Below are 72,089 nucleotides of genomic sequence, written 5' to 3' on the forward strand. Positions count from 1 at the left end.
CACTCAGGATCCACACATCAAGGTGCCCCGGCACACTGACAGCTGTTCCCTCCTTGGCGAGAATGCTGGCAACAGTGAGTCGCCATATGCTGGCCATCCCTTCACCGTCAAATCATAGACCTGAGAGAATGTCGGGTCATTTCGGGTTTCCTTCTCAATACTTGCGTTTGTAACAGGCAAACATTTGACTATGGTCGCATGGAATATCTCCACAGGGTCCACTGCAGGTGCTTCTTCTGCCATAGGCAACTGTAGGCGCGACAGCCCATCAGCATTTCCATGTTGTTTCGTACCTTTGTACTCTATGTCATACTGATGTGCCCCTAGAAAAAGTGACCATCTTTGCAGCCGTTGCGCAGTCATCACCGGAACGCCCTTCCTTGGGTTAAAAATTGAGACCAGGGGTTGATGATCAGTCAGTAGGGTGAAGTTCTGCCCGTGCAGATAGTGATTGAACTTCTTCACCCCGCCACACCAGGCTGAGGGCCTCCCTGTCAATCTGGGCGTAGTTACGCTCGGCTGAGGTTAGCGAGCGCGATGCAAAGGCAATTGGCCTCTCTGAACCGTCACGGAATTTGTGTGACAGCACCGCTCCAATGCCGTAAGGTGACACATCACATGCCAACCGAATCGGTAGTGTTGGGTTGTAGTGGGCCAATACTTCTTTTGAAGTGATTTGGCATTTACATTCCTGAAAGGCACGCTTACACTCATCACTCCATTTCCATGTTACACCAGTTTGAAGGAGGGCGTTCAGTGGGTGCAGAATTGTAGATAAATTCGGCAAGAACTTATGGTAGTAGTTCACCAACCCGAGGAACGACCTCAGTTGCGACACATTTTCTGGTGCTGGAGCCTTGACTACAGCCTCAATCTTGTCCGGCGACTTATGCAACCCTTCCTCATCAATCATGTGGCCACAATACGAGATTTGTCTCCTGAAGAACTCGCATTTGGGACGGTTGGCTCGTAGCCCATATTCCTGCAATCTCTTGAGCACCTGTTCCAGGTTGGCAAGGTGTTCATTGTCATTTTCGCCCGTAACCAGGATGTCGTCCAAATAACACTGGGTCCCCGGGATCCCTTGCAGGACTTGTTCCATTGCCCTCTGCCACATAGCCGGGGCCGATGCTACCCCAAATACCAGTCGATTGTACTGGTAAAGGCCTTTGTGAGTGTTTATCGTGAGGTATTTCCTAGATGCTTCTTCCACCTCCATTTGTAGATACGCTTGAGCCAGGTCAATCTTTGTAAAACGTTTCCCTCCAGAGAGTGAGGCGAAAATATCTTCTATCCGCGGAAGCGGATACTGTACTGTGTGCAGGACTGGGTTCACAGTCACCTTGACGTCCCCACAGATGCGAACCTTCCTTGGCTCCCCAGGCGTGCTGCTCAATGCTTTCTTCATTACAGGAGCAATGGGTGTGGCCCACTCGCTCCAGTCCACCTTAGACAGCACCCCCGAACACTCCAGACTCTCCAGTTCAGCTTCCACAGCTGGGCGTATCGCGTATGGCACCGGTCTGGCCTTGAAAAATTTTGGGGTTGCGTTATCCTCAATCTTTATGGTTGCCTTTACTCCTTTTAGAGTCCCAAGTCCTTGTTGGAACACCGCTTCCGCGTCAGGTAGAATTTGTGAGAGGCGTCCAGGTGCGGCGTCATCATCTTTTTTGTCAGTCACAGTTAGTGCCAGAATGGAATGCCAATCCAATTGTAGTCTTTGGATCCATTCACGTCCCAATAATGGTGGTCCTCCATCTCGTAGTATATACATGTATAGTTTCTGTGTTTCCTTTCCGTTATAGTCAACTGGCACCCTTATTTTTCCTCTGGGGTAGACCTTCTGCCCCATGTATGTCTTCAATACAATGGACATGTCCTTTAAGGGTATGTGTGAGAATAGCCGCTCATAGTCTTGTCGATTCATGACAGTTAGGGCTGATCCTGTGTCCAATTCCATCTTCACTGGGGACCCTGCTATCATGAGGGTGACCCAAATGGTTCGGTGATCTTCTTTTGCGATCACATTGTGTAACTTTAAACAACTTAGTCGCCTGCTCCCGGAGTCCTTATCACTCTCCTGGTCTTCTGAACTACTATCTGTCAGTTTCTTTACTTTCCTGTACTGTTCCTTAGTAGTTCTTGTCGTGTTGGTCTTCTTTCCCGACCTGCAGACTCTTGCTATATGTCCTATTTTCCCACATTGCCTGCATATTTTGTCTTTAAACCAGCAGTCCTTCTGCTCATGGGTTGTTCTGCCGCACCGATAGCACTTTTCGGCTCCATACGCCATTTCATTAGCGCTGTATTCTTGTGGTTTCTGTTGTATTTCCGCAGCTCCCCGTGCTGCTGCTTCGTAGGATACTGCCACGCTGAAAGCCTGTTCTAGCGTCAGGTCCTTTTTTGAAAGTAGTCGTTTCTGGGTTCCTTCACTCTGGAGCCCGCAGACAAACTTATCCCGTAAGGTGTCTGCCAGTCCTGCTCCGAACTGGCAGTGCTTCGATAACTTGCGTAGTTCCGTAAGATAGTCAGCATTGCTCTCATCTTTGCGCTGGTTTCTTTTATGGAACTTGAATCTTTCTGCTATCAGCAGTGGTGTAGGGCTTAAATGTTCCTGTAAGATATGAACAATCTCCTCAAAACTTTTCTCCATTGGTTTAGCTGGGGTAATTAAATTCCGCAATAGGCCGTACGTACTCGCACCCATCAGATTTAATAATACCGATGCCCTCTTTCCATCAGCCACCTCATTTGCCTTGCAGTACACTTCAATTCTTTCCACATACGTGGTCCAGTCTTCAACCTCATTGTTGAAAGCAGTGATACTGCCACTTTTCAGCATCTTGGTCGATTTAAAATGGCGCCTCCCGCGCTTTTTCTTCTTCCCCAATGGAATAAAATGGCGCCTCCCGCGCTTTTGCTTCATCTCCGACGGGATAAAATGGCGTCTCCCGCGCTTTTGCTTCTTCCCCTTACTGCCACGCTGCTCCTAGCGTTCTACGGGGTAATGGCGGCGACCCGCAGCTTCGGTGCATCTCGCTTTCCTTCCCACCCATTTAGTTTCTCTCCGCTGTCCTGTTCTCGAGCACCGACCGTGCCCTGTGCGCTCCACCCTCTCACTCTTGTTTTCTTTTCCCGGCGACGCTGCGCGGCCCGATTTGTAGAGCCGCTCGATCGCGCTTGAGCCCGCCACGGTCCGGAAGGGTCAGCGCGCTACCTGCTACCAGCACGATTCACTGGAACCACCGTCTCTCCCGCAATTCTCCAAACACCGATGGATTTTTTGGGCGGTTGCCCTCGGTCGACGCCCGTTGCCCAGACTACGACCTTCCAGGACCTTCCTTTCAGGCGAGATCCCCGTGAGATGATGCCACACTGCAGGTGAGTTCGAACTTACTCGTCGCCACTGTAAAGTCCGCGCCTCAATAATACACGGACTTCAGGAGAACAGTTAACAGGTACTTTACTTGAACAAGAGGCAGCTTGAAACTGAAACTACAGAAGCCTGCTGGGGCCTTTTATACAGGGTTGGTCACTGCCGGTACTGCAGTCTAAGACCAGTTATTCCCTTAAAGGGACATACACAACAGAAACGATAAAACAAGTTAAAGAAAGTGATAGAAGGGTTCAGCAATAGCCTCAAAATGCAGCTTATTAAATGCACATCTGGAAGCAGGACACCTTAGCAGGGGTGGCTAGTGAGATGGGGAAGTGATAATGTAGAGAGAGAGGGTTGGGTGGAGGTGCAAGGTAAGTTGGTAAGCAATCAACTGATGCTGCACAGGACACAGTGCATCAGCACCCGACCACATTGCAGCCCGGGACGCCAGGGATGGCCTCACCATAGCCAGATTTACTTCACTTGACACTGCACTCCCTGGCTGCCACATGTTGCACCAGGTTGGCACCACCCCACACCAACACCATAAACCATCCCTACAATGCCCAAGCCATTCCTTTCACACTCATCACCATTGTGGGGGGAGGGGGGGTTACCGTTATGTCTCACCATTCACTGCAACTCACTAATCCACTTCCAAAGGTGCACACAAATCTGTCCAAGAACGCAAAGTGTTGAAAATAAAGATTTCAATGTTTGACAGCACATTACCAGAAACTTCACATGAACATTAGCTAAACCACCCAAGTGCCTATCCTTGTGTGTTATTAGTTGGTATGTTGCAGTAGGATGAGGGGGAGTGTGAGGGGTGGCTAGTGAAATGGGGAAGTGATAATGTAGAGAGAGAGGGATGGGTGGAGGTGCAAGGTAAGTTGGTGTGAGTAAGGATGTGCAGGAGTAGGGTAGGGAAGGTAGAGTGATGCGGATGTGATGAGTGGCAGGGTGAGGTTGAGTATGGTATTGCAGTAACGTTTCATGATCTGCTGAGATCATTGAAAGGTTGGCGCCGCTGCAGCCTTGTCCTCCTGACGACATCCCCGCTTGTGTCCTCCTGTGCAACGTGCAACCAGACTGTGTTGGTCTCCTGGGGAAGAAACCGGCTGATGACACATCATCAAATGATGTCATCAGCACCGCTTCCTGTTAATTGGTTGAGAACCCCGCAGGGCGGGCTTACCAACGCCAATCAAGGGAAAATCTTTTTGCGAGAGCGGCTGTGGATGGGAGTGGGACCGGAACCCACCATCCAGCTCTCCCGCCGCCATCCCGCCTCCGCATGGAAAATCCTGCCCTTTGTGTCCTCCTCATATATTGTACCCAAAATACTACTAGACTTTCCTACACATATAAAGCTGGATGTGACCCACTTGGAAACAACCTACTGCATCCTATCCCACCATGTAATGTCCTCCCTCAAATTAGATACTGCAGTCTGTTGCCCATTTCGGAATATCTCCCTGGTTATAATCTACATACACTTCACTTGGAATGTATGAGAGAACATTGAGCAACAGAAACTGTTACTCCATCCAACTCCTTACTAGATAGGGAGATGACTCAACTAATGATTGAAGATGTCCAGATAATGCTGTCAGTAATGAAAATTTCCTATGTCTCAGCAGGAGAAGGCTGCTTTTAACAGAAGGCAGGTCACCGAAATCGGAAGTGGAGCTGCTACAGCTTGTACATGACCTGTGACCTTCGCAAAACCCAGAAATGAAAGCGTGGGTCATCGTGATATCAGAGCACGACAAAAAGGATCGATTCATTTGAATGCAAATTAGATAGATTTTTTTTGGAAACAGTATTTTGGGATACAATATATAATTAAGTATAGGAGTGTCAGCCAGTGGCTCAGTTGATAGCACCCTCGCCTCTGAGTCAATAGAAGGTTGTGAGTTCAGGTCCCACTCCAGAGGCTTGAGCACAATGAATCTAGGCTGCCGCTCCAGTGCAGTGCTGAGGGAGTGCTGCACTGTCGGAGGTGCCGTCCTTAGGATGAGACGTTAAACCGAGGCCCTGTCTGCCCTCTCAGGTGGAAGTAAAAGTTCCCATGGCACTATTTCAAAGAAGAGCAGGGGAGTTATCCCCGGTGTCCTGGCCTATATTTATCCCTCAACTAATGTCACTAAAGCAGATTATCTGGTCATTATCACATTGCTGTTTGTGGGAGCTTGCTCTCTGCAAATAGGCTGCCGCGTTTCCTACATGACAACAGCGACTACACTTCAAAAAGTACTTCATTGGCTGTGAAGCGCTTTGTTACGTCCAGAGGTCGTGAAAGCTGCTGTATAAATGCAAGTCTTCCCTTTCTGTCTTTTAATTTGAGACATGAGATGGTAAGTCTAGCATGCTTTGGGTGACTTTGGACTTCTGGGGTTAGAATATGGGCCGTGTTGCGCCTATTTTATGCCCATAAAGTGGATGCAATGAGGCCCAATTTTGGGGACCAATGTCCTGGGCCCCAAGGAGGGCTGGAAAAACATCCCACCCAAACTTGGGACAAGCCATTTCGCGGTCGTCCCTGGTGTCTGCCTGAGACAGGCAGTAAGCCCCATACGTATGTAAATGAGGGCGAGACAGTCGTTGACAGCTTGCTCAGATTATTCAGATGAGGCCCGAGGGCTAATGAGTTTGTAACTGAAGTGCGGTGCAGCCCACATCCCAACCCACAATCAGAGCTAAAAAAAGAGAAACAACAGAAAAAATGTTTGCAATACTTCTAAGTTTATTGTCTTTTTGCTTTTGCTGAGCTGCTGTAATAAAGAAATGAAAGTTCCCTCCAAAAAAGACAGAAAATACCTGACATACACCAACAAGGTGAAATCACGCTGCGTGATATTAGTAACAAACACAATGGGGATAATTGTCACCTTCACTCTCTGGGCGGGTAAACTCCCGCCCGCCATTTCTGCAAATCGGGCAGGTTCTATAGCGAAGGGCAATGCCGTACGCCAATCTACCACCCAAGCCGCGCAGGTGGAAAGTCCCCGCCATGTGCTCGCGTGAAGATCCTTTATCTGCTGCTTTAAGAGTGATTAACACATCTGTTCATAATGGACAGAGTAATTTCATACAAACACATTCATGTGTTTTACTAACACCATACAGTGTGCTTTCCACCCACAAGTCTGGATTCACCACAGAGGCAAATACCTAAAATGGAGATGTCTTTTGACTCTGGAATGGACCATCGCTCATACAATCAATTGCACATAGCAGTGAAAGGTTCAGTCCAATGTTCAGGCAGGTCTTCAATTAGGGTTCAAGGCAAGAGAAAGGAGAAAACAATATTGCAGTGCATCTACAAAGCAGTTTGTCATCCAAGGTTGACTTTGCAAGATTATCAATTTAAAGCACATTTTGATGAGCCATTCATTGGATTTGTAGGTCAGTTTGGTCCAATTTAATTAAAAGATTTCAGTTCATTGACTTTATTCTAGGGATTTTTCTTTGCTGCATCTCATGCAAAATCAGATGAGCTTGAGTACTCTTTAACCAGAGGCTCACCAGGGTTTTATTTGAATTCTTGTTACCTTATGGTCCAGTGCTTCAATCATTGCGGATGATTGAGCAAAGCTTCAAAATGGGATCTGAATGTGCCTTAAATGAATAAATGAAAACTTGGATGATCAAATTAGACAGCTTGGGCAAAGGCCATTCGGTTGTTTCCTCTGTCAAAGATGGAATAGTATGGCCCAATGAAGACATCTCCCAGAATCCAGAGTTCTCCAGAAGAGGATGGAAGATCAAATCCTTCAAATCCACTTAAGCAGCCATCTTGCTCCTGGAAGAAATGCAAAGTGTGAGAGTCAGTTCCCTAGAACTACTTTGTTGCCAATTCTGATTCTTCGGTGTGTATATTAATAAAAAATGAAAAGAATTTCCATGTTTTCCTCTTTAGTGATCACTATGCTATGTTAAATCACAAAATTCACAAAAATGTAAATTCTTTGGTCCATCAGTCTCTCAATCGGTCCACCGATGTGACACAGACACTATTCTACATTACACATTCATGGGTGCAGTACTGACAACACTCAAGAAGTTCGACAGCATCCAGAACAAAGCATTCCACATGATCGACAGGCCATCCAGCACCTTAAACACCCACTCCCTCCATCACCGGCACACCCGGGCTGCGGTGTGTACTATCTACAGGATGCACTGCAGCAACTCACCAACATTGCTTCAACAGCACCTCCCAATCCCGAATCCTCCACCACCTAGAAGGACGAGAGCAGCAGGTGCAAGGGGGAGGGATTCAAATTCCTGGGACATTGGAACCGGTTCTGGGGGAGGTGGGACCAGTACAAACTGGACATTTTACAACTGGGCAGGACCCGGACTGATGTCCTAGGGGGAGTGTTTGCTAGTGCTGTTGGGGAGGGTTTAAACTAAAATGGCAGGGGTTTGGGAACCTGTGCAGGGAGACAGAGGAAAGGGAAACGAGGATAGAAGCAAAAGACAGGAAGGAGAAAAGCAAAAGTGGCAGTCAGATAAATCAAGGGTTTAAATCAAAAATGGCCACAGTAAATAATAATTCTAAAATGTCTAAGAGTGTTAAAAAAACAAACCTGAAGGCTTTGTGTCTTAATGTGAGGAGCATTCGTAATAAGGAAAACTGCTAATGTAACGCCCTTATTTAAAAAGGGCAGTAGACAGAAGGCTGGAAACTAAAGACCGGTTAGCCTAACATCTGTGGTAGGTAAAATATTGGAGTCCATTATTAAGGAGACAGTAACAGGACATTTGGATAATCATAATTTAATAGGACAAAGTCAGCATGGTTTTATGAAGGGGAAGTCATGTTTGACAAATTTGCTGGAATTCTATGAGGAAGTAACATATAGGGTGGATAAAGGGGAACCAGTAGACGTAGTGTATTTAGACTTCCAAAAGGCATTTGACAAGGTGCCACACAAAAGATTATTGCTTAAGATAAAAAAAATCACGGGATTGGGGGTAATATTCTGACATGGATAGAGGATTGGCTATCTAACAGAAGGCAGAGAGTTGGGATAAATGGTTCATTCTCGGACTGGCAATCAGTAACTAGTGGTGTTCCACAGGGGTCAGTGCTGGGTCCCCAACTCTTTACAATCTATATTAACGATTTGGAGGAGGGGACCGAGTGTAACATATCAAAGTTTGCAGATGATACTAAGATGGGAGGGAAAGTAGTGAGTGAGGAGGACATAAAACACCTGCAAGGGGATATAGACAGGCTAAGTAAGTGGGCAGAGATTTGGCAGATGGAATACAATACTGCAAAGTGTGAGGTTATGCACTTCAGCAGGAAAAATCGTAGAGCAAGTTATTATCTTAATGACAAGAAACTGGAATGTACTGAAGTACAAAGGGATCTGGGGGTCCTGGTGCACGAAACTCAAAAGGTTAGTATGCAGGTGCAGCAAGTGATTAAGAAGGCCAATGGAATGTTGGCTTTCATTGCTAGGGGGATAGAATATAAAAATAGGGAGGTATTGCTTCAGTTGTACAAGGTATTGGTGAGACCGCACCTGGAATACTGCATACAGTTTTGGTGTCCATACTTAAGAAAAGACATACTTGCTCTCGAGTCAGTACAAAGAAGGTTCACTCAGTTAATCCCGGGGATGAGGGGATGGACATATGAGGAGAGGTTGAGTAGATTGGGACTCTACTCATTGGAGTTAGGAAGAATGAGAGGCGATCTTATTGAAACATATAAGATTGTGAAGGGGTTGGATCGGGTGGATGCGGGGAGGATGTTCCCGATGATGGGTGAAACTAGAACTAGGGGGCATAGTCTTAGAATAAGGGGCTGCTCTTTCAAAACTGAGATGAGGAGGAACTACTTCACTCAGAGGGTGGTAGGTCCATGGAATATGCTGCCCCAAAAAGCTGTAGAAGCTACATCATTACATAAATTTAAAACAGAAATAGACAGTTTCCTAGAAGTAAAGGGAATAAAGGGTTACGGGGAGCGGGCAGGAATTTGGACATGAGTCTAGGTTCGGATCGGTCATGGCCCTGTGGGTAGCGGAGCGGGCCCAGGGGCCGTGTAGCCTGATCCTGCTCCTATTTCATGTGTCTAATTCTGTTAGATTCAGGAGATGGTTCTGTGATAGTAGATTGGCGGTTCGGATCAGATCAGCCATGATCTTATTGAATGGCGGAGCAGGCTCGAGGGGCCAATTGGCCTACTCCTGCTCCTATTTCTTATGTTCTTATGTTCTTATGTTCTTATGAATTAGCTGCACAAATAGATGTAAATGGATATGATATGATGGGAATTATGGAAACATGGCTCCAGGGTGACCAAGGTTGGGAACTCAACCAGGGGTATTCAATATTCAAGAAAGACAGGCAAATAGGAAAAGGAGGTGGGGTAACATTGCTGGTTAAAGAGGAGATTAACACAATTTTAAGGAAGACTATTGCTCTGATGATGTGGAATCCGTATGAGTAGAGCTGAGAAATACCAAGGGGCAGAAAATGTTAGTGGGAGTTGTATACAGACCCCCAAACAGTAATGCTGAGGTTGGGGATGGCGCTAAATGGGAAATTAGAGATGCGTGCAATAAGGGCACAGGGATTATCATGGGTGACTTTAATCTACATATAGATTGGGTTAACCAAATTAGTAACAATACTGTGAAGGAGGAATTCCTGGCGTGTATACGGGATGGTTTCCTGGACCAATATGTCGAGGATTAGAATTTGTTCATCCCTGTTTGGCATAAAAATAAAACAAAGAAGGTGACTCAACCGTGGCTAACAAGGGAAATTAGGGATAGCACAAGATCCAAGGAGAGGACATATAAATTGGCCAGAAAAAGCAGCAAACCTGAGGATTGGGAGCAGTTTAGGATTCAGCAAAGGAAGGCAAAGGGATTAATTAAGGGGGGGGAAATAGAGTATGAGAGTAAGCTTGTGGGAACATAAAAACTGACTGTAAAAGCTTCTACAGATATGTGAAGAGAAAAAGATTGGTGAAGTCAAGCTTAGGTCCCTTGCAGTCAGGATCAGGGGAATTTATAATGGGGAACAAAGAAATGACATACCAATTAAATACATACTTTGGTTCTGTCTTCACAAAGGAGGACACAAATAACCTCCCAGAGATGTCGGGCAACATAGGGTCGAATGAGAGGGAGGAACTAAATGAAATCAGTATTTGTAGAGAAATGGTGTTAGGGAAATTGACGGGATTAAAGGCCGATAAATCCCCAGGGTCTGATAGTCTACATCCTAGGGTACTTAAGGAAGTGGCCCTAGAAATTGTAGATGCATTGCTAGTCATCTTCCAAAACAGTTTCCATGGATTGGAGGGTGACTAATGTCACCCCACTATTCAAAAAAGGTGGTAGAGAGAAAACGGGGAATTATCGGCATCGACATCGGCAGTGGGGAAAATGCTAGAGTCCATTATAAAAGATGTAATAGCAGAGCAGTTGGAAAACAGTGACAGAATCGGACAAAGTCAACATGGATTTACAAAAGGTAAATCGTGCTTGACTAATCTACTGGAATTTTTTGAGGATGTAACTGGTAGAATAGATAAGGGAGAACTAGTGGAGGTGGTGTATTTTGACTTTCAGAAGGCTTTCGATAAGATCCCGCATAAGAGATTAGCATGAAATTTAAAGCATATTGGATTGCGGGTAAGATACTAACTCGGATAGAGAACTGGTTGGCAGACAGGAAGCAAAGAGTTGGAATAAATGGGTCTTTTTCTGAGTGGCAGGCAGTGACTAGTGGGGTACCGCAGGGATCGTTGCCAGGGCCCCAGCTATTCACAATATATATTAATGATCTAGACGAGGGAACTAGATGCAATATCTCCAAGTATGCAGACAGCACAAAGCTGGGTGGGCGTGTGTGCTGTGAGGAGGATGCTGAGAAACTCCAGTATGATTTGGACAGGTTAGGTGATTAGGCAGATACATGGCAGATGCAGTATAATGTGGATAAATGCGAGGTTATCCACTTTGGTGGCAAAAACAGGAAGACAGATAATTATCTGAACTCAATAGATTGGGAGAAGGGGAAGTGCAACGAGACCTGGGTGTCCTTGTGCACCAGTCGCTGAAGGTAAGCATGCAAGTGCAGCAGGCGGTTAAGAAGGCAAATGGTATGTTGCCCTTCGTAGCGAGAGGATTCGAGTGCAGGAGCAAGGATGTCTTGCTGCAGTTGTACAGGGCCTTGGTGAGACCACACCTTGAGTATTGTGTGCAGTTTTGGTCGCCTTATCTGAGGAAGGATGTTCTTGCCATAGAGGGAGTGCAGCGAAGATTCACCAGACTGATACCTGAGATGGTAGGAATGACGTATGAGGAGAGATTGGGTTGACTGGGCTTATACTCGCTGGAGTTTAGAAGAATGAGAGGGGATCTCATTGAAACTTATAAAATTCTAACAGGACTAGACAGACTAGATGCAGGAAGGATGTTCCCAATGGCGGGGGAATCCACAACCAGGGGTCACAGTCTAAAGATAAGGGGTAAGCCATTTAGGACTGAGATGAGGAGGAATTTCTTCACCCAGAGAGTGGTGAACCTGTGGAATTCTCTACCACAGAAGGCAGTTGAGGCCAACTTATTAAATATATTCAAGAAGGAGTTAGATATTTTTCTTAAGGCTAAAGGGATCAAGGGATATGGGGAGAAAGCAGGGACAGGGTACTGAATTTGGATGATCAGCCATGATCTCATTAAATGGCAGAGCAGGCTCGAGGGGCTGAATGATCTACTCCTGCTCCTATCTTCTATGTTTCTATGTTTTTTGGTCCATGGAACACCATCACTTCCAAGTTCCTTACAAGTCACATACCATTTGGACATGGACATATATCACCATTCCTTCATTGTTGCTGGGTCAAAATCTTGGAACTTCTTTCCTAACAGAATTGTGGGTGTATGTTCACCTCACGGACAGCAGCGATTCATGAAGTTGGCTCACCACCACCTTCTCAAGAGCAACTTGGGATAGGCAATATATGCTGGCCTTGATAGTGACGCCCATATCCAAAGAATGAATAAATAAAACATTAACATCTTCTCTTGCTTTATTAATTGATATGGAAGTTCATTTTTAAACTAAATGTAGTGTAGTTACTCAATCTTACCACTTTGTACATTTTCATTAATTTTCTGCTCATTTTCTTATCTTACAGTTAACTGAGAAGCAATCTTACTGGATACTGAAGTCAGAGAACATAGTCAAACCATTCAAAGTCAGATTTATCGAATTAAAACAAAAACATACCTTGACTGTGTATTCAGATGGAGAAAGGGGATAGTCAATTCCATTGATTGTGTAGACCACATCGGGCATGTTGGACAGATTGTTGCAGTTGATTAAGTACTGTAAAAAGGGTGAAGTATTTAATAATGGTCGTCAGTCGAATGTTCTCAGAGAAGCATTGCAGGAAATACTTGTTAAATAATAAAATCAATGATGTAATCATTGGATGTACAGTTGGTCACGTTTAAAAGCAGCTGTGGCTACATTCCAGCACAAGTGCCAAGATGGTCCCGCGAGGAACCTGCGTCATTGATCCCGGTGGATATTCCGAGGTATGTGGGGAGGTTCCCTGCAACCTAAGAGTGTATGGAGGCCATCTACCTGCCCCCAGAGGCTGTAAAAATGGCTGTTGATTGCTGGGCTTGTGGAAGAAAAACTGTTGGGGGAACACCCCACAAGATGAGAGTTAAAATGCCTCCACTGGCCCCCTTCGTAAGGGGGTCAAATTTAAAAAATATATTTTTACCCTTTCTTTGGGGGTGCAGGCTGCAACCCAGTTCCCTCGGTGGGACTCACATCCACCATTTAGCAGCCTGGTTTCACCAGGTGTCCCGGCATTGATGATCCGTTGGGCCTTTGAGAGGCTGGGTTTACCTGGCACACAGGAACTCCCAGCATTGAGAATCTCCAGCCCTCCTACATCAGTAGTCTTGTTTGGAGCTGGTGTAAGCTCCACCCTTCGCAAGACCCCTGGGAAACCCTAACCCAAAGGCGGGACCAGCCTAATTTGTAGCCCTACAGGCGCTCTTCCACCTGACTTACAGTGGGAGGGCAGTGGAAGCCCCATAGACTCCTGGTTTAACAGGCCTTAAATTTAGTCATTTTGATGGGAGCTAAGCTTGATTCCTGAGATTCTTTTGGATCTTGCAGCTAGCTAGGAAAGTCAGAAACAAGTGCTTCTAAAGGGTGTTCTGTAATACAGAGCAATAGCAGAAGAGAAATGACAATATACGCTACTGATTGATTCAGTTCGCTTTTTAATTTTTTAAGAACAAAACTCTTAAATAAAGCATCACCTTATAAATACTACAAAATGAAAAATATATAACTGCAACCTCCTTTGGTTCATTGTAAAGTCTGATCAGTACCATAGAGGCTTACCTCGCCATAGTTTCCTTCTGTCGCACCAATGTATTGCTGGATCTTGCTGATGGGTCCACGGGGACCAGTGAGCAGAGGAGTACCAGTATCAACAATTGCCTGACAGCCCTCACTGCAGCCCACAACCTGCCCATTGATTGTCACTCTGAAAGAGGAAAAGGTGGTTACAGTTGATTGAATTCTTTCCCTCCCTAAACCTCTCCGCCTCTCTAACTCTCTCTCTCCTTCTTTAAGGCGCTCCTTAAAACATACCTTTTTGACCAAGCTTTTGGTCATCTGCCCGAATACGTCCACATGTGGTTTGATGTCAAATTCTGTTTGATAAAGCTCCTGTAAAGCACCTTGGGACACATTACTACATTAAAGGCGCTATATAAATGCAAGTTGTTGTTGTTAACCCTGAAAGTACGATATTTGTGAAAAACACAAGCAGAGCTGAACCAAAGAGGTGAATCTAAATTTAAATATTCCAATATTGGGTCAGACATTTTCCAGGCATCCTATGGGCATGGGACGTTGGCCCCTGAGAATGGCCTGTTGTGCCCATTTTACCTCTGTTAAAACAGGTGCAACGAGGTCCAATTTGTACTCTCGCACGTCTAATGAGCAGCTGGCCCTATTTCTCGTTCATTACTTTTAATCAGTCAGTTTTAATGGACAGCAAATCATGCAGGATGGATTCTTGGCACATGATTCTCCAAGTACTCCGAGTGTGTGCTCTCGGCGAGCAATGGTCTGCAATAACTTTACCCTTAGATGGATTGAGCCTCTGTTTGCTCAGGCTGGACTTAAACAATGGTTCAATTGTGACCTGGAAGCTATCCTTGAGTTAGCTCGTTCCCTGTGTTTATTCCTGATCATTGAAAGGCGTTGCAGTATTATCACACTAACGCAACTGCTACCCCATTGTATTTAATATTTACACTTGCAATGTTGAGTGCAACTTGATTCTTACAGAATGCGTGCCAATTGTGAAATGGGTCAGTCATTTACCTGTCCAAGCTGATCTGCCAGTAAGTTTGGTGAGTGACGGGCACCCAGTTAACTTGACCTGTAAAGTGGTTTTCATCATATCCACCAAATACCACTTCACTTCCGGACTGACCAGCCTCTCTGTAAAACAATTTAACCAGAATGTTATTGAAATGAGCATAAACAGAGATTCAGATATTCCTGATTAACAATATGTTTTACTGGCTGGCCCAATGTGGCTTCATTAACCAGTGGAAATTAGACCCAAGCCAATATTTTGCGAAATAAATAAGAAAAGAAAACTTGATCCTCACTGTGCTGGTTGGAATGAAATGTTGTTCTTTCCATAATCCCTGAAAGAGATTGCAATTATCCAATTTCCCATCTTGGATCGATAAATCAATTAAAAAATCTAAAGGAGTTGAATTTATCCATTGGGATCCAGTTGGATGTGCTTCGGACTTTGCTAGAAGGTGGAGAGGTCACCTGACATGAAAACAGTTCATCCAGGTGAGAGAACAAACACAAGGAAGGGCGAGAAAAGGCCCATCGGCTTTAAAGAAAGAAGGTTCTGTGGTGGCCTTAAGTAAATACACTATTTTAAGCAGGGAACTATGGAGATGTAAGTATAAGAAGGTAAGAAAACCGACCTGCTCAGGTAAAAAGCAAACATGTCCTGTTCCACCAGGTCATCAGACATCATGTTATCAAACACAGGTGTGGCACTTGATGCTGCAATGCTTGGATAGGCCAATCCGAGAATTCCATCAAACGAAGCGTAGTAGAATGAATTCCCAGGTTCAGACTCACTTAAACCAAATTCCTGCTGACTGATAGCTATGTTCGATACCTAGACAAAAGAAAAAAGCTAACTTGTTATAGTAATCTGTGATTTTATGATTAAAGTTATCCACCAGGTGGTGCTGTAGCCAATGCTGCTGCTAACGTCAGAGATTTGCTTCCTGTTAAGGTCAGAGGTTTGCTTCCTGTCAAGGTCAGCAAAGGTGCAATGCCTGGATGCAAGCCTGCCTGGTTGTTTCGCAGTCATTTAATAAAGTACTCTTATTAATCCTAATACCTCTCCTCTTTGACTCCTTGTCTCACTACATGGATTTATCACATTTGGCGATGAGGTAACTAAAGGACTCTGAATAAAGAAGAAAAGTCTGCCAGGATGTTTAAACAACAGAATTAGGAGCTATGGTTAGCTACCAGCTGGAAGAGAGCATGGCTACCATGGTAGGAACGGTTTCCGCTTTTGATAGTCAAGCACAAACCTGGGAGGAATACTGTGAAGTGTTGGGTTATTTTTTCGAAGCAAATGAAATAAATGATGCCGGAAAAAGGAAAGCCATTCTGCTTAGTTCAGTGGGAAGCCAAACCTACAGTTTGATGAAGAATCTGCTCAGTCCTGAAAAGCCTGGAGACAAATCATTTGTTGAATTAGTGGCCTTGCTAAAAGAACATTTCAACCCTAAGCCTAGTGCGATTGTACAGCGGTTCAAGTTTAATTCAAGGAACAGGAAATAGGAAGAGAGGTAATGGACTATGTAGCGGTGTTGCGTAAATTAGCACAAGATTGCAATTATGGGAACAACCTGAAGGAAATGCTGAGAGATAGGCTAGTTTGCGGAATAATGGATGACTGAATGCAGTGCAGATTATTATCCGAGACTGGGCTTACTTATGAAAAAGCATTGGAACTTGCTCAAGCCTTAGAGACAGCGAACCGAGATGTAAAAGAAATACAGGGTTCAGACAGGGCTAATGCTACACAAGTTGCAGGTCAGGTTGTTGTGCACAGGTTGAACATGCGTCAGAAACCATAACGTGAGCATGTGAAGGCATGTTATAGATGCAAGGGTGATCACCTGGTGAGTGAATGCCGGTTTCTGGAGGAAAAGTGCTACAAGTGTGGGAAACAAGGACAAATAAAATGAGCTTGCAGGGCGAAATCACCTGTGGAGGAATCCAAACCAAAAGGGGGAGGACAGCAAAACCAAGGGAGAGAAGTGAAAAAACATGGAGCACACCACATCACCGGGGAAGCTGAGGAAGAAGAGGACATGTTCATAATGTATGGCATGTTAGAGAACATTCCAAAAGTGGCTCCTATCACATTGCAACTGACAGTAAATGACTCTAAGGTGAACTTTGAAGTGGATACAGGGTGCGGCGTGTCCATAATGAACAAGGCAGAGTACTCAAAATTGTGGAACCATGCAAAAGTTCCAGAGTTAAAGCCTTGCTCCCTGAATCTTAAAACATATACAGGTGAACGAGTAGTGACATTAGGTACAGCTAATGTAACTGTGCAACACAGGGACACAGTGGAACAGCTACCTGTAGTTATAGTATCGGGTACCGGACCAAACCTGTTAGGTCGGGGCTGGATAAAAGAACTTAAATTAGACTGGGGAGCAGTACATCAAATAGATGCGGGCAAACAGTTGACTTTGCAAGAAGTGTTGAGTGAACATGAGAATGTGTTCAAGGAGGAACGTGGCACATTTAATGGCCCCCCAACTAAGATTGATGTAGACAAGGAGGCACCGCCAAGGTTTTTTAAACAATGACCTGTGCCTTATGCCATGAAGCCAAAGGTAGAGGCTGAGCTTGACCGTCTATTGAGAGAGAACATACTGGAGCCAGTGAAATGTTCGGAATGGGCAGCTCCCATAGTATCTGTTTTAAAACCGGACAATTCGGTAAGACTCTGTGGAGACTATAAATTGACAGTCAATCGGGTGTCCAAACTAGAGCAGTATCCGATTCCCAAAACAGAGGATCTCTTTGCAAACCTGACTGGAGGAAAGAAATTCACAAAGTTGGATATGAGTCATGCCTACTTGCAGATTACACTGGATGACAAATCAAAGAAGTATGTCACCATAAATACACACAAGGGCTTGTTTACATATAACCGCTTACCGTTTGGTGTCTCATCTAGTCCAGCTATCTTCCAGAGGACAATCGAAGTTGTACTGCAAGGGATTCCACATGTTTCCATCTATCTGGATGACATTCTGGTGACGGGAAGAACCGTGAAGGAGCATCTGAGCACTCTGAGAGACGTACTACAGAGATTGGAGAGGGTAGGGTTCCGGCTCAAGAGGAGTAAGTGCACTTTCCTGGGGAATGAGGCAGTGTTCCTGGGACACAGAGTGGACACCACCGGGCTCCATCCACTCAAGGAGAAGGTACAAGCACTGCAGGACGCCCCTGCTCCTACAAATGTGGCTGAGTTAAAAGCTTACCTGGGACTGCTGAACTATTATAACAGGTTTTTACCAAACTTGTCAACTGTGTTAGCACCTCTTCACAAACTACTGCACAAGGAGACACAGTAGCAGTGGGGAGAGGAGCAGGGGGTTTCATTTGAACAGTCCAAGAAACTGATGCTGTTGTCGGATGTGCTGGTTCACTACAATGCAGAGAAAGACATCATTCTCTCTTGTGATGCTTCACCTTACGGGGTGGGGGCAGTTCTTTCACACTGCATGGAAGATGGAACTGAAAGACCAATAGGGTTTATGTCCCGAACTCTAACACCAGCGGATAAAAACTATTCCCAGTTAGACAAAGAGGGGTTAGCAGTAATGTTTGGGTTACAGAGGTTCCACAAGTACATATATGGCAGGAAGTTCACCATATGCACCGATCATAAACCTCTTCTCTCTCTTTTCAATGAAATGAAAGCAGTTCCACAGATGGTGTCACCCCAGATCCAGAGGTAGACAGTGACGTTGAGGGCATATGAGTATGTCATCGTCTACAAGGCGGGCAAGTACCATGGGAACGCAGATGCCTTGAGCCGTCTTCCACTGCCAGGCACACCTATCCGTGCAGCTCCAGAGGACAGATTTTTGATGTTGGAGGACACTGACACGGCACTTGTGACTGCAGAGCAAGTAAGAACATGGACAGGTAAAGATCCAGTACTGTCTAGAGTTCAAGAATATGTGGTATGGGGATGGCCGCAGCATCCGGAAGGGGCTGACTTCACACCCTACAGTGTCAGGAAAACAGAGCTGAGTGTGCAGGATGTGTGTTGTGGGGAGCACGAGTAATTATTCCACAGCCAGCACGACAGTCTACCCTAGAGCAACTACATCAGTGTCATCCTGGGGTCTCGCATATGAAAGCCTTGGCTAGGAGTTATTTGTGGTGGCCAAAGCTAGATGAGGAGATAGAAAATCTAGTCAAGACATGCAGCACTTGTCAGGAACACCAGAAGGCACCAGCAGCGGCTCTCTCCACCCCTGGGAGTGGCCAGATAAACCATGGAGAAGATTGCACTTAGATTATGCGGGTCCATTCATGGGGAAGATGTTCCTCATAATCATTGATGCATATTCCAAATGGATGGATGTTTATCCTGTAAATTCTGCTTCCGCCACTAATACTATAGACTGCCTGCGTCGGAGTTTCAGTAATCAAGGGCTACCGGAGATCGTGGTGAGTGACAATGCCACTTGTTTTGTGAGTACAGAGACAAAAGAGTTCTTGAGAAAAAATGGCATAGTGCAGGTGACCTCGGCTCCACATCATCCGTCCCCGAATGGACTTGCAGAGAGAGCCATACAAACATTTAAGGAGATGATGAAAAAAAGTGCAGAAGGGAGTTTAGCAGCCAAAGTGTCACGGGTTCTGTTCAGCTACAGAATAACACCTCAATCCACCACAGGACTCTCTCCTGCTGAAATGTTATTAGGTCATAGACTACGCTCCACTCTTGACCTTGTCCACCCAGACCTAAAAAGGAAAATGGAAAACAGACAAAACAAACAAAAAGAGAACCATGACAAAAGAACAAAGAGCCGAAGTTTTGGAGAAGGAGATGCGGTCCTTACCAGGAATATCAGTTATGGACCAAAGTGGATTCCTGGCTTCATCGACTCAATGACAGGTCCAGTATCATAGAAGGTCATGTTGGGAGATGGTAGGGTAGTATGCAGACATGTAGGTCAGATACTTCCCAGACAAGGGGAAATTGAAATGAAGGTTCCAGATGCAATGACTGAAGACAGGGTTGCCCCCAGTTATCAAAGTGCATCTGTGGTGCCACCACCAGGGACAGAGACAATTCCACAGGAACCTATTCGTCAAGAGGAAACCATCGTTGCAGAGTCAGATACTCTGAGCACTGCTCAGGAGCAGCTGGTGGCTTCACCACAAACAAGCAGGGACTTTACTGTTAGACGTTCACAAAGGGCTCGCAAGCCACCAGATAGATTGATACTGAACTGTTAGATTCGTCAAGTATGGAACATGATGAATGGAGACTCCTTATGTGACCCTCAGGAATGGTTGTTTGTTAAGAAATTCATACTGAAATCTTAAGGGGGGAGGGATACAGTAATCTGGGATGTTATGATTAAGGTTATCCACCAGGTGGTGCTGTAGCCAATGCTGCTGCTAAGGTCAGAGGTTTGCTTCCTGTTAAGGTCAGAGGTTTGCTTCCTGTCAAGGTCAGCAAAGGTGCAATGCCTGGATGCAAGCCTGTCTGGTTGTTTCGCAGTCGTTTAATAAAGTACTCTTATTAATCCTAATACCTCTCCTCTTCGAGTCCTTGTCTCACTACATGAATTTATCACACTTGTTCTGAAGAATTATTGTACTGAGAGTCATCAACAAACACATTAGCGCATTCTTATCCAGCTCACACATTACTTACATGTTACGACAAAATGTTTGTTGTTCATCGGGCTGATACTTTACCAAATAACAAAATTCAGTATTGACAGTTTAGAACACAACATCAGAATTAGGAGCAGGAGTAGGCCATACGACCCCTTGGGCCCACTCCGCCATTCAATAAGATCCCCATATCTCTTGATTCCTCTAGAGTCCAAAAATCTATCTGACTGCGCCTTCAATATACTCAACAATTCAGCATCCACAGCCCTTTGAGGTAGAGAGTTTCAAAGATTCACAACCTCTGAGTGAAAAAATTCCTCCTCATCTCAGTCTTAAATGGCCAACCCCTTATCTTGAGACTATGCCCCTTAGTTCTAGACTCTCCCGTCAGAGAAAACAACCTCTGTCAATCCCCCTCAGAGTCTTATATGTTTCGATGAGATCATCTCTCATTCTTCTAAACTCCAGAGAGTATAGGCCCAATCTAATCAATCTCTCCTCATAGGACAATCCTCTCATCCCAGGAATCAATCTAGCTTTATTGATACAGGGTTCTGAAAATCCACAGCTGTTCCTGAGCACTCCTGACCTCACAAGAACCTGGCGTATCATTGGCTGTGGTTTCACTGACCTGGTCAGAGGTCAGCAATAGTGCGTATTGGCCCCATTTGGGGTCCAGGGTGAGGTTGTGACCCGGACCCCTGAAGATTTGAGAATATATTTCTTTTCACTGTTGATAGCAACTTCCAAGTATATTGAAATCCTCCTGTCGTTTTTCCTGTTCAGCTTTGGAGTCTACGACATTCGTTAGCTTTGTATCATTGGCAATTTCAGAAATATTAAAAGTGAACGGCCAATGATTTTTAGTTCTTTGTTGTAGGACATGTTACTGCTGAACGATAAGGAATGGTCATAATGCTTGACTTTAATTTAAAAAATGAGACAGTAGGAACACTACATTTCTAAATATCTTTGATTGAATTCTATTCATTTATATGAACCTATAAATTAGCCTAAAAAGTATAAGTCCCATTGACATATTGACTCCTGTTACCATGCTGAAGCCCTTCACCCAACAACAACAGCAATTCACATTTATATAGCGCCTTTAATGCAGTACAAATTCCCAAGGGGCTTCACAGGAACGTTATCAGACAAAATTTCACACCGAGCCATATAAGGAGATATTCGGACAGATGACCAAATGCTCGGTGAAAGAGGTAGGTTTTAAGGAGCATATTAAAGGGGGAGAGAGAGGTAGAGAGGCGGAGAGGTTTAGGGAGGGAATTCCTGAGCTTAGGGCCTAGGCAACAGAAAGCATGGCCACCAATGGTGGGGTGAAGGAAATCGGTGATGCAGAAGAGGCCTCTAACATTACAAAGCCCCCTATTGGCTTGTTGCAACATGATCTATTCAACTAACCAATACTCTATGCCTGCATTTGAAGAATGTATTGGATCTGATAGTAGGAGATATTAATATTCAGGGAACTCTGACTTGAATGGGCAATTTAAGAATTTTGACATTGTTTTGTCATAACGTTGTTAGTAAAAGTTACATTATACTTACAGTAACTGTGTCATAGCCCAGGACCCCAGCCATACTGCCTCCACCATACCGAATGGAGAGCGGTTGGTTTCTTGTCTGATATGTTGAGGACTTGCTTGGTGAATATCTCTTGTGGTTCACTGCAAAAATAGTACATGCTTCATAACACTTAATTTAATGGTTTCGTTGTTTTATTCCACTACTGAGTTAAGGATAGATCTTACCAAAAATATTCTTTCTAATTCTTTATTTGTAGCCCCATTTGTTTCTGTTGAATTTTGCGCTCATTTAGGTGAGGGATGTTGGTGCTGGCTATTGAACCACTTTACATATCAGACAACTAGCAGTAGCATCAAGAGCTCACAAGGTCAAGTACAGCATGGGTTAGATGTAGAGGAAAGCTACCTTTGTGCTGTCCCAACAATGGGCCTCTGCTGTAACACACCAATGTAATATTTTCCGTTTCTCCGTACAACCATCGTATGGCTTCTCTGAGTCAGATTGCCAGTTCGTGTCACAGTAGGACACAGTTCATGTCCTGTGGGCCCATGATCATGAGGAACTCGGTTACGACGGCCCAAGTTGATTTTATGTAGGAGACCTTTGGCCCATCAACGCGAAAAAAAAAAGAAAGACTTGTATTTCTATAGCACCTTTCACAGCCTCAGGACGTCCCAAAGTGCTCTACAGCCAATGAAGTACTTTTGAAGTGTAGTCACTGTTGTAATGTAGGATACACTGCAGCCAAATTGCGCACAGCAAGCTCCCACAATCAGCAACATGATAATCACCCGATAATCTGTTTTAGTGATATTGAATAATGGTTAAATATTGGTTAGGACAGCGGGGTGAGCTCCCCAGCTCTTCTTTGAAATAGTGCCATGGGATTTATTATGTCCACCTGAGAGAGCAAATGTGGCCTCGATTTAACGTCTCACCTGAAAGATGGCACACTCTGACAGTGCAGCACTCCCTCAGTACTGCACTGGAGTGTCAGCCTAGATTTTGGTGTTTAAGTCTCTGGATTGGGACTATGAACCCACAACCTTCTGACTCAGAAGGACGAGTGTGCTACCAACTGAGCCATGGCTGACGCAGTATGGGCTGGATTTAAGCCCAATTCTCTGAGTGAAAGGCCAGTGCACTACATTGTCCCAGAGCACCTTTTTCTGGCATTATTTTCTTTTATTAAGCATCCTTCCTAACTGGCATGACACTGTAGTAATGTGATTAAATTCCATTATCCAATTATCTCACAAACTCATCGAACAGAAATCATAACCGTGTGTGTTTTAATTAGCGTAAGTAGTCAGTTGGTTATATGGCTTTAATTTACAGCATTGATGATTACTATATAGATTAAAAGTTTGACCTAATTGGTTTTACATTTGCTAAATGGGATCAACTTTTAGGAGTATGTTTTGTGCTGGTGGCACTTGTACATCGACTGCCACTGTCCCTGTCGACAAATGTGGGCTTCTGTAAGTCAAATCTTTGAAGAAACAAAGCACCAGGCCTCACAACTCTAACAAATGTATTTTCATATACATTGACACATTGAATCAATTGGCTGTATTTTCAGAAGGTCTGGATCCACCAAATACTTTTACCCTTAACGCTCTTAGCCACCTTCTGTAAGTTTATGTGTCCTTTAATTGGTGATCAATTGATTGTGCCCTTGGAACACTTTCCCAATCAATGCCCAGATCACTCAGTGGAAAATGCCAACGAAATCTTGGGAAGTCTAATAACTGTTTACGTATACTTACTGCATACTTGGCTGTTACAGTAAACTGATGTAACCCAAAGGTTGGAGGAGCCAGTATCAAAGAGGACGGTGAAGCTCTGTGGTGGGGTTCCAATGCTGATTGCTCCAAAATAATACATCTGTCAGAATATTTTATAGATCAAACAAGGTAAGTTAAAATTTACCAAGTGTTACCGTACTAAATTTCAGTGCATATAGACACACACTGAGGCAGATATTCATGTTCCTGTGCTCAGGTGTATTGGACTGTCTAGGCGCAGCTCATAGAAGCAAATTAGGTTGGAAGGAGCATGTGCCTGTATAGGAGTTTGCCCGATTTTCCTCCCCACACTGCACCCCTGCAAACCAGTGCACCTCGTCACAGGAACAGAAAGACCTGTATGATTGAGAACAAAGGGTGTTTTGGACTAACCCTAACCCTAACCCTAACCCTAGATGTTGTTACAAGCACAGCATCAGTTTTCACTTGTACACCAACAACACGTATCTCTCTGGCACCACTCTCATCTTCAGGCTGTTGCTGTCTTGTGTGACTGCTCGCCGCACCATCAAGTCTTGGATTTGGGTTGTGGTCGGCTTTGACCAGACTTTCTTATCCCAAGTGGTTATCACCAAGACTGCTCATGTTGCTCACTTCACCCTACCTCTCTCGCATCGGTACAAAATCCCTAATCCATGCCTTCATCACCTCAGGTATCGATTTCTCAAATGCATCCCCTCCTCCAATCTTCACAAGCTTCAGTTAGTTCACCGCTCTGTGGTCGAGTTTTTGCTCCAAAGTTCCTGAGTGCTCATCACTCCTGTCCTTGTCACTGTTACCCTGCCTCCCAGCTTGTTGGCTCCCTCATCCTCATTTTCAAATCCCTTCAGTCACACTGCACTTTATCCGAGTGATCTTCTCCAGTCGTATATCCCAGCCCACAAACTCCACTCCTGGAGAGAGTGAAGAACGAGCTCTACTTTAGAGTTCAAATCCATCCGGCCTCCGACTCAAACCACCCAGGCGGGAACGCCGCCTGTTCCCACCGACCTCTTGCCAAGAGTTACAATCAGCCCTGAAAACTCTTCTTTCACTCACTTTGCTCCTGTTTTCTGATGTTCTCTCCACAAACTACTTCACCTCACTACCCCTCTCCCCCCATTCAAAGACTACCGAAAGGCTTAGCTGCCCCATTGTGTTTCTTGACCCCCTGCTTGATCTTTGCTGTTTCCCCGCTCCCAAAATTATTCATAGATGTTCTTCTACATCAGGGGTGCTATATAAATGCAAATTGTTGTAACTGCATTGATTTTCCTTTCTTGAGAAAATTTTACAGATCTAGATTAATGCACACCTATCTCGTAGAAACAGAATGCCTTGCAGCTGAAATTAAAAACATCTTACCTACTCTTATTTTCTTCAGGAATATTTCAATGCTAAATATAATTTCTAATTATATTAATGTAGTATATTGTCCATCAAGTCACATAACCTAGACTCTGTGATCCTGGAGATCTAGGGCAGGATTTTCAATGGGCCGTGAAGGCGGGATTGGAGGCGTGTGGGGGGTTAAATTCCCGAAATCGGGGGCACGAACCCATCCCACCCCCAACCCACCTCCTTGCCAGTTTCAAAGGAGGCAGGTACCTGACCCGCACTGGGACCCACCTCCCCGAGGCGGGAAGGGGATTAGTGCCAATTAACTGCCTGTTAACAGGTAGTTAACAGGCAGTTTTTAGCCTAATCCCTATTTTCATTGTTGAAATGTGTGATTCCCAATGGCTGCAAACCATGCCAATTTACCGAGGCGGGCCGTCGGGATGAAGGGCTTGGAGGGGTCGAGATGTCCGGTGTTCAGGTGAGTGATGGGTGCAGGAGTGCAGAGGTAAGTGTGTTTGGTCTGTTTAAAGTGTTTATAGAAGTTTTACTTACATTTACATACCTTTACAGCTTTCCTTCCCTCAGGTCTCGGCAGTCCCTCATCTCACCGGCACAGAAAGCAGAATGGCCGCGATCTGTCAAAAGTTCCAGCATTCAGCTTTCTGTTCCGGGGAGATCTCTAAATCATCCTGACAGGAAGGAATTAACTTGGAGTACAGATTGTCAGTGTTTGACAGCTTCAAACAGCTGTGAAACGCTGATATTTCATCTGTCAAATGGTCTTGACAGATGAAATATCAATCTGTGACGTCACCTGTTGCCGGGTGGCCTTTAATTGGCCTGCGGAGCCCGCTGGGCGGACTCAACAAGGTCAATCAAGTCATTATCGTGTGGGTTGGCTAGAACTTGATGGAGGCGGGACTACAACCCTGAAAGTTGTAATCCCCCCTCCTACCCGACTCCTCAATGAAAATCCAGCCCTGTGATTCTGGAGATCTACTCTTTAATAACACATTCCTTGAATAACACAAGGGGTGGGGGGCTAATGATAACATTGGGCGATAGTGTATAATGGGGGAAATCAGATCAGCCCATTGTTCAGCTGCCCTGATTTTAATTTCCATTGACTTCAGTGGAAGCCAAAATTGGGAGAGGTGTATAATGGGTGGCCAGTCCCATATCGCCTGTTTTACATTACCTCCCAAAGTCAAAATTAACCCCATGCGTCCAATAACCGGTGCAAAGCTATGGAGGTCTACTGCAATAAATACAACTGACATGGAACTTGAGGGTAAATTCACCAATGCTGCACTCCCAGTGGTGCACCGTGCTCAGAAGATAGGGCTGCTACTTTGCAGCATTGGATCTCTAAGTTTCCTTCGACCTCAACTCTCCACCGGGATCAGTGAAGTTGCCCTTAAAGTTCCTCAGCAAAAATGACAGCGATTACTTACATCGAAATAGTTTCTAAGTGGCTCGCCTGAAGCCAGGGACTGGCTGTTGAAGAGTCCTGCATATTTGGAGTATGGATTGCGTGGGTGATTCTTCAGAAATTCCCCAAGTAACCCACGTTCTTCAAGAGCCTTACGGGTAGATTTACCTTTTATCAAGGGAACTCTGTGAAGATAAACATGACACACAGTAGGGGATGAATCAAAGTTGTGAGCAACATGTCCTAGTCTTTTAATTAAACTCTGCAGATTGCGGGACTAGCATTGTAACAATGGTTCAAAATTAGGTCAATCAGAGATACAAAAACCTACTTCAAAACAGCAGCTGCTTGAACGTTAATTGAAATAGGTGTAGAAAGAAAAAAGAAAAGGAACTTGGGGCCTCGATTTTAACTTGTGGAGGGATCGGTGAATTGGGCTGGGGGAATCCGGGGAGCACGACAAACCCGCATGCATAGGCCTGGAGAGATTTTAACCCCCGGGCTCATTTCTTTATTCAGACTCGTACTGCCGCTCAAACCCGGCAGGAATCACTGCCTGGCCAGCAGGCGGGAGCAGGAATTCGGGCAGCAAGAGGCCGTGGCCGGGGACACGCGGGAACGGTCCTCCGACAGCCGGTTAAATGGTGAGGCGGTGAGGCGGTGTGGCGAGTGGGGGTAGGCGGTCCAGTGGTGGTCGCAATCAGGGGAAGAGGGGCGGGGAAGCCCAGGGCAAGGGAGGCTCAAGGTTTATTTGTGGGGCTCGGAAGAGCAATCCTGCTCCTGGCCCACATGGAAACTTTACACTGAAAGGTAAGAACTTACCTTGCCTGGGCCTCTTCTGGCCCTCGATCCAGCCCTCAGCAGGTTTGTTCTGGCGGGAAAGTCACCAGTGCTCCCCGGCTCAGGCCTCAGGTTAAAATCGCAGATCGGGGCACCGATGATGTCATCAGGACCCAATATGCATATTTTAAGAGGACCCCAGCGGATACAGGAGGGTGTCCTTGCCGCCTGCAATTTAAAATGACATTGGGTCAGATTGGGCTGGGAACGAAGTGGGTAGGTTCTCCGCTCCATTTTAACAGCCCCCCACCACTCAGTTTCCGCCAGGCTGGAGGGAGGAGTTAAAATCGAGGCCCTTGTGTTTATGTAATGCTTTTGAACTTTACTCAGAAATATCCCAAAGCAGTTCACTAGGAGTGAATTGGTTTGTGAAGCGCCATCACTGTTATTAATTATTACACTGTTGTTAAGCAAACACAAGTCATTCTGCACACAGCAAAGTCCCTCAAACAGCAATGAGAAAAATAAACAGTCAACCTGTTTTTGATGCTGATGATCGAAGGAAAATTACCACGAGAACTCACTGCCAGGACACCATATTGCCCATTTTATCATGTTAAAGGTGCAACCTCTTGTTGCATACGTCGGTTGCAACTCACGGATACAAGGAAATGATGGACTATTTTAGATTGTACTATAAAAATTATGCAATCCTGTATTAATAGGTTTTCAGAATCTACTCCAAGGTAAAGTATAGAAAGTTTGGATTGGGCAAGAAAACATCAAAAGCTTAAGTTGCTCAAATGCAAGTCATAAGGCTCAACATGACTGGGGACGGTTTTGATAATTTAGCGCAGATGCTATATTGATCTCTGTAATATGCTTGGAAGGAGATGGTCAGAAGCAGGTAAATAATTAGTAGATAGAGGTATGTTAATAAATGTACGTTGAATTATCTCATGGAACATGACGACGATGGAAGAAATATTTCATGTGCAAATGTTTAAAAGGAAAGAGAACTTAAAACTATCTCCTACTGATCCTGTTAGAGAGAAACTGCAGTACAAAGAAACACTACACAAGAATGGAAATTTAGATACATAGATACAGATAAAATGATCATTTCCTGCCTGATTAAACACTCAGAAAGCTGAATGCAAGCGAGTGCAATGAGTAGCCACTTCATCTTGTCCGGCACTTCTCAGGACGTTGGTCAGATTTGCGAAATGTCTGGCTACTTTTATACAGGTCTGTACCAACCAGTTCTACTGTCCATAAAGTCAAATGATGTAGGTCATCAAAAAAAATCACGTTTGTATCGTCCTTGTGGAAGGACACACTCGGACTATAGGTGTTATTTAATAGTTATCAGCTGATATTTTTGACAATCAAACATTTTACATGTCAAGTTTAAGAACTTAGACCTGATAAGAGAACCACATGCATATTTGTTAAAGAAGATAAGATTTGGTTCTTGCGGTTGAACTTGCGTTATAGTTGATCAAATGTAAGTGTTTAGCTCTTTGAGGACAGTATGATTATAGAAACCTAGAGCATGTTTCAGGGGTAAGGAACGCATGCGGCACATTGTTGCTTTATATGAGATCTCAAGCTCAGGGGAAACTCATTTATTTTGCTTTCTCTGAATTACCTAAAACTTTCAAACTAAGGTCACACAAGGAACCTGGAAGCTGAGGGAGTACGTGGCCAAATCCTAGATTTTATCTGGGCTGTGTAGCAGCCTTAGGATCTACTTAAGGATAGATGGGAGACTAAATGAGCCCATCTCAAAAGTGGAGCGAGGCAAAGTTGTCCACGGTCGCACATTCTGTACAGTGTCTTAACCAATGACACGTTAGATGACATTTAATGGAAATGTCTGTGTCAAAGAATATTTGGCGTTTATTTTCTCAGCTGGTGTGTGCGTGCTAAGCCATTGTAGCAGAGCCTATTCTCCAATCATCTTGGATCCCCTTGCCATTGGACCAAGACCTTGCTCTGTCAAGCCCGTGTGGTAGCTGGTGTGCAACGGCCACCCCACGTTGAAAGAATTCACGAACAGGTATCTTTCATCTTTTAAAATGAATTTCTGGACCTGGAACGTCAGGACCTTCTTGGACAACCCCAACAGTGACAGACCGGAATGCCGTACTGCTACCGTTGCCCAGGAGCTCAGATGTTTCAACATTGACATCACCGTCCTAAGTGAGACCTGGCAGGCAGGGGAAGGCCAGCTCAAGGAGCACGGTGGTGGCTACACTTTCTTCTGGAAAGGCAAACCTGAAGAAGAACGCCGCCTCCAGGGGGTAGGCTTCGCCATAAAAAATGAACTATTTGGGCATCTCAGAGACTCTCCTAGTGGGGTAAACTAGTGCCTCATGAATCTTCGGCTCATCTTAGCCCGGTACCAGTGCACTACTGTCATCAGTGCGTACGCCCCAACATTGGAAGCCACAGACGAAACGAAAGAAGAAGTCTAGTCCAGCCTCAAACAATCCCTGTCCCGAGTCCCAACAGGCAACAAGCTTATCCGCCTTGGCAACTTTAACCCCAGAGTTGGAAAGGGAGGTGTGATCGGCAGAGAGCGGGTAGGGAAAGCCAACTCCAACGGTACCCTCCTCCTGTCGAAATGCTTAGAACATGGCATTTTCATAACCAACACCTTGCTCCATCAGAGAGACAAGTATAAGACTTCATGGCAGCACCGTCGCTCCAAGCACTGGCATCTGCTGGACTACGTCATCGTCCGAGCGATATACCTCAAGGACATCCGCATCATCTGCGCCATGACAGGAGCTGACGACTGCTGGACAGACCACCGCCTAATCCGCTCTGTCATCTCCATCAATGTAGCCCCAAAACAGCGGCGGCAACAGAAACAATGCCGCAGGAAAATCAACGCTGGAGCACTCAAAGACCGCGCTAAGAAGGCCCTATTCAATCTGTGCCTCACAAACAACCTGACGACTCCCAGTGATGCAGAGACACAGAGTGCCCACAGCGCCTGGTCTGCACTCAAGGCCTCCATAATCAGCACATGTGAAGAGACGCTCGGTCACTCAACCAGGAATCACCAAGACTGGTTCGACGAGAAAGACCAGGAGATCCAGGAGCTAATAAGCCGCAAGCGCAAAGCATTCCTGATCTGGAAACAGCAACACATCTTGAGAGCAAGAAAGCAGCTCTACAGATGCCTGAAGGCCGAGGTCCAACAAAAAACTTGCAACCTAAACAACAGGTGGTGGCTGGTGAAAGCACAGGAGATCCAGCAGCAAGCCGACAACCACGACACGCGTGGATTCTTTAGCGCAGTCAAGACCATCTACAGCCCAAGCACCCAAGGTCCTACCCCACTGTGGGCCAAGAACGGAGAGGTACTCATCAAGGACAGAGAGGCAGTCAGTGCCCGCCGGAAGGAGCACTTTGAAGATCTCCATAACCGAGAATCTGTTTTCGACGCGAGCATCCACAACTCCATCCCGCAGCATTCTACCTGCCACCATCTCAGCATAACCCCAGCCCAGCATGAGGTTGAAAAGGCCATCCGACAACTGCAGAACAAAAGGCCTCAGGAGCAGATGGAATCCCTGCCAAGGCACTAAAGCATGGCGGAGAAGCGCTACTGGCGTGAATTCATGAAATCATTTCTCTTATCTGGTAGGAGGACAGCATGCCAGGGGATCTCAGAGATGAAGTAATTGTGACCATCTTCAAGAAAGGTGACAAGTCCGATTGTGGTAATTACAGAAGAGTTTCCCTGCTGTCTGCCACAGGGACAGTCATCACAAGAATCCTCCTCAATCGCCTTCTCCCAGTGCCAAAGAGCTACTCCCAGAGTGGCAATGCGGATTATGCCCACTAAGGGGCACAATGGACATGATCTTCACCGCACGTCAATTGCAAGAGAAATGCAGGGAACAGCACCAACTGCTGTACATGACCTTCTTTGATCTCACAAAGGCCTTCGACACTGTCAACCGTGAGGGATTATGGAGTGTCATCCACAAATTCGGCTGCCCTCAAAAGTTTGCTTCACGATGACATGCAAGCCATGATCCTAGCCAACGGTTCCACCACAGACCCAATTCACGTACGGACCGGAGTCAAGCAAGTCTGTGTCATCGCACCAACGCTTTTCTCGATCTTCCTTGCTGCAATGCTCCATCTCATCCTCAGTAAGCTCCCCGCTGGAGTGGAGCTAATTTACAGAACAAATGGAAAACTGTTCAACCTCCTTCGCCTCCAGTCCAGATCCAAGGTCGTCACATCCTCTGTCGTCGAATTACAGTATGCAGATGACGCTTGCGTCTGTGCTCACTCGGAGGTCGAACTCCAAACCATCGTCAACACCTTCACCAAAGCGTACGAGAGCATGGGCCTTACACTAAACATCCATAAGACAAGGGTCCTCTACCAAACTGCCCCCGCCACACAGTACTGCCCCCCCGATTATCAAAATCCACGACAAGGCCTTGGACAACGTGGACCACTTTCCATACCGCGGGAGCCTGCTGTCAACAAGGGCAGACGTCGATGACGAAGTCCAACACTGCCTTCAGTGTGCAAGTGCAGCCTTCGGTCGCCTGAGGAAGAGAGTGTTTGTAGACCAGGACCTCAAACCCGGTACTAAGCTCATGGTCTACAGAGCAGCAGGGATAGCTGCCCTGCTGTATGCCTCAGAGAAATGGACCATGTACAGCAGGCACCTCAAAGCACTGGAGAGGTACCACCAACGTTGCCTCCGCAAGATCCTGCAAATCCATTGGCAGGATAGGCGCACCAACGTCAGTGTTCTCGCTCAGGCCAACATCCCCAGTATCGAAGCTTTGACCACACTCAATCAGCTCCGATGGATGGGTCACATCGTCTGCATGACCGATACGAGACTCCTAAAACAAGTGCTCTACTTGGAGCCCCGGCACGGCAAGGGAGCCCCAGGTGGGCAGAGGAAACGTTTCAAGGATACCTTCAAAGCCTCCTTGAAAAAGTGTAACAACCCCAGCGACACCTGGGAATCCCTGGCCCAAGACCGCACAAAGTGGAGGAGAAGCATCTGAGACCAAAGAACAATCCCTGTCCCGAGTCCCAACGGGCGACAAGCTGATCCTCCTTGGCGATTTTAATGCCAGAGTTGGAAAGGGGAGGGGTGATCGGCAGAGAGCGGGTAGGGAAAGCCAACTCCAACGGTACCGTCCTCCTGTCGAAATGCTGAGAACATGGCCTTGTCATAACCAACACCTTGTTCCATCAGAGAGACAAGTACAAGGCTTCATGGCAGCATGCGGGAAGGCGCCGAACACCTCGAGTGTCTTCGCTGGGAACAAGCGGAAGCGAAGCGTAAACAGCAGAAGGAGCGCACATCAACCCAAGCACCCCACCCACCCGCCCCTTCAACCACCGTCTGCCCCACCTGTGACAGAGACTGTAGGTCCCGCATTGGACTCATCAGTCACCTGAGAACTCATTTATAATGTAGAAGTAAGTCATCTTCGGTTCCGAGGGACTGCCTAAGAAGGAGAAGAATTATCGGCACCATTCCAAAGGGAATCTGCAGATATACTAATTGAAAGATATAAGGAGAATCTGTCCCACTTATTGATTCATATTACTAGCTGGGAATTCTGGTGGATGGTGAGATTAGCTTGGACACAGCACTTTGGGACCATAGTGAATAGAGGTGAAGGGCGCTCTTGCTGTTCCTCAGTGATAGAAAATTTTTAATGCAATTAAGCTTATGACATATAAGATGTATATCCAAACAGTTCTCCTTTACTCTTTAGACTGCTTACTTTGGCCCATATTTGAGATCCAAGACCAAGTTGTGAGATGAACTTGCGGTATAAAAGAAGGAAGGGACTGTTCCCTACACCAATCTGTTATTAAGCACCCTGGAGAGGGAGGCCACCTCATAGAACCCATGGCCAGAACCCATTACACGAGGACCTAGATAAGCACTTAGCACAGAAAATGCTGGAAATACTCAGCAGCATCTTTGGAGAGAGAAACAGAGTTAACGTTTCAGGTCAATGACCTTTCATCGCTATCTTCTTCCAGGAATGCCCACTTAGATAAGCAGTTGGACTTGGATCTCTTGAAGTGTGCTGCTCCTGTCCAATCCCAGAAGCACCAGGATTTCCTGACCTGAGCCACGTTAACGTAATTGCGATTAACATCACGCAGCAGGGTTTTCTATCCTTTAGGCTCTCGGTCCTTTACAATAGTTCCTAAATTGCTCAATCAACATACATCATAAACGGCATACAGCTAGCTGTCCTGTGTCTTCTGTATGTTGGGGAAGGGGATTCCGTTTCAGTTTGGGTTTACTTCCATTCGTGGTTAACTTAATCTGGTGGATTTTCCGATCAGGTCTCTGATTGCATGCTGCTTGAGTAATGCATTATTAAAACATGCACTGACCCCATTTGAGTTTGTGGAGTCAGTCACATTTGCTTAATGTGGGGCAGGATTAGAACATAAAACATAAGAACATAAGAAATAGGAGCAGGAGTAGGCCATTCGGCCCTTCGAGCCTGCTCTGCCATTCAATGAGATCATGGCTGATCTTCTGCCTCAACTCCATTCATCGGCCCTATCGTCATATACCTTGATGCCCTTATGAGTCAGAAATCTATTGACTTGTGTTTTGAATATACCCAATGACTGGGCCTCCACAACCCTCTGCGGTAGAGAATTCCAAAGATTCACCAGCCTGTGTGAAGAAATTTCTTCTCATCTCAGTCCTGAATTGCGTACCCTTTATCTTGAGGCTATGGCCCCTGGTTCTAGACTCCCCAGCCAAGGGAAACATTCTCCCAGCATCCATCCTATCAAACCCTGTAATAATTTTGTATGCTTCAATGAGATCTCCTCTCATTCTTCTGAATTCAAGAGAATACAAGACTAGTTTACTCATTCTCTTCTCATACGACAGTCCCGCCATCACAGCCCATATTGGGCCTGGCATTGGGAGCTCACAAAAAAGCTGTGTAGGAGGGGTAAGTTTAAAGGGATGTGGCTACTTAAAGGTAACTGGCCACATATTGTGGTAAAAATGTTGGTAAACCTTACAGGGCCTGGTAAAATTTTCAATGCATATTTCAGTCTTTGGTGGTTCAGTGTGAGGATAAGGAGATACGAGCTTGGGATATTATCCAAGCAGTACATGAGGACTGTGGCGAGGGAAGCTGCTTTGCCTGCCAACCAAAGCTGAATGTTGGGTTCGAGGTGATGGTCAGTGGCCGAGATGAGGTGGAAAGACTTTTACTCAGTTTGAAGGTTGGTGATGAGTTCTTGGAGGTATCTCTGCTTTATTCGGAAGAGGTCATGGTCTCATTCTTAAACTTGCCAGTTTATATTGAGGACAATGTGCTAATCAAAAAGTTGGAGTCGTGGGACATTACAATTTGCTCGGCAATAAAGAGGAGGTACTAGCCAGGAACACGGGTAGCAGATGGAACCCGTTACGTGAAGGTGTGATTCCCAGAGGGGGTGAAGTTGTTACCGTACAGCATGAAATTCGAGTCAATGGAAGGAGTGCAGTACTACTGAGTACTGCATGATAAGCAAGTGAAGGTTTGTTATTATTGTCTTGGACACGACCATCTTGTAAGAAACTGTCTGGACTTCTACTGTTATAATTGTGGTGAGTCTGGAAACATTGCTCGGAGCAGCAAGGCGGAGAGCTGTGGGGTTTCTTATCAAGGCCCCACCCGCTGTGACTGTGAGGCAGAAGGAAGCTCGATGAGTGATGAGGAGATGGGAGAAGGAGCAGGAGGTGTGAGTGGAATGGTGGGAGGAGCGGAGCAGTTGGAGGACACAGCTGGTGAATGAAAGGAGAAAAGAGCGCAGGAAGAGGCAGAAAATTGCAGAGCAGAGAACAGGATGGAGATGGTGGAAAACACACCAAGTACAGTGGAAAAGAACAAAGACAGCAGAGGGCAGCACGGGTCGAGGGTAGAGTCGAGCCATAATACGGTTCAGCTCTCCCTAAAGAATCTGGTGGCCGCGGGGGGAGAGGAGATGGGAGCGGGGTGCATGGTAAATGTAAGTGGTAAATCAAGGGAACGGTAGCGTAGTGGTAATGTCACTGGGCTAGTAATCCAGAGGCCTGGACTAATGATCCAGAGACGCGAGTTCAAATCCCACCATGACAGCTGGGGAATTTAAATACAGTTAATTAAATAAATCTGGAATTAAAATACTGATTAGTATCAGTAATGGTAACCATGAAATTGTCGGATTGTCGTAAAACCACAGCTGCTTCACTAATGCCCTTAAGGGAAGCAAATCTACTGTCCTTACCTCATCTGGCCTATATGTGACTCCAGACCCACGACAATGTGGTTGATCTTAACTGGCCTCTCAAATGGTCTAGCAAGTCACTCAGCTGTAACTAAATGCTACGAAACAAAATAAGAAGAATGAAACCGGACAGACCACCCGGCATCGACCTCGGCACCAGCTACGGACACGGCAACAGCACACCCAGCCCAGTCCACCCTGCAAAATCCTCCCCACAAACATCTGGGGACTTGTGCCAAAATTGGGAGAGCTGTCCCACAGGCTAGTCAAGCAACAGCCTGACATAGTTATACTCATAGAATCATACCTTTCAGCCAATGTCCTGAACTCCTCCATCACCATCCCTGGGTATGTCCTGTCCCAGCGGTAGGACAGACCCACCAGGGTGGTGGCACAGTGGTATACAGTCGGGAGGGAGTATCCTCAACATTGACTCCGGACCCCATGAAGCCTCATGGCTTCAGGCCAAGCATGGGAAAGGAAACCTCCTGCTGATTACCACCTACTACCCTCCCTTAGCTGAGGAGTCAGTACTCCTCCATGTTGAACACCACTTGGAAGAAGCACTGAGAGTAGCAAGGGCACAGAATGTACTCTGGGTGGGGGACTTCAATGTCCATCACCAAGAGTGGCTTGGTAGCACCACTACTGGCCGAGTCCTGAAGGACATGACTGCCAGTCTGGGCCTGCGACAGGTGGTGAGTGAACCAACATGAGGGAAAAACCTACTTGACCTCGTCCTCACCAATCTACCTGTCGCAGATGCACCTGTCCATGACAGCATTGGCAGCAGTGACCACCGCACAGTCATTGTGGAGGCAAAGTCCTGTCTTCACACTGAGGACACCCTCCATCATTTTGTGTGGCACTACCACCGTGCTAAATGAGATAGATTCAGAACAGATCTAGCAGCTCAAAACTGGGCATCCATGACGTGATGTGGGCCATCAGCAGCAGCAGAATTGTATTCCACCACAATCTGTAACCTCATGGCCCGGCCTATCACTCACTCTACCCTTACCACCAACCCTGGTTCAACAACGAGTGAAGAAGAGCATGCCAGGAGCAGCACCAGGTGTACGAAAAAATGAGGTGCCAACCTGGGGAAGCTGCAACACAGGACTACATGCATGCAAAAAAGCAAAGGCAGCATTCTATAGACAGGGCTAAGCGATCCCACAATCAGCGGATCAGATCAAAGCTCTGCAGTCCTGCCACATCCAGTCGTGAATGGTGGTGGACCATTAAACAACTAACGGGAGGAAGAGGAGGTTCCAAGAATATCCCCATCCTCAATGATGGTGGAGCCCAGCACGTGAGTGCAAAAGACAAGGCTGAAGTGTTTGCAACCAAGTTCAGCCAGAGGTGCCGAGTTGATGATCCATATCGGCATACTCCTGAGGTCCCCACCATCACAGAAGCCAGTCTTCAGCCAATTCGATTCACTCCACGTGATATCAAGAAACGGTTGAGCGCACTGGATGCAGCAAAGGCTATGGGCCTTGACAACATCCCGGCTATTGTGCTGAAGGCTTGTGCTCCAGAAGTAGCTGCGCCTCTAGCCAAGCTGCTCCAGTACAGCTACAACACTGGCATCTATCCGACAATGTGGAAAACTGCCCAGGTATATCCTGTCCACAAAAAGCAGGACAAATCCAACCCGGCCAATTACCGCCCCATCAGTCTACTCTCAATCATCAGCAAAGTGATGGAAGGTGTCATCGAGAGTGCTATCAAGTGGCACTTACTCACCAATAACCTGCTCACTGATGCCCAGTTTGGGTTCCGCCAAGACCACTCGGCTCCCAACCTCATTACAGCCTTGATCCAAACATGGACAAAGGAGCTGAATTCCAGAGGTGAGGTGAGCATGACGGCCCTTGACATCAAGGCAGCATTTGACCGAGCGTGGCAAGGAGCCCTAATAAAACTGAACTCAATGGGAATCAGGGGGAAAACGCTCCACTGGTTGGAGTCATACGTAGCATAAAGGAAGTGGTTGTGGTGGTTGAAGGTCAATCATCACAGACCCAGGACATCGCTGCAGGAGTTTCTCAGGGCAGTGTCCTGGGCCCAACCATCTTCAGCTGCTTCATCAATGACGTTCCCTTCAACATAAGGTCAGAAATGGAGATGTTTGCTGATGACTGCACAGTGTTCTGCGCCATTCACAACTCCACAGATAATGATGCAGTCCATGCCCACATGCAACAAGACCTGGACGATGTTCAGGCTTGGGCTGATAAGTTGCAGATAACATTGACGCCACAGAAGTGCCAGGCAATGATGGCCCAGTAATTCCGTTCCAAACGCGTGAGTACGGTCGGGGTACTCACGTGTCTGGCCGGAGGAAATGCCGGTTTTCAGCATGCACAGCGCATGCGGAGAAAACCGGCATTTTCTGTCCTCTGAACGAAGGGGTTCAGAGGCACAGCGCGTGCGACTGCACAGGCAGCGCGTGCGCAGTGAACTTAGTCGATTTCATTCATGGATTCAGTGAGGTTAAGTCCTTACAACTTACACATGAAAAAAGCATGTGTAAAGTTGCTCCAGAGGCTGCGGAGGAAGATATATTTTATCGTGGAGCTTCTGAAAGGATATTTTTGTTTGGGAAAGGGAGGAAAGTTATTTTAAGAAATGATGAGGTAAGTTTTAAAGTTTAATTTTTTTTTTTTAAACGGGTTTTCAGTACTGTAGGTAGAAGGAGCAATTGTGGCTGTGTGAGTAGAATTTGCTGTGTTTATTAAATGTGAAAATGACTGTTCTAAAATGAGTAATGTAACATTTCCAACATTTTTAAGAAAGAAACTGTTCATCAGTAATATATTCTTTTAAGTAATTATGTATGTATGTCCGTATATATTCCTTTACGTATATGTATATATTCCTTTACTTATGTGTATGAATGTATGTATTTAATTATGATTTTCCAATAAGTTACTTTCTCTGAAAGTCATAATTAAATACATACATTCATACACATAAGTAAAGGAATATATACATACATATACGCAAAGGAATATATACAGACATACATACATAATTACTTAAAAGAATATATTACTGATGAAAAGTTTCTTTCTTAAAAATGTTGGAGTCATTTTCACATTTAATAAACACAGCAAATTCAATTCACATAGCCACAATTGCTCCTTCTACCTACATAACTGAAAACCCTTTATAAAAAACAAAAATAAACTTCAAAACTTACCTCAGCATTTCTTAAAATAACTTTCCTCCCTTTCCCAAACAAAAATATTGCCTTTCAGAAGCTCCACGATAAAATATATCTTCCTCCGCAGCCTCTGGAGCAACTGTACCCATGCTTTTTTCATGTGTAAGTTGTAAGGACTTAAACTCACTGAAAGCATGAATGAAACCGGCGAATTTTACTGCGCACGCGCTGCCTGTGCAGTTGCACGCATTCTGCCTCTGAACCCCTTCGTTCAGAGGACAGGAAATGCCGGTTTTCCCCGCATGCGCTGTGCATGCTGAAAACCGGCATTTCCTCTGGCTAGATGCGTGAGTACCCCAACCGTACTCACGCGTTTGGAACGGAATTACTGGGCCGTTCATTTTACATGTCAATAAAATGAAAAATTTAACAATTGTACGATTTGCCCCCTCGCATCTGCGACTGAGGGTCCAAGGAGGTGCATTGCGCAAGAGGTCATCGTCGTACGTATCCTCACACTGTTCCCTTTCGGGAACTGTACGAAGTGGTGGAAGGATTTCTGGCCATGTTAACGCTCCTTCCGTGACCATAACCATCTTCATACCAGCCATTAGGGTGGTTAGTCCTATGGCGTGAGGGTTTTACGGGCTCCCACAACCCATCTGAGGGGGGGGCCACCCACACCCACGGACGCATGTATCCCGCTGGATGTCCACCCAGAATTTATAGTTGGAGCTCTGACTCCACTTGCCGGGATTGTCTGCAGCGGGGTTCGAAACCCTACTCCTTCTGGCCCAGCGGCGGGCTGCTTACCGCTACGCAAAAGGCCCACTCCGCGCAAAAGGTGACACCCATACGTTTCCTGCGCCTTTTCCCTCCCCGTGACTGGAGCCCTATGCTGTCACTTGAAAGATCAAGTTATCATCTGTCCTTTTTGCGGCACCTTTGACTTCTCATTACCAATGATGAGCAGGCGCTGCGCCTCCACCTCCTTGAGGAGATTGCTGAGGTCATCATCAGTTCAATTGTGAGTTCTTTTAATGCCGTGAATTGTGCTCATTCCAGCCATTTCATGTTGCTAATCTGAGTGGGCCTTTGGCGTAGCGGTAGCATCCCCACCGCTGGGCCACACGGCGTAGGGTTTCTAACCCCGCTCCAGACAGTCCCGGCAAGTGGAGTCAGAGCTCCGGCTCTAAATTCTGGGTAGACATCCAGTGGGATATTTGCGTCCGTGTGTGGGAGCCCGTAAAACCCTCCCGCCATAGGACTAACCACCCTAATGGCTGGTACAAAGATGGTTACAGTCACGGAAGGAGCGTTAATCACGGCCAGAAATCCTTCCACCACTTCATACAGTTCCCCAAAGGGAACAGTGTGAAGACACGTACGACAACGATGTTGCTAATTAAATAAATGGAATGAAAAAAATGCTTTCAGGGCTTTTAAAAGTCTTCAAATCGCTTTAATTCTGTTTAAAACTACTTCAGATTCTTCAAAATAATGTAAACGTTTTTAAAAGTTTATAAAAGTTACCAAAAGCTTCTTAAAAATACCAAAAACCTATTTAAAATGCTGCTCTACATGTAAAAATGCTTTGCAGCTTGTGAGAAACATTGGGGGCGTGTCCTTTTAAAATGAGACCGCAAGGGGCGTGTCTCACTTGCACTGCGCGCTCCAGGCTTCGCGCTGGCTGCACTCCTGGGCGGCGTGACGTCAGACGCTGCCCGGGAGTCAACATTTTAAAACAGCAATTCCAGGCGTCCCTGAAGCTCAACGGCCAGCGCGTCGGGTAAGTGCAGATCGGGGGCTTGCACGCGCGGCAAGCCCCCGACCCGAATTTCTGCCCCGATATCTCCAACAAGCGAGAGTCTAACCACCCCCCCTTGACATTCAATGGCATTACCATCGCCGAATACCCCACTATCAACATCCTGGGGGTCACCATTAACCAGAAACTTAACTGGACCAGCCACATAAATACTGTGGCAACAAGAACAGGCAGATGCGAGGTATTCTGTGGCGAGTGTCTCACCTCCTGACTCCCCAAAGCCTTTCCACCATCTACAAGGCACAAGTAAGGAGTGTGATGGAATACTCTCCACTTAGCTGGATGAGTGCAGCTCCAACAACACTCAAGAAGCTCGACACCATCCAGGACAGAGCAGCCCGCTTGATTGGCACCCCATCCACCAACTTAAACATTCACTCCCTCCACCACCGGCATACCATGGCTGCAGTGTGTACCATTTACAAGATGCACTGCAGCAACTCGCCAAGGCTTCTTCGGCAGCACCTCCCAAACCCCCTACATCTTCCACCTAGAAGTACAAGAGCAGCAGGCGCATGGGAACACCACCGCCCCCTCCCAGGTCACACAACATCCTGACTTAGAAGTATATTGCCGATCCTTCATCGTCGCTGGGTCAAAATCCTGGAAGTCCCTACCTAACAGCACTGTGGGAGTACATTCATCACACTGCAGGGGGGCATCTTTTCCGGGGTTTACGGTAATTTACCTGGTCAGCAGCCTTTGCTTGCACTCTGACCAATTCCAACCTTTTACCTGGTTTACGGTAATTCACCTGGTCAGGCAGCCTTTTGCTGCTACACTGTAACTCAATTTCCAAACAGTGGTTTCGAATCGCTACCCCACATTCCAGTTCTGACTGGAGGAACTTACAATTAATGATATATTAAGACGGACAAATGATCTGGATGTGAGAAAATCAAATTTTATTACAACTAGAGAAACTATACCACACGAACACAGTAATTACAGTAAATTACATAAATAGGGGAAGGCAGACGGCAAAAACGAGGGATAGATGGCTACAATGTTAATTAAACAATCTTAGCAATTTCCCCTTAATTACCGCCCTCTAACTCCTTACTAGGTTGCCTTGCTGAGGAGTCAGAAACCTGCTCACCTGCGGTCCAAGGAAGTAAGAGAGAGATAGCTTCTCAGGAGCTACCTTTATATCCAGTGATCTCCTGCTGTTTGGCGCTGAAAGGGTCTGTGTGCAAAATTCGCGCCCAAAAGTTCGAATACACAAGAGAAAGGCTGTGATTGGCTGATTCAAAGTGGTTGGAGTGGTTTGAATGTGTCTACCTTCTGGGGCCGAAGTGTACTCGCCCACATCCGGAGTTCACCTGGGCTAAAACAAAAGGGAATCCAACTGCCCTATTGTTCAGAAATGGGTGATTCAAAAACCCATTCATTCCTAATCAAAGTCCTTTCCGTATTTCCAATGTGCCTCAATGTGTGTAAGAGGTTTGAATGGGGCTGGATTTCTGTGTAAACAGAAGCCGATTGTTCTGCGGTTGCTGCTCAAGTGGATAATCCCTTATGTCAATAAACACTTCTGAGAAGGGAAACTCCCTTTGATTGGCAGGTCTGGCTGCCACTGTTTGATCCTCCCACTTACACAGACATACTACAAGCTGCTTCTTTTGTCCTTTTGGCCAATGCTTTTCTGACGGCCATTTTCAGACTCCCCTGCAATGGCCAAACTCCAGGGAACAATTTTATTAATAAAATGTCTTAAAGTGTGCGAATTTTCCACAAAGTTCCTCGATTCTGGTGTTGTCCACGTGCTGCAATGCAGCCCTTTGCGGTTCTGGGCACGTTTTAAAACATTGTCCAACCCAGAGACAATTTAAAGTCACGCACAGTTCTTCGTCCATGATGTGGACCAATATTTTCCGATCTTCAGGGATTTAGAGGATTTTTGCGAACCCCTACACTCCGCCCTTTGGATACTTCCAACTTGATTGTAGTATCCACTCGAAGGAGTGGCCAAAATTTTCTGACCCCCAACAACCATCCCCTGTGTTTACCTATAGCTACCTACCACTGATCCTCTGACCCATCTATTCCCCTCAAATTCGAGAAAAAACTGTGGTACGGTAGGCATCTTACAGATACATCAATTTACAATAAGGGGTCTCATACCCCTGCATCACTTGTTACATTATACAATGCAATCAAAATTTACAATCACTTGTTACATTATAACTTATTACAAAATGTTGCAATCTTGGTTATACAATGTAATCAAAATGATCACAAGCACGGAGAGGGTCCTGCGCCTCTGCTCAACTTGGGGCTGTAACACAAAATACAAAATCTTCATTAAACATTTGAACAAAATGCTGAAATCCCGACCATCACGTGCCAATAATGGGTCATGAAATTCAAGTGGGTATTGCTCCTCCCACCCGGGCAGTAAATGTTCCTTCCACCCCCCTTGGATGGTCTTAAAACCTTTTAAAAACAGAAGAATGGATTTTACAGAACAGTCTGCTCCATCAGCCCCGAGCCGTTCCCTTGTCCCTTTGTGGAGGCGGGGTACCCCCCCCCATGGTTAAAATTACCTTGGCACAGACTGAGACCGGGGAGTATGGGATTGTAACTCCCAGTCCCTCCCCCTCCCGTCTTCCCTCGACTGACTGCAGAAAATGATGGGTGCCTGTGTGGCGGCCCTCCCTGGCCCCACACTCAAACTTGGATCCCAGATCCGGCCACCCACTCATCCTCCCCAGCCACACTTACACTCTAACTTTGCCCATGGGCCCCCTGGGTGAGTTCCTCCCTTTCACGAACGCACCCACGCGACTCTTGGGTCTCCCCCTCCCCTTTACAATCTTTCCCGGGCCGCCACCACCCACTCCCGGGGAACGCGTCTCTATCTGACAAGGCACCCGCGCTTCCCCACCATGACTCCTCAACAGCGAGGTCTCCCGCAAGTGAAATTTGGTCAGGATAGTGCTGGGTTGGGGGGCCGTGCCCCACCCAGCTGGGGCCATCGCTTCCGCGTAGGAGGAGTAGGCAAGTTCCTCCGGACCCTGTCTGGTTTCTCCCAAAGGTCGCTGTGGGGTTTCCCTCTGGATTTGTCCAGTGGCGAGGTGATCCCCAACATTCTGTATCCATATCTTCATTCGATGTCCAGCTTGGGCTGGGCGACCAGGGCTGCTCCTGTGTCCATTCTCCTGCAAAAAACATAAAAGGACATGCAGCCAGGTCTCTCACTGACCTGCTGCCTTAGGTGGAGACATGGCCGGGTCCCTCGACCTCGGACCAAAATACAAACATTTGGCACACTTGTAAAATTCAATCACCTTAAAACAAGCTATACAATGTAACTTAACAAAAAGCTATAATACAAATGCCGCCCATCTCCGGACGGCCAGGCTAATCTCTGGCACTGTCGCAGATTACTGCTGGCTGCAGCGAAGCTGGACTGCCTCCTGCTTCTGGTCCCTCGCAGCTTATGGCTGTTGATTGGGGACCCCTGTACTTTGGCTTCTCCCCGGTTTGGGAGATTGCTCTTTGTGGCAGGTACTCTGGTGACCATCTTTTCTTGGGCTTGCAGACCCGCTGAGACTTTCTGAGGGGCGCCTCTGTGGGGGAAACTTTGGCTGGCGGACCCTGAGCCTTGGTCACAGCCCTAGCTGGCTGGGAACCTTCTCCCCCTGATGCAAACATCACAGACTGTATAAGATACCTGGAAGACTGCCGGTACTCTGGGTTTGCCTCCTTTTCCCTACCCACTCCTGTACTGAGGGCAGTTATTCCCTCACCACCTGCTGTTGGTGGCTGAAAATCTTCCTCCCCAGGTCCAAAACCTGCTACCAGCTCCCCTGCAAGAGTAATTGCTATCCCTGCCTCCCCAGGGTCCCACATCATGGGGGGACCACTCTAGAAGCAGGCTGGGAAGCTTGTTCCTTTAAACAGGTGACTGCGCCTGCGCAAACCTCCTCCCCTGAGTCCCTCGGCAGAGGCTGTGAAGCCTCTGTATCCAAACAGGCGACTGCGCCTGCACAGGGAAACTGAGAAAGAGCTGCTGTGGTCCCGCCGGCAACTGTGCCTGCGCAAACCTCCTCCCCGGAGTCCCTTGGCAGAGGCTATGAAGCCTCTGGCTTTAAACAGGCGATTGCGCCTGCACGGGAAAACGTAAAAAGAGCCGCTGTGGTTCCGCCGGCAACTGCGCCTGAGCGAACAATCTCTTCACAGGGCTGGGGAACCACTGCACTAGCACAGGCAACTGCGCCTGCGCGTTCAGTTTCTTTGCGAATGGTAGGAAGAACTGTTGAGTCTTCCAAGCAGGCTACTGTGCCTGCGCGTATAGATTGGGAAGCGGGGACCTTTAAATGGCCAACTGCACCTCCGCACTTGGCCTCACAGAGAAAAAGAATCGCTGGGGGTTCCAAGTTCGCAACTGCGCTTGCGCGAACCCGGTGTTGGGAAACCTCTCCCGTCAGGCGCGGACTGCGCCTGCGTGGGAAAACTGAGGAGGAGCTGCTGGGGCCCCGCAGGCAACTGCGCCTGCGCAAATAATCTCTTCAAAGGGCTGGGGAACTGTTACACTAGCACAGGCATCTGCGCCTGCATGTTCGGTTTCTTTGTAAAGGGTAGGAAGAACAGCTGGGTCTTCCAAGCAGGCTACTGCGCCTGCACGTCTAGATTGGGAAGCGGGGACTTTTAAACGGCCGACTGCGCCTGCACACACGGCCTCACAGTGAGAAGGAGCCGCTGGGGGTTTCAAGTTCGCGACTGCGCCTGCGCGAACCTGGTGTTGGGGAACCTCGCCCCTCAGGCGCGCGACTGCACCTGTGCGGGAAAACCGAGGAAGAGCCGCTTGGGTCATGGGCTGGGGGACTGCGCCTGCGTGAACCTGTTATTAGGAAACCTCTCCCCTCAGGCGCGCGACTGCGCCTGCGCGGACCTCTTGTTTAAAAGACTAGGGAATTCCTGTCTCCAGACCAGCGACTGCGCATGCGCAGGTAGTCTTTTCTGTGAATGGATTGGCAGCAGCCTGCAGATTTCTAATCTCAGGTTGCTGTTTCTCTGTTTTTGAGCCACATAATTTGTTCAAATTTAAACTTTGGTTCGAATTTAAGCTTTGGCCAAAATTTGGGTCCCACTGGGGCAGGGAAGTGTCCCAATTTGTGGGCTGGACAACTTTTCCCTGGAAACAAGCCACAGCGCCTGTCTTTACAGGCTGTGAACTTGAACTTGTCTTGTCAGATTTATACAATTTGCATTGGTTGGCGTGGAACCACTTTGTGCACCAGGGTAGTTTTACTGCATAGACCGTGGGGCTGGCCCTATCCACTACACTATAGGGTCCTATGTAGAGTGGCTCTAAACTTCCCACCGGGCATAGTTCCTTACCATCACTAGGTCTCCTATCTCCCACTGGTGGCTCTTGCTAGGCACGAGCAGCAGCCAGTTATTCCGATGCTGCTTCCCCATGCTGTCAGCGGCCTGCCCATAAATCTGTTTGAAGTGTTCTAGGAGGGTTCAGGCGAATTTGTCCCAGTTTATTTCCTGCAGCTGTCCTTCAGTGAGGACTGGGGCGAGGACATGAGTGGGGGTCCTCATAACTCTGCCGGTCATGAGCTCATGTGGTGAATGCCCTGTACTTTTGGACTGGCTGGCCTGGATCCCCATGATGACTAGAGGTAGGGTCTCTGCTCATTTCTGGGGTGACCCCGCTGTCTCTTTCCTCAGCCTTTCCTTAAGGGTACGGTTCATGCACTCCACAATCCCTGAGGGCTGGGGATTGTGAGCGACATGCCACTTCCCCTGAATACCAAGCAGCCTGAGGGTGTTCTGCATGACTTGACCAGTGAAGTGGCTTCCCTGGTCGGACTCCACGAACTGTGGCAGTCCCCACCGCGAGAACACCTCCTTTACCAAGATCTTTGCAGTCCCCATTGCTGTGGCCGTCCAGCAGGGGAAGGCTTCCACCCACTTGGAAAACACATCCACCAGGACGAGGCAGTATTTGTAGCCTCCCTGGGTGGTGGGCAAGGGCCCTATATAGTCGATCTGGATCAACTGCCATGGTCCCTCCACCCTCCTAATGTGTCCCATGGGCACCTTCCTTGTGTGGGGATCGGGGTTATTTGCTGCACACACAAGACAGCTAGCACAGAACTCGCGGACATCATTCCGGAGTCCTGGCCACCACCCCGCCTGTTCCATCCATTGCCAGGTGGTCTCAGGCCCGGGGTGTCCCGCTCCTGGCCCCTCATGGGCCAGCTGAAGGAACTCCCTCCGATGTTGCTGGGGTACTATCCACTGTTCCCCCCTGAACAGCATGCCCTCCCTTACAGAGAGAGGGGCTGTGCTGTAGGGGCCCTCTATCCTTTTTCCTTCCATCACTGCGCGAATTATTGCCTTCAGGCCAGGGTCCTGTGCCTGGACCGTTTTAAGGTCCGGGGCTAACACTATTCCTGGTTTTCCCTGTGTCCCACCCCTGCCAGTAATCGCTGCCACTGGCCTGGACTCATCTGGGTCCCAGAAAGTGCCGGCCCGTGCACCCTCTTTGGCCAGCATGTCGGCTTGCTGGTTGCCCTGGCTGCGGGGTTCTGTGGAGGAAAGGGCTTTCACCTTGTGGATGAAGACCTCGCCTTCCTCCCCCACAGCTGCCAGGATTTTCTCCAGCAGGGGCTTTACTGTTAAGGGCTTCCCGTTGGTGGAGGTGTACCCACGATGGGACCAGGTGGCCAGGTACTCCGTGCACGAGTTGCAAGTGAACATGCTGTCAGAGCAAACCGTATACGGGGTAGGGAAGATGTCGGGGTGGGTAACCACATACATCACCGCAGACAGTTCAGCCTGCTGGGCACTCATGGTGTCCGGGAGCTTGATTGCCAAGGCAATGCCTACCGTTGGGTCAAAGATCCCGCAACCCGTGAGTCTTACCCCAGCGGACACCATGCTGGAACCGTCCACATAGATCTCACGGCCTGAGGGATGTATCCCGGCCCGTAAACCTATGTTCACCTCCCATACCCCTTCTATGGAACACCGATGGGCTGTTCCAGGATATACCATATTGGCCGCAAGCTTTGGCTCGCAAAGGCCCTTTACCTTCAGATCCATCTGTGAGAGAAGAAGGGTCCAGCGCGCAATGCGGATGCTGCTGACTGTCCCATCTTTAATCCTCCCATCCAAGAGCATCTGAGTGGGTGTGTGGTGTGTGAGGAGGGTGGTGGGAGAGGTGCCTGTGAAAATGAAAGATCTTTTCACAGCCCAATGTGTGGCCAAAAGGTGCCGTTCACAGTTGGAGTAGCTCCTCTCCACACCCGTGAGGACTCTGGAGGAGTAGACCACGGGTCTCAGCCTGCTGTGCCGCTCTTGGAGCAGCACAGCACTCAGACTATCCCCGCTGGCCGCTACCTCCAAGAAGAACTCCTTTTTCCCATCTATCGCTCCTAGGGCTGGTGCGGTCTGCAGGTCTCCCTTTAACTTAACAAATGCCGCCTGGCATCCCTCATCCCAGGACCACTCAACCCCCTTGTGTAGGAGACGGAGCAGAAGGGCTGCTGTGGCTGCATAATCCTCTATAAAATCCCTGCAGTACCCCGTCAATCCCAGGAACGACCTCACCCCTCTTACTGAATTGGTAATCGGTAACTCCTGGACCGCTTCCCTCCTTGCCTTATCTATTGCCCTCTCTCCTGTGCGGACAGTCAGACCCAGGAATTTAACTTCCTGCTGACCGATCTGCGCCTTCTTGGGGTTGACTTTAAACCCTTTTCTCTGCAGCAGCTCCAGCAGCTCAGCCAGGAGGGGGCCATGCTCTACGACCGAGTTGGTAAATAAAAGCAGGTCATCCACATACTGCAGTAACTGAGTGGGCTGACTGAACTCTTTTAAACTATCCTTCATGCACTAGTGGAAGATGCTGGGGCTGTTGTGGAAACCCTGTGGCAGACAGGTCCAGGTATACTGCTGTCCCTTAAAGGTGAAGGCAAACTTATATTGGTCCTCCCATTTTAAAGGGATGGACCAGAACCCATTCGAAATGTCCAGCACCGTGAATGTGTTCGCGGATGCTGGAATGCTACTAATAAGATTAGCCACTGCTTCTACTGTGGGAGCACACACGGGGATATTGCTGTTAAGCACCCGATAGTCCACCGTGGCTCTCCATGAATTGTCTGGTTTCCTAACCGGCCAAAGTGGAGAATTAACATGAGTGGCTATGGGCCTCAACACTCCCTGTTTAACTAAGGAGGTGATGGCTGTCTCCATGTCGGGTTCTGCCTCCTTGGGGAAATTGTACTGTTTCTGTGGTCGGGCCATGGGGTCCCCGTCTATTTTAACCTCAAACCCTGTGATCCTCCCGCAGTCGTTTTTATGGGTGGCAAACGCTGTGAGGTTTGCCTGCACGACTGTCTGCAGTGCCTCCGGGACACCATTTACCATGAGCCCGAGGTCGTAACCTTCTTTGGGCTTCACAGTACACAGGGTCCCCTTTCCCTCCTTGCCTAGGATGACCACTACACCCTCTTCCCTGTCTGTGCAATCCCCCCAGAGGCAATGGTTGCGGAGATCCATGAGGATCCCATGGCTCACCATGAAGTCGGCTCCTAGGATCCCCTTTCCTCCCTCCGCCTTCCACCTTGCCAGGATACATGTCCACTTGGTCCAGATCGTGCCCAGGCGGATTGAGAGGGGTCTGGAGTATACCCCCGCCTGCTCCTGACCGGTGAATCCCGATAGTATGTATGGAACCCCGTTAGACAGAGGTGAGGTGGTGGGATTAGCAGTATGGATCACGGTGCATGATGCCCCCGTATCCAATAGATAAGTCCCTGTAACCTTCTCTACCTCCATCTGTACGAGCGGTCTCTTCCATTCATCGTACCGGAGATTACACAGACGGACAGGCTGCACGGGCTCCAGTCATAGTGGGGAGGCAGAGGTGGGCGAGGGGGCTGCAGCACCACTGATGGCTGCTACCTTTCCCTGATTGGTCCTGAGGAAAGATTTTAACGTCTCCAAGACGGACTCGACTGTATCGGGAGGAGTTTCTGTCTCTGCCTTCTGAGTTGGGGCTGCGGGGGCCCTGGCTTTATCGTTCACGGGCGGACCGTACCTCCGTTGTCGGAGGGGTACACTGGTCCTGGTCCCTGCCTGCCTAGCAGGACCTGCTGGCGTTCTCCTACCACCTCTTCTGGCTGCCAGAGCTCCTCAAAACTCGGAGCTGTGGACTGCTGCCTTGGGATCTCTAATTCCCTAGCCAACCTTTCTCTGGGTGTTGCCTGTGGGGCCGTTTTACTTCGGTTGCCAGTAAAATCCGGCTGACCTGCCTTCGGGCTGATCAGACAAATCATCCCCTTTGCTGCTTTTAGGCTTTCTATCTCTGCCCTACAGGGGCCATGATCTGCTTCCTCAAACCTTTGGTCGCAGGCCAGCTTATAAGCTGCCTTTACCTCCCTAACCAATTCCTCCTGCTCTGTTACTTCTGAGGTGAGGTGGGCATTCTCTTCCCGCAGTCTCATCTCGTTACTCTTTGCTCCTGTAAACTGACACTTTAGGAACTCTATCTTGTGCCTCGCATGGCTTCTGCCCTCGCTAGCATCTTGGGTGAGGTGTGCGTTTTCCTCCTGTAGCCTCATCTCACTGTCCCTTGCCTCTGTGACATCCTGCACAAGGCGCTCTATAAATGCCTGGCATTTTGTGACCTCTAGTGTGAGGCGTGCATTTTCTTCCCGCACCCTCATTCCACTAGCCCTGCCCTCATTCACCTCTCTTATGAGGCGTTCTACCTCCGCCTGGCATTTTTCAAACTGGGACTCTCGATTCTTGGCCTCTTTAACCTCTTCCTGCACCCTCATCTCACCCTTCTTAACCCAGCCACCTATACCATGATAGGTCAGCCTACACGCTGCCACTAACATCCGCAGGGCTACCCACATACTGAAAACGAGAGAAACAAGAGCTGATGCTTTCTCCAGATCCAGACCAGTCATCATATCAAGAACTGCCTCCAGTCCTGCCGCGGTCGTCAATTTGTAGGGGGGCATCTTTTCCGGGGTTTACGGTAATTTACCTGGTCAGCAGCCTTTGCCTGCAATCTGACCAATTCCAATCTTTTACCTGGTTTACGGTAATTCACCTGGTCAGGCAGCCTTTTGCTGCTACACTGTAAACCAATTTCCAAACAGTGGTTTCGAATCGCTACCCCACCTTCCAGTTCTGACTGGAGGAACTTATAATTAATGGTATATTAAGACGGACAAATGATCTGGATGTGAGAAAATCAAATTTTATTACAACTAGAGAAACTACACCACACGAACACAGTAATTACAGTAAGTTACATAAATAGGGGAAGGCAGACGGCAAAAATGAGGGATAGATGGCTACAATGTTAATTAAACAATCTTAGCAATTTCCCCTTAATTACTGCCCTCTAACTCCTTACTAGGTTGCCTTGCTGAGGAGTCAGAAACCTGCTCACCTGCGGTCCAAGGAAGTAAGAGAGAGATAGCTTCTCAGGAGCTACCTTTATATCCAGCGATCTCCTGCTGTTTGGCGCTGAAAGGGTCTGTGTGCAAAATTCGCGCCCAAAAGTTCGAATACACAAGAGAAAGGCTGTGATTGGCTGATTCAAAGTGGTTGGAGTGGTTTGAATGTGTCTACCTTCTGGGGCCAAAGTGTACCCGCCCACATCCGGAGTTCACCTGGGCTAAAACAAAAGGGAATCCAACTTCCCTATTGTTCAGAAATGGGTGATTCAAAAATCGATTCATTCCTAATCAAAGTCCTTTCCGTATTTTCAATGTGCCTCAATGTGTGTAAGAGGTTTGAATGGGGCTGGATTTCTGTGTAAACAGAAGCCGATTGTTCTGCGGTTGCTGCTCAAGTGGATAATCCCTTATGTCAATAAACACTTCTGAGAAGGGAAACTTCCTTTGATTGGCAGGTCTGACTGCCACTGTTTGATCCTCCCACTTACACAGACATACTACAAGTTGCTTCTTTTGTCCTTTTGGCCAATGCTTTTCTGACTGCCATTTTCAGACCCCTCTGCAATGACCAAACTCCAGGGAACAATTTTATTAATAAAATGTCTTAAAGTGTGCAATTTTTCCACGAAGTTCCTCGATTCTGGTGTTGTCCACGTGCTGCAATGCAGCCCTTTGTGGTTCTGGGCATGTTTTAAAACATTGTCCAACCCAGAGACAATTTAAAGTCACGCACAGTTCTTCATCCACGATGTGGACCAATATTTTCCGATCTTCAGGGATTTAGGGGATTTTTGCGAACCCCTACAACAGGGACTGCAGGGGTTCAAGAAGGGCAGCTCACCACCACCTTCTCAGGGGCAACTAGGGATGGGCAATAAATGCTGGCATTGCCAGCAATGCCTTGATCTCATAAATGAATAAAACATTTTTTTTTCAATGTACTCCAAAGAAAGATGTGGCGATGGACATCTCGGTGAGCAGGAGGGGGCAAGCCAAGGAGAGGGTGCAAGAGGCAGGAGCCTTAAAGGGGCAGCAGGACTGGAGCAGCGAGACAAAGACGCTAGAAGGGAGCAATATAGGTGCGCCATTGTCCCAGAGAGAAGGATCAGGGAAGAAAAGTCAGCGGTGGAGAGGAGGTTGAAGGGAGCGGCGCTGTTGGAGAAGCCGCAATAGCAGGAAGACACTCTATGGGAAATGATGGGCTGGATTTTCATTGAGGAGTCGGGTAGGAGGCGTGACTACAACTTTCGGGGTTGTAGTCCCACCTCCATCGAGTTCTAGCCAACCCACGCGATTTTGACTTGATTGACCTTGTTGAGCCCGCCCAGCGGGCTCAGCAGGCCAATGAAGGGCCACCCAGCAACAGGTGACGTCACAGATTGATATTTCACCTGTCAAGACCTTTTGACAGATGAAATATCAGCGTTTCACAGCTGTTTGAAGCTGTCAAACACTGACTATCTGTACTCCAGGTTAATTCCTTCCTCTCAGGATGATTTAGAGATCTCCCCAGAACAGAAAGCTGAATGCTGCAATTTTTGACAGCTCGCGGCCATTCTGCTTTCTGTGCCGGTGAGATGAGGGACTCCTGAGGCCTGAAGGAAGGAAGGCTGTAAAGGTAAGTAAAGATATGTAAAACTTCTTTAAACACTTTACACACACCAAACACACTTACCTTTGCACTCATGCACTCATCACTCACCTAAACACTGGACATCTCGACCCCTCCGAGCCCTTCATCCCGACGGTCCGCCTCCTCTAACTTGGCGTGCTTTGGGGCCATCGGGAACCCCACACTTCAACATTAAAAATAGGGATTAGGCTAAAAACTGCCTATTAACTACCAGTTAACAGGCAGTTAATTGGCACTATGTGCCAGGCATTAACGTGCCTACGTTAACAGGCATTAATTGGCAGACGTCGACGATGAAGTCCAACACCACCTTCAGTGTGCTAGTGCAGCCTTCGGTCGCCTGAGGAAGAGAGTGTTTGAAGACCAGGACCTCAAACCCGGCACTAAGCTCATGGTCTACAGGGCAGCAATGATACCTGCCCTGCTGTATGCCTCAGAGACATGGACCATGTACAGCAGGCACCTCAAAGCACTGGAGAGGTACCACCAATGCTGCCTCTGCAAGATCCTGCAAATCCATTGGCAGGATAGGCGCACCACGTCAGTGTTCTTGCTCAGGCCAACATCCCCAGCATCAAAGCGCTGACCACGCTCAATCAGCTCCGATGGACGGGTCACATTGTCCGCATGCCCGATACGAGACTCCCAAAACAAGTGCTCTACTCGGAGCTCCGGCACAGCAAGAGAGCCCCAGGTGGGCAGAGGAAATGCTTCAAGGACACCCTCAAAGCCTCCTTGAAAAAGTGCAACATCCCCACCGACACCAGGGAATCCCTGGCCCAAGACCGCACAAAGTGGAGGAGAAGCTTCCGGGAAGGCGCCAAACACCTCGAGTCTCTTCGCCGGGAGCAAGCGGAAGCCAAGCGCAAGCAGCGCAAGGAGCGCACGTCAACCCAAGCACCCCACCCACCCGCCCCTTCAACCACCGTCTGCCGCACCTGTGACAGAGACTGTAAGTCCCGCATTGGACTCATCAGTCACCTGCGAGCTCATTTTTAATGTGGAAGCAAGTCATCCTCAGTTCTGAGGGACTGCCTAAGAAGAAGTAAGAATTGGCACTAATCCCCTTCCCGCCTCGGGAAGACGGCTCCCAGCACAGGTCGGGTAGTCGCCTCCTTTGAAACTGGCATGGAGGCGGGTTGGGGGCGGGATGGGTTCGTGCCCCCCCGATGTCGGGATTTTTACCCCCCACACGCCTCCAATCCCGACTCCATGGCCCAATGAAAATCCAGCCCGATGTATCTGACGGGGAAAAGGATTATGTATCTGATGGGGACCAGGAACAGAAGGTTACAGAAGAGCTCGAGAGTGAGGAGTCAGAGGGGGACAGAGACATGGAAGTGGGGGGTGGGGTGGCACCATGTGGAAAGGGAAAGGTTAGTGAGGGGCAGAAGGATGGAGAAGGGGCAGCTCCTTGGCCCAAACTTAATGCAAGGAAGAGGCTGAAACAGCAGGGAAGGTTCAAACAGGAGGTGAAAAAGAGCTGGAGGCTGCAGGAAAAAGCAACAGCTGGCCAAAAAGTTGGGAAGGAGCATGAGAGGAGGGAAGGGCCAGAGATTTAATGATGGGAGATTATCAGGCATACTTCCCTTATTCGGAGCCATGATTACATTGGTCTCGATTAGTGTGAACGGACTGAGGGGTGAGAAGAAATTGCAGCAGTTGTTGCAGTGTTTTAAAGGCACTGACTTGTTGGGCTGGATTTTCCAAGCCCCGTGGAGGCGGGGTTGGAGGTGGGAGTGGTGGGGAAATTGCAGAATCGGTGGGCACGAACCCATCCCGCCCCCAACCCGCCTCTGTGCCAATGTCCCAGGAGGCGGGGACCCGTCATGTGCTGGGAGCCGCCTCCCCGAGACGGGAAGGGGATTAGTGACAATTAACTGCTTTACAGGCAGTTTTTTGCCTAATCCCTATTTTTAGCCCTGAAGTGTGGGCTTCCCGATGGCTCCGAATCATGCCAAGTTAGCAAGGCGGAGCGTCGGTCTGAAGGGGTTGGAGGGGTCGAGATGTCCGTTGTGCAGGTGAGTGATGGGTGCATGTGAGCAGCGGTAACTGTGTGAGGTACATGTAAAGTTTTTAAATAAGTTTTACTTACCTTTACTTTCTCCTGCAGGCTTCCTTCCTTCAGTTCTCGGGAGTTCCTCAGCTCACCAGCACAGAAAGCAGAATGGCTGCTGAACTGTCAAAATCTGCAGCTTTCTGCTTTCTGGTCTGGAGAGATCTCTAACTGAGTCTGAGTAGAAGGACTCAAGTTTGAAGACAGATTGTCAGTGTTTGACAGCTTCACAGAGCTGTCAAACACTGATTTTTCATCTGTCAAAAGCTCTTGACAGATGAAATGTCAATCACTGACGTCACCAGTGACCAGGTGTCCCTTAATTGGCCTGCTGAGCCCGCTGGGCGGGCTTAACAAGGTCAATCAAGGGAAAATAACGTGGTTTTACAACCCAAAAAGTGGGAGTCCCGCCTCCATCACGTCCCCATTGACAAACTCCAGCTTGTTGTGTCTGCAAGAAACCTTTTGGGATGAGGATATCCTAGAAAGAGTTTGGAAGGTTTGGAAAGGGGAGGTGTTTGCAAGTTGTGCAAACAATAACCGTAGAGGGGTGGCTGTATTGGTGAGTCCATCCATAAAAGAGAACGTTGCCTTGGTGGACAAGGAAACTGAGGGGACATTGTTGTGTCTGTGTATAATAAGACACAGACTGCGGAGAACGGTACAACAGATGTTTACTAAACGTGGCTCACACTGGAACTGATCTGTATAGATTACTGCTCAGTGCTATATACAGGTGTGGTCACTGCCGGTACTACAGTATACATGAGCTGTAAAAAGTAGTTCCCCCCTTAAAGGTATATACATTACAATTCCTCCCCTTTTAGATTAACAGTACCATAACACTCATTTAACAATTAAATATCGAACTAATTACTGTAAGAATTCACAATAATTTACAGTTCTGAAGATCAATTTTTTTGATTAAAGAATCCCTGGGCGTTGTGCTTTTAAATTTCCAGGGATAAAAATGGCTGTCACACCACATGGCCGAAGACAAAAGAGGCTTGGAATGCAGCTTTCTGTGTCTGGAAGTAAGGTTCAATGAAGACAAAGGACAATGCTTTGTTTACAAAGCAATTGAATGCTATAAGCATTTGTTTGTATATCGAGTGGATACATCTAAACTGCAGAAGAGACTTTTGTACCTTGAATGGGAAACGTTTAACAATTGAATGGGTCTAAATCACTTAGCATTCTGGACAATAAGGCTGTTGCATTCTCTTTTGTTTCAGCCCAGGGAGCTCCGGAAGACACATTAACCCAGTCTAACCACTTTGAGTTAGCCAATCACAGCTTTCTCTTGTGTATTGGACCCTTTGGGTGGGGAATTTTGCACACAGCCCTTGCAAGGCAGAACGGCAGGGGCCTCACCAGGTATAAAGATAGCGGCTGAGAAGCTATCTCTCTCTCTTACTTCGCTGGATCACAGGTGAGCAGAGCTTCTGACTCCTCAACAAGGCAACCTAGCAGGAGTTAAGGGGTGGTGATTTAAGGGTATTGCTAAGATTGTTTAAATAACATTGTAGCCATTGTATCCCTCATTTTCACCGTCTGCAACCCCCTGTTATATAGTTTTACTGTAATTACTGTGTTCGTGTGGTATAGTTTGATATTTTGATTGCAGTTTCTTTTAGTTAATAAAACTTGATTTTTTTCTCTCATCCAAACTACATGTCTGTTTTAATATCAATAATTATAAGCCCTGCAGTCAGAACTGGAAGGTGGGGTAGCAATTCGAAACCGCTGTTTTAAAATTGGTTTTATTGGAATTGGTCTGTGTGCAGGCAAAGGCTGCAAGACCAGGAAAATTACTTTAAACCAGTTTAAAGAAGCCCCCAAACCCTTACAATGGCGACCGCAGGCAGGACTGCAGGCCGTTTTTGATATGATAAGTGGTCTGGATCTAGAGAAAGCATCAGTTATTGTCTTTCTTGCTTTCAGCCTGTGGGCAGCCCTGCGGAAGGTAGTGGCAGTGTGTAAGCTGACCTATCGGGGTATAGGTTGCTGGGTTAGGAAGGGTGTGAAGAGAGAGCAGGAGGAGGTTATAGAGCACCTTGTGCAGGAAGTCACTGAGGCCAGAGACAGTGAGATGAGACTGCGGGAAGAGAATGTCCGCCTCATCTCAGAAGTAAAAGAGCAGGAGGAAAGGTTTGAGGAAGCAGATCATGGCCCCTGTAGGGCAGAGATAGAAAGCCTTAACATGGCTTTAAAGGCATCAAAGGGAATGGTTTGCATGATCAGCTCGAAGGCAGGTCAGCCGGATTTTACTGGCAGCCCAAGTAGAACCATCCCACAGGCAGCACCCAGAACAGTGCTGGATTGGGAATTAGAGACCCCAAGACCGCAGCCCACAGCTCCGAGTCTTGAGGAGCTCTGGCAGCGAGGAGGGGTGGACAATGGGGTGGTAGGAGATCACCAGCAGGTCCCGCTAGGCAGGTGGGGACCAGGACCAGTGTACCCCCTCCAACAACGAAGGTACGGTCCGCCCGTGAGGAGTGAGCCTGAGAATAGGAATCCTCAGCCCACAGCAAGTTCGAGTTCACAGGCAAGCACTGTGGCTTGTGTGGGGGGAGGAGCCAGTCATGTTCAGAGTAAGCTGTTTAAGCCAGGGAACAGGGAAGGAGAGTTCTGGGACCCCTGTAGAGCAGGTCCAGTAGCAGAAATCCGGGACAAGGGAGGCACACAGGGGATAGTTTTGGCCCCAGAAAAAAGGCAGGTCCAAAATTCCCCAGTTAAAGCCACCTGGGTGAGGGAACATGAGTTTACTGTCCATGCAAGTTCAAGTTCACCACCTGTAAAGACAGGCACTGTGGCCTGTTTAAAGGGACCAGCTTCCCAGCCCGCTTCTAGAGTGGTCCCCCCCCCATGATGTGGGACCCTGCGGGGGCAGGGATAGCAATCCCTCTTGCAGGAGACATAGGGAGGGAGCTGGCACCAAGTTTTAAACATGGGGAGGAAAATTTCCAGCCACCAGCAGCGGGTGGTGAGAGTATACCTGCCCCCAGCACAGGAGTGGGCAGGGAAGAGCAGACAAACCCAGAGAGAGATTTGCACCGGCAGGCTGCCAGGTACATTATACAGTGCGGGCTATTTGGACATGGGGGAGAAGGTGCCCAGCCAGCTGGGGCTGTGACCCAAGCTCAGGGTCCGCCAGCCAAAGTTTCCCCCAGAGAGACACCCCTCAGAAGGTCTCAGCGGGTGCCCCAGCCTAAGAAAGCATGTTCACCCACTTTACAGTGGAGTAGGGCGGTCTCCCAAGCCAGGGAGAAGCCAGAGAACAGAAGCCCCCACTCAACAGCCATAAGCTGCGAGGGACCAGAGACAGGAGGCAGTCCAGCTTCGCTGCAGCCAGCAGCAATCTGCGATGGGGCCAGAGATTAGCCTGGCCGTCTGGAGACGGGCGGCATTTGTATTATAGCTATGTGTGTGTATATAGCGTGCTTTAAAGGTATATTTTAAGTTCTGTTGATATAACTAGTTTTAAGTTTAAGTTTAAAGAGTTTAAGTTAACATGTGTGCCGAATGTTTGTCTTTTGGTCCGAGGGCAAGGGACCCGACCATGTCTCCACCTAAGGCAGCAGGTCAGTGAGACCTGGCTGCATGTCCTTTTAAGTTTTTGCAGGAGATTGGAAAATGAAGCAGCCATGTTCGCCCAGCCCGAGCTGGGCATCGAATGAAGATACGGATACGGAATGTTGGGGATCACCTCGCCACTGGACGAATCCAGGAGACCCCGCAGCAATCTTCGGGAAAAACCGGACAGGATCCGGAGGAACTTGCCTACTCCTCCTACGGGGAGGAGATGGCCCCAGCTGGGTGGGGCACGGCCCCCAACCCAGCACTATCCTGACCGAAGTTCACTTGTGGGAGACCTCGCTGTTGAGGAGTCATGATGGGGAAGCGTGGGCGCCTGGTCATAGGGACACGTTCCTCGGGGGTGGGTGGTGATGGCCCAGGAAAGATCGTATAGAGGAGGGGGAGACCCAAGAGTCGCGTGGGTGCGGTCGGGGGAGGGAGGAACTCACCCGGGGGCCCACGGGCAAAGAGGATAAGTGTGGCTGGGAAGGATGAGTGGGTGGCCGGATCAGTGTGGGGCCAGGGAGAGCCGCCACACAGGCACCCATCATTTTCTGCAGCCAGTCGAGGGAAGACGGGAGGGGGAGGGACTGGGAGTCATGAGATCCCATACTCCCCGGTCTCGGTCTGTGCCAAGGTAATTTTAAACATGAGGGGTACCCCGCCTCCACAAAGTGACAAAGGAACGGTTCGGGGCTGGCGGAGCAGGCTGGTCGGTAAATCCATTCTGCCTGTTTTAAAGTTTAAGACGATCAAAGGGGGGTGGAAGGTACTTTTACTGCCCGAGTGGGAGGAGCAATGCCCACTCGAATTTCGTGACCCATCATCGGCACGTGATGATCGGGGTTCATTTAAGCATGTTGTTTAATGATTTTTTGTATTTTGTGTTGCAGCCCCAAGTTGAGCAGAGGCGTCGGATCCTCTCCATGCTTGGGACCAGTTTGTGACAACTCCAAGTTGAGCAGAGGCGTAGGACCCTCTCCGTGCTTGGGATCATTTTGAGTACATTGTGTAACTAAGATTGCAACATTTTGTAATAAGTTATGATGTAAAAGGTGATTGTAAATTTGGTTTACCTTGTATAATTTTACAAGCGTGTAGGGGTATGAGACCCCTTATTGAGAACTGAAGTATCTGTAAGATGCCTACCGTACCATGGTTTTTTTCTTGAATTTAAGGGGAATAGACAGGATGGGGATCAGTGGCAGATAGCTATTAGGTAAATACAGGGGATGGTTGTTTGTGAGGGGTCAGAAATGATTGCTCATTTCTTCAAGAGGATACTACAAGCAAGCTGGAAGTATCCAAGGGCGGACTGTAAGAATTCACAATAATTTACAGTTCTGAAGATTCATTTTTTTGATTAAAGAATCCCTGGGCGTAGTGCTTTTAAATTTCCAGGGATAAAAATGGCAGTCGCACCACATGGCCGAAGACAAAACAGGCTTGGAATGCAGCTTTCTGTGTCTGAAAGTAAGGTTCAATGAAGACAAAGGACAATGCTTTGTTTACAAAGCAACTGAATGCTATAAGCATTTGTTTGTATATCGAGTGGATACATCTAAACTGCAGAAGAGACTTTTGTACCTTGAATGGGAAATGTTTAACAATTGAATGGGTCTAAATCACTTAGCATTCTGGACAATAGGGCTGTTGCATTCTCTTTTGTTTCAGCCCAGGGAGCTCCGGAAGACACATTAACCCAGTCTAACCACTTTGAGTTAGCCAATCACAGCTTTCTCTTGTGTATTGGACCCTTTGGGTGGGGTATTTTGCACACAGCCCTTGCAAGGCAGAACAGCAGGGGCCTCACCAGGTATAAAGATAGTGGCTGAGAAGCTATCTCTCTCTCTTACTTCGCTGGATCACAGGTGAGCAGAGTTTCTGACTCCTCAACAAAGCAACCTAGCAGGAGTTAAGGGGTGGTGATTTAAGGGTATTGCTAAGATTGTTTAAATAACATTGTAGCCATTGTATCCCTCATTTTCGCCGTCTGCAACAGCCTGTTATATAGTTTTACTGTAATTACTGTGTTCGTGTGGTATAGCTTGATATTTTGATTATAGTTTTTTTTAGTTAATAAAAGTTGATTTTTTCTCTCATCCAAACTACGTGTTGTTTTAATATCAATAATTATAAGCCCTGCAGTCAGAACTGGAAGGTGGGGTAGTGATTCGAAACCGCTGTTTTAAAATTGGTTTTATTGGAATTGGTTCGAGTGCAGGCAAAGGCTGCAAGATCAGGAAAATTACTTTTAACCAGTTTAAAGAAGCCCCAACCCTTACAATTACAATTAACACTTTTAACATGCAACATTAGCTGTAAATAGTCTATTTATATATTCAGTCTTTGGGGAGGCTTCCTGATCCTTTCTGGATAGCGCCTTTCCCGAGTGTCTTGCTCTTGGTGCGGAGGCGATTCTGGCCCCCTGTCGTCGGTTGGTTCATCAGCTTCCGATGCTACTGTTTCTGGGGTAGATGCGACCTGTACGTTGGGTTCATCACCAGGTACGTATGGGTGAGGCATGGGTTTGACTTTTTCCTGTGACTCTAGGATCTGGTCAGCATGGCGTCTCACGATGCTCTCCCCAACGTCCACTGTGTACATTAGTGGGCCCTGCCGTGTGCATATCGTTCCTGGCTGCCATTTTTCTGTTCGGTAGTCGCGGGCCAAGACTGGTTGCCCTACATTGAAGCTCCTTGTTGGCTTCTCATGGATGTGCTGGAATTGCTTACTCTCAACATCTCTTCGTACGTTTGGCCTGAGCAAATCCAGGCGAGATCTTAACCTTCGGTTAAAGAACATCATGGCTGGGGCCTGGTTGGTGACTGCATGTGTTGCATTCCGGTAGGCGAACAGGAAATTGTCCACCTTGTGCTGCAGTGGAATGTTGTCATTGTACATAGCCTTTATTGCCTTCTTAAAGGTTTGTATGAACCTCTCAGCCAATCCATTAGTGGCTGGATGATACGGGGCGGATGTGTAATGCCTTACCCCATTCTTTTTCAAGAACCTCCGGAACTCTTCGGACACAAACTGTGGTCCGTTGTCGGAGCAAATCTGTTCTGGCAAGCCATTCCTGGCAAAAATGGTCTGTAGGACTGCAATAGTTTTCTCCGTGGTGGTGGAGGACATTTTGATGACCTCAGGCCATTTTGAGTGCGCATCCACGGCTATTAAAAACATTGAGTCCATGAATGGACCAGCAAAATCAATATGCACCCGTTGCCATGGAGATGAGGGCCACTCCCATGGGTGTAGAGGGGCCTGTGGTGGTGCATTTTGGACTTTCTGGCATTCTGAGCAGCTCTTGGTCAGGTCTTCGATTTGTTTATCGATTCCCGGCCACCACACTTAAGCCCTGGCTAGGCTTTTCATTTTTACCCCTCCCAGATGACCTCATGAAGCTCATTGAGCACTCTATCCCTTAACTTGGGTGAAATTACCACTCGGGATCCAAACATCAAGGTCCCCCAGCATACTGACAGCTGTTCTCTCCTTGTTGAGAATGCTGGCAACAGTGAGTCGCCATGTGCTGGCCATCCCTTCACCGTCAAATCATATACCCGAGACAGTGTCGGGTCATTTCGGGTTTCCTTTTCGATACAAGCGTTAGTCACCGGTAGGTATTCAACTGTAGTCGAATGGAATATTTCGACAGGATCCACTGCTGGTGCTTCCTCCGCAGTAGGCAGTGGCCGGCGTGATAGCCCATCAGCATTTCCATGCTGTTTCGTGCCCTTATATTCAATCTCATAGTGGTGCGCCCCTAGAAAGAGTGACCATCTTTGTAGTCGTTGCGCAGTCATCACCGGAATGCCCTTCTTCGGATTAAAAATGGAGACAAGAGGCTGGTGATCAGTCAGCAAGGTGAATTTCTGCCCGTGCAGATAGTGATTGAACTTTTTCACTCCCCACACTAGGCTGAGGGCCTCCCTGTCAATCTGGGCGTAGTTACGCTCGGCTGAGGTTAGTGATCGTGACGCAAAGGCTATTGGCCTCTCTGAGCCGTCCGAGAATTTTTGCGACAGCACCGCTCCAATGCCATAGGGTGACGCATCACATGCCAACCGAATTGGTAACGCTGGGTTGTAATGGGCCAATACCTTTTTCGATGTGATTAGTGTTTTGCTCTTCTGGAAAGCTTGTCTACATTCGTCACTCCACTTCCATGGCACCCCAGTTTGCAGTAGGGTGTTCAGTGGGTGTAGTATTGTAGTCAAATTTGACAAGTACTTATGGTAGTAGTTTACCAGCCCGAGGAACGACCTCAGTTATGACACATTTTCCGGTGCTGGAGCCTTGACTACTGCCTCAATCTTCTCTGGGGACTTATGTAACCCCTCTTTATCGATAACGTGGCCACAATACGAGATCTGTTTTCTAAAAAACTCGCATTTGGGGCGGTTAGCTCGGAGCCCATATTCCTGCAATCTAGTGAGCACCTGCTCCAGGTTGGCAAGGTGATCACTGTCATTTTCGCCCGTGACCAGGATGTCGTCCAAATAACACTGGGTCCCTGGGATCCCTTGCAGGACTTGTTCCATTGCCCTCTGCCAAATAGCCGGAGCTGATGCTACCCCGAATACCAGCCGGTTGTATTGGTAGAGACCTTTATGGGTGTTGATTGTGAGGTATTTTTTTGATGCTTCTTCTACCTCCATTTGCAGATACACCTGGGCCAGATCAATCTTAGTGAAGCTTTTCCCTCCAGATAGCGAGGCGAAAATATCTTCAATCCACGGAAGTGGATATTGTACGGTGTGAAGGACCGGGTTCGCTGTTACCTTAAAGTCCCCACAGATGCGAACCTTCCTTGGTTCCCCAGGCATGCTGCTCAACAACTTTTTCATCACAGGGATGATGGGTGTAGCCCACTCACTCCAGTCTACCTTGGACAGTACACCTGAACGTTCCAGACTCTCCAGCTCTGCTTCGACGGCTGGGCGAATCGCATAATAAGATGACGGAGAATAGTTCAGACAAACAAAAGAGTGATAACGACTCCGAAAGCAGGGAACTGAGTTGTCTGAAACTACATAATGTGATCACAACGGAGGATAACCGAACCATTTGGGTCACTCTCAAGATAGCAGGAGTCCAGGTAAAGATGGAATTGGACACAGGATCTTTTAGTGTTTCGAGTCCTTGCTGGAACAATTCTTTCGCGTCAGTTAGGATCTTTGACAGTCGTCCAGGTGTGACGTCGTCATCCTTTTTGTCAGCCACAGTCAGTGCCTGTATGGAATGCCAATCCAGTTGTATTTTCCGGATCCATTCACGTCCCAGTAATGGTGGTCCTCCATCTTGCAATACATACAGGTCTAGTTTTGGTGTTTCCTTACCGTTATATATAACGGTCACCCTTATTTTTCCTTTGGGGTAGACTTTTTGCCCCGTGTACGTCTTCAAAATAATTTTTGTGTCTCTCAAGGGTATGTGTGAGAATAGCCGCTCGTAGTCCCGTCGGTTTATGACTGTTAGGGCTGATCCTGTGTCCAATTCCATCTTTACCTGGACTCCTGCTATCTTGAGAGTGACCCAAATGGTTCGGTTATCCTCCGTTGTGATCACATTATGTAGTTTCAGACAACTCAGTTCCCTGCTTTCGGAGTCGTTATCACTCTTTTGTTTGTCTGAACTATTCTCCGTCATCTTATGTACCTTCTTGTACTTTCCTTTGGTAGGTTTCTTATTGCTGGTTTTCTTTCCCGACCTGCAGACTCGTGCTATGTGTCCTACTTTTCCACACTGTCTGCACACTTTGTCTTTGAACCAGCAATCATTCTGGTCATGTGTTGTTCTGCCGCAGCGATAGCACTTCCCTGTTCCATATGACATTTCGTTTGTGCCATATTCTTGCAGTCCCTGTTGTATCTCTGCAGCGCCCTGTGCTGCTGCTTCATATGATACCGCAATGCTGAAAGCCTTTTCCAGCGTAAGATCCTTTTCAGATAAAAGCCGTTTCTGGGTTCCTTCACTTTGAAGCCCACACACAAACTTGTCCCTTAAGGTATCTGCCAGTCCCGCTCCAAACTGGCAGTGTTTCGATAGTTTGCGCAGTTCTGTTAAATAATCAGCATTGCTTTCATCCTTATGCTGGTTCCGTTTGTGAAACTTGAATCTTTCTGCTATCAGCAGCGGTGTGGGGTTTAAATGTTCCTGTAGTATCGTTACTATGTCTTCAAAACTCTTTTCCATTGGCTTCGTTGGGGTTACTAGATTTCGTAATAAACCATACGTCTTTGCACCCATTAAATTTAACAATACCGACGATTTCTTGTCATCTGACACCTCATTTGCCTTGCAGTATACCTCTATTCGTTCGACATACGTAGTCCAATCTTCGACTTCATTGTCAAATGCGGTGATACTGCCACTCTTCGGCATTTTGGGTGTGGTTTAAAATGGCGTCTCCCAATGGCTTAAAATGGCATCTCCCACGCTTTCCTTCCTCCCCCGCTGCTGCCAACGCCACTCCTGGCGGTTCTCGTGGCAATGGCAGTGCCCTGTAGGTTTCGCGCGCTTCTCCTGCGCTGCTGCCAACGCCGCTCTCGGCGGTCCTCGTGGCAATGGCGGCGCCTCGCGGGTTTCTGCGCATCTCTCTCTCCCTCTCTTTGACGCTGCTCGGCCCCTGAACACCGGCTGTGCCCTGTGCGCTCTGCCCTCTCTCTCTCTCCCCCGTCGACGCTGCTCGGCCCTTTGCTGTGCCGCTTGGTCGGGCTCTAGCCCGCCGCTGTCCGGGAAGGGTCTGCGCACTACCTGTTGCCAGCCCGTTTCGCTGGGCCACCTTGACTGGAAAGCCAAGCCTGGCTCTCGACAGCCTCCCCCGCAATTCTCGAGTCTCTGCTGGATGACTGGGCGGTTGCCCGTGGTCGACGCCCGAGTCTCTGGCCTTGACCTCCAATCCACTGAGCTCCAGGAACGAATCCCCGGGAGGTGATGCAGAGTTGCAGGTAGGTTCGAACTTGCCTTGTCGCCAATGTTGTGTCTGTGTATAATAACACACAGACTGCGGAGAACGGTACAACAGGTGTTTACTAAACATGGCTCACAGTGGAACTGATCTGTACAGATTACTACTCAGTGCTATATACAGGTGTGGTCACTGCCGGTACTACAGTATACATGAGCTGTAAAAAGTAGTTCCCCCCTTAAAGGTATATACATTACAGACATTTTTACGGCTAAGGGTAAAAACGGAAGAAATTAATTGCGATCTCTTTAATATCTATGTACCGAACGTCCCTTGCAAGCATTGCGAGTTTTTTCAGGAGTTGTACACTGAAGTGGCAGAGGTGGAAAATCCTTGTATAGTGGGGGATTTTAATGTATTTTTATCTCGGATGGACATTTCAGCCCAGATGACCTTTAAGGATGATAACTCCAGAGGGATGATTGTAAATATGATGGCAAATTTAATTTTGAGACCGGAACCCCATAAAAAGGGAGTTCTCCAGAAGAGGTTGGGTGGGTGATGTTTTAAAACAGAGCCGAATAGATTTTGTGTTAATGCGGGAAGGGTTAAGTTCTGACGTGATGGAGGTTTATTATAAAAAGGTATTTTTTAGTGACCACTCGGCTTTGGTTCTTAGAATTAGGAACAGCAGAGTTAAGATCGGTTCCGGGGTGTGGATTTTAAACAATTAATACCTGAAAGAAATGGCTTATAAAGAAGGGATTTTAAATATAATGAAGAATGCTCAGAAGGAACCTTTGTTCTTGAAAGAAAGAAGAGTTTGGTGGGACAATTTCAAATATGAGGTAAAAGTTTTTTCGGTACGTTATGGGAAAAAGAGAGCGGCAGCTAACCGGGGTCGAGAAGAGAATATAAACAAAAGGTTTACAGATGTCTGTAAAGTGGTTGACGGAGGGAATAAGGGAGCTGAGACTAAGATCCGGGTGGTAAAGGAAGAGTGGGAATTATTGCAAGTTGAAAAATGCAAGGGAGCCATTCTCCATGCAAAGGCTAAAGATGCATTGGAGGGCGAAAGATGCACCAGATATTTTCTAGAGCAAGAGAAGCTGCGACAGAGATTATCATTAATTGGAGAGTTGAAGGTTGGGGAGAAGATCACTCATGAAAGTGGGGAGATTTTAGAGGCGGCTAGCAGCTTTTATCAAGAGTTATATACTAAAGAAGACATTTCCAATTTGGCGATGGAGAAGGTTAGTGCTTTTATTGAAGAGGGTTTAAAGGAGGATGAGAGAAGCATGTGTGACAAAGAAGTAGGATTAGCGGAAATAAAAGTAGCAATAAGTGGAATGAAGGGGGGGGGGAAGCCCAGTGTCCGATGGACTAAGTGCAGAATTTTATAAAGAATTTTTCGAGATTTGAAGTCCATTGCTCTTAGGAGCTTTTAAGGAAATTAAAATTGAGGGAAGCCTGGTCCCATCTATGAGGAGAGGTGTCATAAGCTTAGCTTATAAAAATAAAAGGGGTAGAAGGGATCTGAAGAATTGGAGGCCCATCACATTATTAAATGGGGATTATAAGATCTTGGCGAGGAAGGAGGTGTTGCCGCACATAGTTTTGCCCTCTCAGTCCTATGGAGTCATAGGCCGGGACATCGCAGACTCTGTTGTCTCAATCCGAGATGCGATAGAGCTCATGGAAGAGAGTGAGAGGGAGGCTTATGTATTAAAGATAGATCAAGAGAAAGTCTTTGATAGGGCCTTTTCTCATGAGTTTTCAATAAAGGTTTTGAAAGCATTTGGTTTTGGGAAAATTTCATTGAGTGGATAAGGATTTTTTATTCAAACATATTTAGCTGTGTTAAATGTAATGGTTTTTTATCCAAGTATTTTCCGATACAGAGATCAGTGAGACAGGGTTGTCCCCTGTCCCCTTTGCTATACACATTGGTAGCAGAACTATTAGGTTACATGATGCGAAAGAAACAAGGTGTAGTTGGGATTGCGGTTCCCAGTTCCGGGCTGGTGTTGGTGATACACCAAAATGCAGATGACACAACCTTAACATTGAGAAATGGGGAGTCAGTGAAGAAAGCTATGGACGTAATGGAGGAGTATTGTAGAGCTTCAGGAGCCAGAGTGAATTATAGTAAGTCCCAATGCCTGGTTGCAGGAAGGGGTAGGGAGGAATGGTTGAAGGAAAGTCCCTTTAAGGTGGTGGAGGTTTTTTGAAGTTCTGGGGTGCATATCAGGTGCAAGAAAGACAGGGATGAAGTGGATCGATTAAATTGGGAACCAAAGGTTATGAAAATTTAAAAGATTTTGGGAAGATGGGAAAGAAGGTGGTTGAAAGTGCAAGGAAGAGCGACAGTGGTGTCCGCTCACCTGCTATCTAAGCTATGGTACTTATTGACGGTGGAGGATATTCCTGAGTGGGTGGAAAAGTCCATCCGAGAGGCTTGTGTGAGGTTTTTACGGGAAGGGAAACCAGCCTTGGTTGCTTACAATACCATTATTGGACGAAGAAATCAGGGAAGACTCAATTTCCCAGATATTGATTTGAAGAAAAAATCCTTTAGAAGCAAATGGGTGAGGAGATTTCTTCAGAAGTCAAATACAAGTTTTTGGAAGAGTTGTTTCGAGCATTTTTTAAAACGAAGTGGGATAGGAGGGCAGGGGATATTGTAATAGCAACAGAAAATGCTGGAAATATTCAGCAGGCCCGGCAGCATCCGTGGAGAGAGAAACAGAGTTAACGTTTCAGGTCTGGGACCCTTCATCAGAACTGGAAAAAGTGGAATACAATAATATGTTTTTGAAATCGATTAAACCTCTCCCTCGGTTTTATAAGGGGGTTGTAGAGATTTGGGCCCAATTTTTAAAAAGTGTGCAGTTTATGCCCAAGGGGGCTGAGGAATTTTTTGAACAGCCCTTATTTATGAACAGGTGGGTCAACATCGAAGGAGAGGTATTATTTAATCAAGCTTTTATAAAAGCTGGTATTATATATGTGAAAGATGTATTATACGAGGTAATTCCAGGTTGGTTGCGGGAAGCGGTAGTGAGGGACGTGGTGTGGGAGGAGGATCAGCAGGTAGAGGAAAAAGCAATAGGGATCATGTATGAGAAGATTGTGAGTGCAATGCCATAGGATTGGATGGAAGAAATAAATGTGGAAATCTCCAAAGGAAATAAAATGTATCCGGCTTTTCCAAGCTTTCTGCTGGAAAAAGGGGGAGAGCTGGTCCAATCTGACAACTGTAATACTATGCGGAATTTAGTGAATGGAGATTCAAGACACCTGCTGGTGAGGAGTTTTGGCAGAGTATATACCCACAGCTGGACTTCAACAGGATTTGGAAGGGAGTGTGGGCAAATTTTAAATGTCCAGAGTGGATTGAACTGGATTTCAAATTGGCTCATAACCAGATTTTTACCATGACGGTCTTGTGTAAGATTGGAGGAGTGGAGGGGGCAACTTGCCCAGTGTGTGGGACACGGGATGGGGCTCTGTCCCATTTACTGGTGTTATGTCCGCAGTTAAATGATTTTAAGTACTATGTTCGACAGTTGTGTGAAGTTTTTTTGCTGGGTATGGACCGAAGAGCGAGAATGGGAATCCTGTGGGACTCAATTTTGAGATGGGGATTGCAGGAGAGTCTGCCCGAGTCTAGTGCAGCGGCATTTAATTTAATGTTCAGTTTGGCTAGATTTGTGATTGTGCAAAGAAGGAATGCTCTGTTTGTTAAGGGGAGGAGAATCAATCTAAAAGTGTATTTTAAATATAAGCTAAAAGATCATTATAAGGCTCTGTGGATGCTTTATTCAGACAGGAATTTAAAGATAGTATTTTACAATCAATTTTTAAAGTACAATCAATTAATATATGTTACAGGAGACAAATTAAACTTCAGGTTTTGATGTTAATGTGTGGTGGAGGAATGGCTGTGCAGAGTGGCGGAATTGATTTGTATGATACAATGGAATGATCACGATGTTGTAAATGTTCATAATGTTCAATAAAAAATTTAAAACATAAAGGGCTAGAAATTCAGTAGGCTTTGCGCCCAGTTTTCACCCAAAGAGGGCTTTTGCGCCACTTGATGAGGTTGCGCCGATATTCAGCGCTGCGGTAATGGCGGCATTAGCCAGTAGCGCTGCGCCGCCACCGATGACGTCATCGGTGTGCGCAGTGCCCCGCTACCGCCCCGATACCAGCCCGACCGCCATATTGAGTAGCGACCGCCTCTTCCGTAGCGGCCGCAAACAACGTTCAGAGACCGGGGCCGTACTGCAGCCTTAGTGGGGTGAGTTAAGGTGGAGGTGCGGCCGGCCGCTTTTTCGGTGGCCGCCTGCCCGCACCTCCTTCCCCGGCCTCCTCCAACCCCACCCCCCCCCGCGGCATTGCCGGCTGTTTTCCGAGAGCCCGGCACTTCTCCGTGGTGCCGGGCTCATTTGCCGGCACTAGCGAGCGGCGATCTCGCTGTTGCAGGCACCTCCCCCTTAAGAGAGGGAGGAAGGCCTGCAGTACCGCAGCCTGCCGCTCCGCAGCGGGTGGCGCTGCGGCAACTAGCGCGCCGAAATTCAGTTTCAGCGCCCCAAGCGGGGGCGGGCACACCCTGGAATAGCGCCCGGTTCCGACTTGGGGCGCAAAAACTGAATTTCTGACGGGCGCAACTGGCTCCGCGCGCAGCGCTAACTTTTGGGCGCACGCCAGCTGGCGGGGCCTAACTGAATTTCTAGCCCAAAAAGTTGGTAGCACCCTTGCCTCTGAGACAAGAAGGGTTGTGGGTTCAAGTCCCACTCCAGGACTTGAGCACAATAAATCTAGGCTGACACTCCAGTGCAGTACTTCTGCTACACTGCCGGAGGTGCCATCTTTCGAATGAGACATTAAACCAAGGCCCCGTCTGCTCTCTCAGGTGGGTGTAAAAGATCCCATGGCTCTATTTCGAAGAAGAGCAGGGGAGCTCTCCCCGGTATCCTGGCCAATATTTATCCCTCAACCAACATCACTAAAGCAGATTATCTGGTCATTATCACATTGCTGTTTGCGGGACCTTGCTGTTCGCAAATTGACTGCCATGTTTCCTACATTACAACAGTGACTACACTTCAAAAAGTACTTCATTGGCTGTGAAGCGCTTTTTTATGTCTGGTGGTCGTGAAAGGTGCTGTATAAATGCAAGTCTTCCCTTTCTGTCTTTTAATTTGAGACATGACATGGTAAGTCTAGCATGCTTTGGGTGACTTGGGACTTCTGGGGTTAGAAATTGGGCCGTGTTGCGCCTATTTTGCGCCCATAAAGAGGATGCAACGAGGCCCAATTTTGGTGACCAATGTCCTGGGCCCCAAGGATGTCTGAAAAAATGTCCCATCCAAACTTGGGCCAAGCCATTTCGCGGTCGTCCCTGGTGTCCGCCTGAAACAGGCGATAAGCCCCATACGTATATAAGTGAGGGCGAGACAGTCGCTGGCAGCTCGCTCAGATTATTCAGATGAGGCCCGAGGGCTAATGAGTTTGTAACTGAAGTGCGGTGCAGCCCACATCCCCACCCACAATCAGAGCTAACAAAAACAGAAACAACAGAAAAAATGTTTGCAATACTTCTAAGTTTATTATCTTTTTGCTTTTGCTGAGATGCTGTAATAAAGAAATGAAAGTTCCCCCAAAAAAGACAGAAAATACCTGACATACACCAACAAGGTGAAATCACGCTGCGTGATATTAGTAACAAGCACAATGGGGATAATTGTCACCTTCACTCTCTGGGCGGGTAAAGTCCCGCCCGCCATTTCTGAAAATCGGGCAGGTTCTATAGCGAAGGGCAATGCCGTACGCCAATCTACCGCCCAAGCCGTGCAGGTGGAAATTCCCCACCATGTGTGCGCGTGAAGATCCTTTATCTGCTGCTTTAAGAGTGATTAACACGTCTGCTCATAATGGACAGAGGAATTTCATACAAACACATTCATGTGTTTTACTAACACCATACAGTGTGCTTTCCACCCACAAGTCTGGATTCACCACAGAGGCAAACACCTAAAATGGAGATGTCTTTTGACTCTGGAATGGACCATCGCTCATACAATCAATTGCACATAGCAGTGAAAGGTTCAGTCCAACGTTCAGGCAGGTCTTCAATTAGGGTTCAAGGCAAGAGAAAGGACAAAAAATATAGGAGTGCATCTACAAAGTGGTTTGTCATCCAAGGTTGACTTTGCAAAATTATCAATTTAAAGCACATTTTGATGAGCCATTCATTGGATTTGTAGGTCAGTTTGGTCCGATTTAATTAAAACATTTCAGTTCATTGACTTTATTCTAGGGGTTTTTCTTTGCTACATCTCATGCAAAATCAGATGAGCTTGAGTACTCTTTAACCAGAGGCTCGCCAGGGTTTTATTTGAATTCTTGTTACCTTATGGTCCAGTGCTTCAATCATTGTGGATGAATGAGCAAAGGCCACAAAATGGGATCTGAATGTGCCTTAAATGAATAAATGAAATCTTGGATGAATAAATTAGGCAGCTTGGGCAAAGCCCATTCGGTTGTTTCCTCTGTCAAAGATGGAATAGTATGGCCCAATGAAGACATCTCCCAGAATCCAGAGCCCTCCAGAAGAGGATGGAAGATACATGCTTTCAAATCCACTTAAGCAGTCACCTTGCACCTGGAAGAAATGCAAAGTGTGAGAGTCAGTTCCCTAGAACTACTTTGTTGCTAATTCTGATTCTTCTGTGTGTATATTAATAAAAAATGAAAAGAACATCCACAGTTTCTTCTTTAGTGATCACTATGCTATGTTAAATCAAAAAATTCACAGAAATGTAAAATCTTTGGTCCATCAGTCTCTCAATTGGT

General features: G+C 47.3%; 2 protein-coding genes across 2 annotated transcripts in view; both read right to left on the bottom strand.

The window, feature by feature from the left end:
- Nucleotides 1-6,389: 6,389 nt before the first annotated feature.
- On the bottom strand, nt 6,390-28,478 carry LOC147081878 (pepsin A-like). Its single transcript, XM_085980627.1, has 9 exons — nt 28,423-28,478; nt 26,535-26,697; nt 23,722-23,839; nt 21,974-22,092; nt 15,415-15,614; nt 14,786-14,905; nt 13,793-13,937; nt 12,653-12,751; nt 6,390-7,220 (listed from the first exon to the last, which is right to left on the bottom strand). Exons 1-9 carry the CDS (start codon nt 28,476-28,478, stop codon nt 7,038-7,040), a joined length of 1,203 nt encoding a protein of 400 aa, XP_085836753.1. The 3' UTR covers nt 6,390-7,037.
- A 42,339-nt stretch (nt 28,479-70,817) lies between these two features.
- Nucleotides 70,818-72,089, bottom strand: part of LOC147081879 (pepsin A-like) — a 6,798-nt gene continuing 5,526 nt past the window's right edge. The window contains exon 6 of the mRNA XM_085980637.1: nt 70,818-71,898. Coding sequence (XP_085836763.1) covers nt 71,749-71,898 — 150 coding nt within the window. The 3' untranslated portion in view covers nt 70,818-71,748. The remainder of the gene's footprint in view (nt 71,899-72,089) is intronic.

This window comes from Somniosus microcephalus, unplaced genomic scaffold, assembly GCF_052327205.1.
Source record: "Somniosus microcephalus isolate GS21.2 unplaced genomic scaffold, FLI_Smic_1.0 scaffold321, whole genome shotgun sequence".
Taxonomy (NCBI): domain Eukaryota; kingdom Metazoa; phylum Chordata; class Chondrichthyes; order Squaliformes; family Somniosidae; genus Somniosus; species Somniosus microcephalus.

Excerpts from the sequence above, each read along its gene's own strand:
- LOC147081878 (XM_085980627.1), bottom strand. The coding sequence starts at position 28,478 with ATGAAGTGGCTACTCATTGCACTCGCTTGCATTCAGCTTTCTGAGTGT. Across the intron at positions 15,615-21,973 it reads TGGGCTATGACACAGTTACT|GTATCGAACATAGCTATCAG; the intron begins GTAAGTATAATG and ends TCTTTTGTCTAG. Across the intron at positions 14,906-15,414 it reads TTTGCTTTTTACCTGAGCAG|AGAGGCTGGTCAGTCCGGAA; the intron begins GTCGGTTTTCTT and ends ATTGTTTTACAG.